This window comes from Nuphar pumila, chromosome 6 (assembly GCF_984573655.1).
Source record: "Nuphar pumila chromosome 6, dmNupPumi1.hap1.1, whole genome shotgun sequence".
Taxonomy (NCBI): domain Eukaryota; kingdom Viridiplantae; phylum Streptophyta; class Magnoliopsida; order Nymphaeales; family Nymphaeaceae; genus Nuphar; species Nuphar pumila.
The window spans coordinates 27,141,193-27,213,281 of NC_143254.1; the positions used below are offsets into that span (position 1 = coordinate 27,141,193).

Sequence of the window (72,089 nt, forward strand, 5' to 3'; positions counted from 1 at the left end):
TTTGGATGAGGGGGATCCAGAATGTAACATGCCACAATACACTCCTATCTGTTAGAGGGCACTGGCAACACAACAGGCCGAAAATTGTCTAAGCAAGATCCTTCACTACAAGGTCAACTACTTGAGCGAAGTGAAGAAGTATTTTGTGCTATGGGAGGAGACAATGGAACCGACATGGGAGCCAACATTCCGTATGAAGAGTCGCTATCTAGAAGAAGTCAGGGCCTACCATGAAATAGATGGCACCAAGGGTGGTGCATGATTTGAAAGGAGGAGCATGTTCCTCTGTGACCTACTTTGTACAGTTGTGTTTAGAGTATGTTTTGCTATGGTTGAGTCTTGATGTAAGTGTTGAGTCATGCACTTTGGTTCAGGTTAATCCATACCCTGAAGGGTTAGCCCGTAGATCTGAATTGTAATGTGCATGTGGGCAAAATAGTAAATGAATACAAATGCATTGAGCTTTCTTTGTTCACTCTCGTTGTGATTACTTTCAAGTGATTACAATTTCTCTCTCTCTTCTTTTTCGCTCTCTTGCACACTCTATAATCAAAGCTTCCATAGCGGCAAGCGAGTGACCGAAAAAGCTTGCGGTGGTAAGAAAGGACTGTCGTGCCGCACTGGCCTATTGAAGAAATAGGCCTGTGACAATCAGAATGTTAGCAATTTTTGAAATGCATTAAATATATGGTTGGTTCTTGTTGGATCTAGATGTAGATAAACACATGGCATTCGGGTTTATAAGGGATTCAACATATGTGTATGATTTCTAAAATGGGGTGTCTGGGTATCGACACGGGTATGGAAAGCAAAATGGAGTGTCTTTCGATCTTAGAGTGCCTCTGATTCTAACAAATCTCAGCAACAAATAATTGTTTCAGCAGAAAGAAATGGTTGTGTACTTGGCATTGGCATTATCGCAACTTAAAAAAGCATCATTGTTCCATCACAAAATTTGAAGAAACATAAATAGGACAATAAAAAAACAACAAATTCACTCCCAATGCGGAATCGGATCTCAGCATATCACACATAAGTAAGCATCTTCAGTAAAATGCATTTCTACTATTAATTCAATAGCATTATATATATATATATGCTCATGTTAATAATAATAAATTTATATATTATCGTATTCTGATAATAATGAATATCTTTAGATAATATTTGTATAAACTGCATGGCTCCGCTCTCTCTCACATTCATTGCAGAAATTTGATGAGATCGTCCTCTCTCTAACCAGAAAGAAATCATTTTCACATGGAAACAAGCAGAAACAGAAGAAACTCCATAGACTACTCTACAAAAAGAACATCTAAAACTGCACTTTCATTGAGGTAAACCCAAATCCAAACTCAACATTAACACTTGAATTCAACATTGGCATATGGAGTTTTGATTGTGCATCCCACGGTTATTGCGATCATTCAGTTGTAACTAAAAAGTAAACATATCCACAGAATGATTGGTCAATGAGTTTCTTCAGCCCTTTCAACTGTTTGAGACCCCTTAGATTTGATTATCCACAAACACACAAATGGAGAGAGAGAGAGGTTTGGGTATGAGTAATATATACCATAACCAATCACTATTGAACTTTTGGCTATTTAAAACCATAACAGTTCATTTTCGGTAAAATTGACCAATCTGCCATATAAATAAGAAACTTGCTTTCTGAAAAGAACTTACAAATGCCTTTTTTTTTTAATTCTATCCAAGAACTCAGGAATAAGATGTCATTTGAACAAGTCATAAAGTAAAATCTTTTTTGGCCTCCATTACCGAAAGTAGTATGGTAGGAGAACTTATGATTGACCAGGAATCACAACAGCAAGACAACCGTTGAGCCTTGGAAGAATAAATTTAGATTCTTACTGCCTGAACATGATTAAATGTCACTCTAAAAATACCAAAGTTACATTTAAAGGAAATACTATGAAAAGCTTAGTGGCAACAAGTAGTAAGGTTTACTGGTGGTCTATAATGGGATATCTAAGGCAAGATTATGGGTAACTAGGATCGAGTTTTTGATGAATTGACCTTTGGGAGGAGTCATATAAATGGCCGAGAGTTGACTATGTATGGTTTATTAAACAAAATTGAAGTACTAGTTTCAACCATCTGCTGCTATAAACTAATATTATGGAAGAGGTGTTGATTGTGGCTTGAATGAGTCCCTATTGGATTGAGACCCACCTTGCCACACAAAGAAGTCCTTTTGGAATCATTTTAGAACCCCATATTAGATGAGAAATAGAAACCATATAAGGTTTCTTGGTGGATTAGGTAAAAGGGATTTAAAAGAAAAAAAAAACTGGGGGGTTCTCTCACCTTAACATGCAAGTGGTATCTACCTTTGGCAATTGAAAAGAGAGGGTATCTCGGTTTTTATGCTCTCACAAGAAGATGTGAGAGTGGGGTTTTTCTTTGGCCTTTGGTGTTGAGAAGAAGAGAAAGTGGGTTTTGGCTCTTGGTGGTGCTCTTAGGGTTTGGGCTTTTCTTAGGTATTGAAAGAAGTGGTTGAAGGAGAGAGAGAAAGGTATGTTGACTTCTTCTTGGCGATGGAGAGAAAGGTCTTGGCTGCATGCATCAATATGCTTGGTAGGTGGAACAATATCTGTGATTATTCTTGTTTGTGGCTTTATTTATTTTCTCTTGTATCGATGATTGATTATATTAATAAAGGCTCTTGATACTTTTTGTGTGGATGTAGATGATTTTTTTGAACTACGTAAAATCCTTGTTTCTTGTGATTGTTTGCTTCTTTATTGGTGATATTATGACTGATTGTATTCTTTATTCACATCAATATTACATCTCACCTAGTATGATCCTGAGCACGGGCCTCAAAATCACAATAAGAGAAAGTAGTCAAACTAAGAAAATTCAATAAACCTTTACATACCTATTTGGCCTTTTAAGTGCTATAGATATAATGAGTTTGAACATGGTAAAGGATTTTGATCTTGCAACTTAACCCATCTTAAAAGACATAAAAAAAGGGAGTCCTCATTGTTTCTTGAAAAGTTGGTTCGACGATGGTTGTGGGAGTGAGAATCATGCCTTGCATGAGGTATGTGTGTAACACCTCGATCTAGGACTTCTGAAATTTGGGTTCGTGGGTATTACTTTAAAGAGGAAAATACCAAAGTAGCGCATAGAAGCATGACACCAATGCTTTTTTTAAATAAATAATCATCAATTAATGTCAATAAAACAAATCCCACATAATCAAATTAAGCCACTAAGGCTACATCATTCAAATGATGCATCACATCTCAAGTTCAATAACAAAAAAAAAGATAATTGCTATGCCTAAAGACGAAGTCACCTATATCCTGAAGAAGGTTGTCAACACCCTATCTCTAAATCTTGTCTCACGAAGTCACCTGAAATCTTCAGATGTAATTATTAAAGGAGGTGAGTCTAAAACTCAATAAAAAATAAATTACAAGCAAATTCAATTCAGATTTACAAATGTCATGAGCTCAGCTCTAAGCCTCCAGTCTTATTTTAGTTTTTAATCACACCACACACATATTTGTGTCTTTTAAATCCCCCAGTTTCTTACTCAATTCTCACAAGTTGACATTTTCTCAGTGCTAACCAATATCTATTTCGGCTATACCGGTAATAGCCTACTATGAGCGTAGCAACCTTTGTAAAATATTCTAATTTTATAGTATTATCCATAATATGAACCACACTCGCTCTGTCCACTACAATGTAGGACCTTCTCTAAGTCAGTAAGTAGAGTTATACCTGCTTCAAAGTTTATAGCTCCTGCTACATCCTAATCTTACTCTAGAGTCCTAAATCTCTAGGTGAAAGCATAATTTAGGACATATAATATGCATCTCATGCATTCTCACATGAACTCTTTCTCGAGTTCATATTCACTGTATCTTGACAATTGTTCTCAAGAGACATTCTCAATTAAGTATTCTCAAGGAACAATTATAGGGTTTTGATATTTACCAATTTTTTAAGCATGGAAAGATGTAATGTCTCTACATCAATAAATCCTGAGGGCCCCGACAGTGTCAGCTCTCACACTAACTGCCATCAAGTAGTCATTTTCACTAGTTACCTCATGGCAATTTATGGGGTTAAGTTTAGCATGCTAAGGTATTTCAAAATCATAGCAACACAACTGTAACTAGTATGAGACTCAAAATCTCATCTCAAAGACTTAGTTCCCATGCATGTATTTCCAAGTCCTTCACAATCTCAAGTATACATTTTATTTAAAATACAACAATTCAATACATGCAACTTATGCTAAAATTTCACAAATACATAAAATCATTTATGACACCAAGGCTAATTCACATGCATTCATTCTATTTCTCATAATCACAAGAAGGGTGCATTTCTATTATATAGTTGCAAACTCATTAGAATATAGTTATGATATCAAACAACATGATTTTATGTAGTCTAATTAACAAAATACGTCAGCATACAATGTATTATTAACTAAAAATGCTTATAATTTCTCTTATTTCGAATGCAAATACTAAACTCTAGTATGCAGTCGAGTCTTTCATAGCAATAATAGTAGGATCTGATCATCAAACAATTATGTTCATATTAATAAACATATATTCTCTATACTTATCAAAATGATCAAAATACCCCTCTCGAGTTGGTCTGTCAGACCTTAATTTTTGCACTTATTATTTGGTCAGAACCATACGACATGCAGATTTCTCTCTGCATTTTGAATCAAATGCACCAAACATCACTCAATTATGAGTTTAAAGTACAAAGTTACGACCATTTTACTTATTAGATATCAAGTCACACATGCAAATGTAATTTGGTTATTTCAACTAAATGCTATCTGACCTGACTCAACCCAGGTCAAACCAGGCTCAGTTTGAGTTTAGTACATTAGGTTTACTGAACCTTTCAGCCATAGATATCTTCTTGTCATTTCACACTTATAACTTCTGTCTCATTTTTTGGATCAATTTATCACACATCCGCTTTCTTAGGAAACCCTTGAATAATGGCATACCCAAATATTGGAGAGAAAGGTCAGCTGGTTTTCACTCACTTCTCCTTTGATTTTTTCTCCTTCTAGGTGGGTAAGGTTGAAATTGATTAAGATAGTTTTTTTCCTTATTCAGCATCAACTCTGGTGCTTTCTCAAATCTTCGTATTATCTTAAGGAAATTTGGGATAGATCTTTTATGATCCTTCATGAAAAAAAACATCATAAACATAGATGGAGTAATGCCATTTCCAACTTTGATGCACATTGATTGGAGCTTCCCCCTCTCCATTCCCAAATTTAGTCTTCTTGTGAGTTACTCCATGATTAACAAGAGGTACGGGTCACCTTGATGCAACCCTCGAGTGCCCTAGAATTGCTTTGTGGATTCCCTGTTGACCATCATAACAAATAATAGGGTTGATACACACTCCATGACTCTAGCTTCTCCATGTTTCATTGAACCCAAAGAATTCTATAATTTCTTTCAAAAATTCCCAATCTACCTGGTTATATGCCATTGCTAGATCAATTTGGAAATGACTCATCTTTCTGCTCTTCGCCATTAAATGAACCATTTTATGAGCTAAGAATATGCTATCTTGTCTTGTAATGCCCCAAAATATTTAACCCAAAAAATATGAGATTTTTTTTAAATCACAATGAAAATAATTTATTGAGAGTCTGGTTAAATATTTTAGAAGAGTTACAGGTAATTAAAAATCAACCTCCATTCCATAAAGCAAAATGTCGTATACATCAATTAAGTAAGCTGCATAACCAACAAATCCTTAAACAAAAATAAAAATTATTCAAACAGAATTTTGCATGACACAAATAAAAACGTATGGATCTAGGTACCACCCATAGAAAGCCCACAGTCGCTCCAAGTTTGTCACTCCTTATCTGAAAAAAATTATAAAATATAAAGGTCAGACTACAATATGCATAAAAAATACACTTGCAATATGTATATTCACAATGTCAAAGGTACATAATACACGTATAACTTTCCAGTATACAATAGGCATTTTATTTAAATACACATGCAAATCATGTACATGACATGCATTATAACTATCAATTCACTAGGCAAACAAATTATGAAATTAAATCAATACATTGCAGAAATAAAATCTAATCATAATACACCATTTACAAAATTCAAGGCATAACATTTCATTACATAAAAGTAAACCACCCAGTTATAACATTTAAGTTTCTTTATTATACATAGGGTATAACCACGAATCAGGCCGAGTTTACATGGGGTTTATTATGACATGTATTTTTAATATGCAAGTGACTATCTGAAACTGAATTCAAAGAGGATGGTCAATGATCGAGAGAGAATTCTCTAGAGGCCAAACCAGAATAGGATGTATCTCGGAACTTCTGCAAAAGATATGAATCTATCACCTAAGACACATTGTTAGTCCTGATCCCCCAACTCTGAGGACTGAAGACCCAATAAAACGTTTAGCTCTTACAAAAAAATAAAACAGTCCCATAGAGTTTGTACCATCTATCTTGTTCAAGAACCCGGTGTCTGGTGATGTATATCATCTTTTAGATATACCAGAACTCCAAAAAATGATACACATAATCTCAAAAAAATGATATACATAATCCCAAAATAAGGGAAAGAATACACAAATATCCATATTCATGGTTATGTGTGTATTCAACAATTATTTATTTCATGATGAGAATCTAAGGAAACGATATACAAAATCCCAATTCACCGTTGTGTGTATTCACTAATTATTTATTACTTGTAAACTACAACACCCCAATGGTTTAATATAACTGTAAGCTCAATCATTGGTGTTATCAGTGCATGTATACTATTGTGCCTTATTGCACCATCATACATCAAGCAACACATACACACAACCAGGTGAACTGAAGTACCACAATGGTTTCTTTGAACCATGGGCTCACCCAGGACCCAAATATTTGTCTATGCATCGATTCACCTCACATGCCACACGATGGAAAGATGCAATCATGAACAAGCACAAACCATAGCTACTCATGAGCCATGCATGCAAACTAACATATCATGCATGCATCTACCATAATATGCTTACTCATTGGATTACATTTAACAATAAGAGTATGCTATTCCCATGTGAATACACCATTAAGCATTTCTATTAATTATATTGTGCATACAATCATGCCACTTTTACATGTTGGTAAGTATTACCCACATAAATCATGTACCTCACTAGGAACTAAATATAATTGTTGGGAACAACTTTCATCAAGACTTGTACCGAGCATAAACAACTACAGAAATTTACTCTGGGCAATACCTACATATTGACTTTCATACCCGTCAACTCATGATCCAGAATTTAAAGAATGTCTGGAAATATGATTCATGAACTGCTGGTTGTTTTACACAGCATGACAGAACCAGAACCTTTGGTTTAGTCTGACCTACAAAGGGTATGCAGCTAGGGTTCAACCGACCAAATTTCAAATTGCTAAAACCTCTCTCTCTCTCTATATATATATATACCGATCCTTACTAGTTATACAACTATACCACTGGGTCTTGGACCTGCAATGTCCCCATAGAACTTTATATATATTTATTATATATATATTTATTTTTAAATAGGCAGGCTGGGGTTAGGCCGACCCCATCTGTTTTCGAGTTTTGAACTTGCGACGTCTCTACCAAACAATATGAGCCCCCGTTATATATATTAAAAGACAAGCTGGGGTTAGGCAGACCCAGCCTGTTATTATTCAATGTACCCAAGGGGTTTTGCACATGCAAGTCCCAACACAAGGGGACGTGCACCAGCTACTCCTACCATACGAGGGAAGCCCCCATTAGTACTCTCTTTTTCAAATGCATCTTTTCCCACCCTTGTCCAGAGGCCCACAACAAAATGAAAAGGATAAATCAAATTGGACTAAGTGGGGTTTATATATATTTACCTTTCTAGTTTTGGTTCAATACATAAAGACCTGACCATGTTTATTGTGTTCAAATTGTTTCAGACGTGATTGGGGGTACCATATATATATATATATATATATATATATAAGTCATAGGTGGCTTTGTCTGATCAGTCTGACCCACCAGTATCTAGCATGGTTTGTTTAATGGAGATTGCACTTAGGATGAAGCAGTTTCAAGTATGAAAACAACGTGTTTTGTTTCAATAAAAATCAGTGCAGTTTCTACATTGATCTTTAGACTTAAAAACCTGCATACACTATCATCACATAACATGATCTTACACAAAAAAAAGAACATGTACATATACAGGAAATAAAAAGAAAGAAAGCGAACAAACTGTTGGAAACCGGGTAGAGGAAACTAGAGTGCCAGTATTTTCCCATATACACACCAGGTCTGAAGAACTAAGAACTACCAGATTACTACGTGCATCTACACATTTGTGTTTTATTGCTCATAAACTTGATTCACAACCTGATTTCATGTGACCATCAAACTCGGGTCGATGTGCATACCAACCCGAGCTGTCCTTATCTCAGTCTCATTTTTTTTTGGAACTGATATACAAGTCAGACATTGAACCATCGATTAGTTCATAAACATGTTTCTAAAGAGCATCAGAGGTCGTTATATTTTATTTATTTATTATTATTTTGTTTTTTCAAATTCATGCTTCACAAAAGACACATTTGTGAACTTCAGTCATTTGAATCCCATACCATATCAGCCATGATATACGCTCACAGCTTAGTATATATATCCTAATATACATACCCGACCTTTGTATGGTATTATAGTACAACTTAGCACGATGCATACATATAGAGTTTGTATGTACCTACCTCAAGGATCTTATTAAACGAAAAACAACAATCATGTAGATTCGGTTGGTCGTTTCCTTCTTCCAAGCTGCACACATTCAGGGTATGTTTGAATCATTGTCCCCCACCCAAAATGGGTTGAAATGGACGTGGGCGACGATGATTTTTAACAAATGCTGGATGCGGTGGACGATCGAAACAGTGTCTGCCGCATCCTTAAAAAGTTGTTCTTTTTGTAACACCCCTCCCCTTGTTACAAAAAGAACAGGACACGGGGACACGTTTAAAAAAGAGAATCGGGGGTAAGGGTCTCTCTCTCTCTCCTTGAGGTTTTTTTTTTATTGATTAGGATTTCTTCGTCTTCATTCTTCCCCATCAAACAAAGGACATTTGTTGGACTTGGAACAAAAAGAACAAAACGAATAGAACCAATGTTGTGTTATGTTCTGTTTGTTCGTTTCATTCAATCTTGGACAAGCCATCAAACAAAACCTCAAGGTACAGTTGCTGCACCCAATCCAGCACCTCTACAACTGTGTAAGAGAAGGAAATAAAGGTAGGTAGGTGGGTGGGTGGGTGGCTGTTGTGTGAGAGGTCTTTTTTTAGACCCTCACATTCGAGTCTATATGTACATGCAAGTTCCTACGAGGAATATGAAAACTTTTCAGATTCCAAGTCACCTAAGTAATCTCCTTTATGTCTTTCCCAAAACTTAGAAGAGAGAGGGAAACAAAAGAAAGAGAAATGAGAAGGAAAGATGTTTTTCTTTTAACTTACTTTTATCACCTACTCTACCTTTTTGGTTTCTCAATTAGTGAGAGAGTAATTGGTCCATACTTACCCATTTTAATTTCTTCATCTTCATATTTACTTAGACTCAACCCATGGCGGTCTCTCCCCAAAATGTGTTGGACGGGGAGGGTGTCTCTAACTTGTCATAGAAATACCCTATTTTGAATAAAATACTTAGATTTTTGGATGAGTACTTCTTACCCGAGTAATCATAAATAATTAGAAAACAAACTTTTAATTAGCTAATTTATTTAAGTAACTAATTGGATATAATAAATAGGTGGAGACGTCCCACCCTACTTGAAATATGGTTAATTTACTTGGATCCAATTCAAGTTTTATGGATTTTTGGATTCAAGTGGGGCCCACACAGAGGGCACGTCCCACCCAATAGGTCCAAGTTGCTAATTTACATCCAATTTAATATCTGGATCCATAGTCCAATTCAAATGCACATCTAACCAAACTTCAAATGCACATTTATTTTAAATCTCATTAAATTCCACATATAATTTAAACTAAATTCAAACCAGATATGAAACATCAAATTTTTATTTTTATTTCTTGGAAATTTTACAAGTGATGCATCTATGAATTTACATACACATTAATTCTTATTCAAACATATATTTGAATAAAATAAAATCTCCAATTAAGACATAATTCATCTTTATTAATTTTAATAAATGCCAAAAATTTACAAGTATTACATGTCTTTCTTTTAGAAATGTTTTTTTATTGTGACTAAGAATCTTCTCAACGATAAAGATCATTTTGTTCACCATGATTTTAGTAATTACTTTGTAGATGAAATTAGTTGGTTGGAATTTACTTAGTCGATGAGTGATTTAGGATCAACAAAATATTTGTGCAGTTTACCCTTTTAAGTATACGCCATGTGTCAAAGAAGTTCCACACCACCTTACTAACATCCTCCACGATACTTAAATATTCTTGAAAGAAAATCTAGAGAAGCCATCTGGGCATGAGTAGGATGGTAGTGGACCGGGGCAGAGGCGGGGGACAAGGTCTCCACCCTGCCCCATCTCAAAATTCTGCCCTCCATCCTTGCCTTCATCCCGCACGGGTTTTGATTTTAACCTCCATCCCTGGTTTCATCCTCGTTTCGTGTCCTCCATCCTTAGTTCAAACAGGGTGAGGTAGGGTGGGCCCCATTTTTCTATGGTCCACTGCCATCTCTAAAGGTATTTTAGTTATTTTACTAACGGTGATCGGGGATGGGAAGGAATGGGACGGGACGAGGTGGGGTGGGGCGGGACAAGACAAGGCGGAGAAAATCATAAGTCCATCCCTGCCTTCATCCTCTTGATTTTAACATCCACACGCCTCAATCCCAATTTCATGTCCTCTGTCCTTAGTTCAAACGAGGTGAGGCGGGGTGGGGGCCCGTTATACCCCGGTCCACTGCCATCCCTAGGCATAAGGCACTGTTTGTATCAAACTGAAAGCCACTCTTTTGATCTCCTCTGACTGCACACTATCTCATAATTAACGATTCTCTTCCTCCGAGATTCTCGACCATCTATCCTCAGCAAGGGGGGCTCTTCTGCCAACTTCATTGAAAGAGAGAGAGAGAGAGTAGCGAAATAGGCTCGAGCCTCTTCCTTAATATTTTCTTGGCCCTCTCTATTCTTCTGCCATCCTCACTGGTAAGATGAAAGATGTTTTGTTTAATGATTTTTCTATTGACCAATGAGTGAAACAATTTCGTATTCTGTCTTCCTCTAACCATTTACGTCTTGACTTTTGCCTTCACATGGACTCCTCAATCTCTCTGAGTTAAAAAGAGACCCATATGAAAATGATGAGCACCCTCCCCATCATTTCAGGTTAAACAAATGGATCTTAGGGGGAGAAAATGCATGCCCGTAGATGTATTTTCGTGGCCATGTTTCACGAAAAACTTTCACCCGTTAAAGAGAGAGGAGGATCCACTCTTCCTTTAACAGATGAAACTGCCCTGGATCAGGGCTTTATCCAAAATGATCCCCTCATTCTGGATAAGCTCCAGGTGAAACGACATATCAGTTGCTGGGGTAAATGACTACCCAAAGGGAGGTAAACTCCCAACAACTCTTCAATATAAATTGGAGGAGGGATTACTCACCAGATACACAAGCGTAAGTTGAAACCCCCTTTAAATCAGGCCGCTTACAAAACCAATCTCAATTTTCTGTTCTCTCCTTCATATCGATCCTTCAGTGGTATCAGAGCCAGCTTCGGTGGTGTGCGCAAGATCGACTCTGAATCACCGAGCAAACGTCACCAGGAAAATCAGATTGAAAAAAAAGGTCAGTGCTATTTTTTTTAGATATCAGGCAAGTCGTCGGATTTCGACGACCCATGTTCTTGTTTACAAATCTCACAATGAGGTCTGCGCCCCCGATCTCTATAACAAAGCAGGAGAGATCGACATTTTTTTCTCTTCTGCAAAGCATAAAATAAAAAAAAAAGACCCCATTCGGGATCTGCATCAGGTTTCAGAGGGTCTCGAGCAATCTTGAGAAGGAGAAACAAAAAAAAAGGAGAGGGTCTCCGATTTTTAAGAAAAAAAAGGTCGTTGGCATCCGACGACCTCGATAAATAAAAAAAACATCATAATAAAAAAAACAAAAGGGGTTTTAAAGTAAACCATAGACCCCAAAACGCGGCCTGCGTCTACCATTATTAGAAAGGGGATTTTTTTTCGGTAACCTCATCAGCAGATCACAATAACTAAAAAAGTGAAATATAGTGGGTCGCCGAAATCTGGCGACCCCTGTTCTTAAAAAAAACAAACAAACATAGGAAAACTAACCTTGTTCCAGCAAACCGACAAATCTGCCCCTCTTTCTTTATTTTTCTAGTTTTGAAGATCCGGCATAGATCAACCTCCTTTTTCAGTGATCTACCGTTTCTTTTCTCACTGTCAAGAAAAAAACAAAACAAAAGGGATAAAGCACACAGATTTGGCCCTCTTTCTTCCTTTTTTCCCGGCGTATGATCAAAGGTTTTCTCTTTGTCTGACGTTGCTGTCAGTTTTTTAGCAAAAGACAGAGAACAGTTTGACATTTTTTTTTCTTTTCACGTCTTCCACCGCTGCAACAACAGGCAAGGCTGCTTCAGCGACCTCTGGGTAGCTCCGACGCCATCACCAATTTTTACACTTTTCGATGAACGAACCGACAACGATCTCACTGGCTGAAAAATGAAAAAAAAAATGGAAGCTTCATCGAGAAGCTTTTGCCAGTTTTCAAAAAAAGATCTGTTTAAATACGTTTTCTCAGGTCAAAAGACATTGTTGCCTCTGATCTTTTTCGGAAAGTCTGGTCAAGTCCCTGACCGACTGAATTACATGTTCAACCCTGTACTTTAATTTAAAGATGGTTTTGTCCTGTTGCAGTTGGTTTACCTTATTGCCCCTACTTTTAGTTTAATTGCCTTTTATATCTCTTTGTGGTAAATTACAGTAAGACCATTTACTTTTTTGATTATTACCTCTATGTCCCTCAATTACTTCAACAATCCTTTTTTTTTACTGGTAATTTTAGAAAAGGACTCAGTCTTGAAAAATTATTTCCAAAACAGGGTCAGTTTTTCTATTTTTTTTTTGCAGAAAACCCATGTTTCCTTTTAAGTCCTAATTTTGGGGGATTACTCTTGCATAACTGTTCGTAGTGTACAAATTAGCTTAATTTTAATTAAAGAGCTTGATTGCCATACATTGTTGTTGCATAAAATAGTGATATTGATCATAAATTTTCTTTTGATCATGAACATGTTCTTTTATGCATTCATGATTGATATTCTCTTGTTATTATGCTTGATGATTGTTGGACTTAAACTTATCAAGTTATACCATATTCAAATAACCAACAACAGAAAAATGATAAGTAGAGTTTGTGCTACTGAATTAGTTAAAACTGATAAACTCAATGGCATAAATTTTCATATTTGGAGGAGGAGGATTCCTCTTGTTCTGACTCTAGAGAGAATCGAAAATGCCCTTACTACTGAGATGAGTGACCTTGGTCCTATTGCTTCTAACGAGGTTAAAACCTCATATACCAAATATAAAAGGGACAACATGTTGGCCAGAACCATCATGTTAACATATATGGATGATGATTTCATTAGGGTATTTGAGGATTACCCTACGACAAAGTCAATGTTTGAAGTTATATTCAAGAAATATGACACAACTTTAGAAACACACATTCAACTTCTTCTAGAACAATACAATTCCTGCCGTATGCAAGAAAATGACAATGTTGTTGACCATGTCAACAAAATGCTGGTTATGGCCAAGGACCTGACAATTATTGAGAATATAATTCTTGCCCGGATGTAGATATCCATCATTCTGCATAGTTTACCATCCTTTTGAAAGATGATACAAACTACTCTTAGGTTGAATTAAAAAAACCTAACGTTGGAAGGACTTTCTACTCAACTAAAAGTTGAGCAACAACACATGCAACAAGACCAAAAGAGCGAATTACACTTCGCTAAAGATGGACCTTCTCATGGCTATAACCCTCTTAGATGCCTACAATTCAAGAATAAATATTTTAAATGAAATGACAAATCTGATAAGAAAAATGGTCCAACATTCCACAAGCCGCAGTCAGATGCCTCACAGGTGAAGTGCTTCAAGTGTGGAAAACATGGACACTTCAAGAGAGATTGCAAGAGCCGAACAAATAATCACATTGGCAGAAATAATGAAAGCAAAAAGCAAAAGAAGATGCGAGATATTATTTGCGTGATATCAGAATGCTCTTATGTGGACCAAGCTCTTTCTGGTTGGTGGGTGGACTCTGGGGCAACACGACATATATATTGCTATGACAAAGGAGGGGATGGTGGACATGATCGATTATAAACCTGGTGAACATCGAGTGTACATGTGCAACAACACCTACTCTGATGTTATGGGTGTTGAGACTTATCGAATTAAAACATCTAAAAATAATGTTTTGTTGTCCAATGTCCTATTTGTATCGTCCATGAGACGTAATCTAGTGTCTGTCCCGGCCTTGGTTGCCAAGGGTTTTGAAGTTCATTTTTTACCAAGAAAGGTCACTATAGGAAAACATGGTCAAGTCTTGTTTGATGGGGTCTTTGATCAGAACTAGGGATTGTTCAAAATTTGTGACATAGACATAAATAAAATTACTTTGACTTCTGCTTATATTGATATTGTATTTAATGTAGATGTAAATGTATGTCATTAAAGACTTGGTCACATTAACTTAAAAAGATGAAAAAACTTGCTGAATTATAATTAATACCTGACTTTGATGAATCGTCATTTCATAGACGTGAACCTTATATTTATGGAAAATGACAAGGAAACCATTCTCATAAAATGTCACTAGAGCATCTAAATTATTAGAAATCATACACACAGACATATGTGGTCCCTTTAGGATTCCAACGCATAAAGGAATACAGTACTTTATATCATTTATTGACGATTTTTCTAGATACAATTATGTTTATCTTAGATAAATTTAAAGAATATCGTCAAGAAATCTAAAATCAACTTGGTAGGAAGATTAGAGTTTTATGGTCTGTTCAGAGAGGAAAGTATACCTTAAATGAATTTGCTGAATATTGCAAAGTCAATGTGATCAGACCACAAACTACTACTTCGGGCACACCTCAACAAAATGGTATGGCCGAAAGATTTAATAAGACTCTTTTTGATATGGTTAGATGTATGCTATCTAACGCTTCATTACCCAAAGTATTTTGGGGAGAAGCTTTACATACAACAGCATATGTCCTAAATAGAGTTCCATATAAAGCTACTGTCACAACCCCTTATGAGTCATTGACAAGAAGAAAACCTAGTCTAAGTCACCTTCGAAGATGGGGTTCTGTAGCTCAAATAAAAGTTATAGAACGATCAAGGGATAAACTAGATACCAGATCTATAAGGTGTATTTTTATTGAATATCCTAAAGGATCTAAAGGCTATAAATTCTATCACTCAGATAAGGGTTTAATCGAAAGTAGAGATGTTATATTCTTGGAAGATCAAAACATGAAAGGAGTTATTCTAAAAATAAATGAAGATGATCCTCTTGATCTATAGTATGATTCTGATGACAACAAGAACCTATAAGTAACGCTGAACCTTCTGAAATCACTCATTTTTCTTCTTCTCAATAGTCTTAGGTTGGACATAAAAGGTCTAGAGCTCCTTTGTCTTACTTGGATGACTATTATGTCTATCTATCAGATGAACTGTGTTATGCTTTAGACATGGATGACATGGAAGATAATGTGTCATATGGTGAGGCGATAAACTCATGTGAGTCAGTAGACTGAGTAAAACCCATAAACGAGAAAATTGAGTTTATTGAGAAAAACTAGGTCTGAGAATTGACTGATTTACCTGAGGAAAGGAAAGTCATTGGTTGTAAATGGGTATTAAAGAAGAAATTCAAATCTAATGGTAGCATTGACAAATTTATTGCAAGATTAGTTGCTAAGGGGTTTTCTCAAAAAGAAGGATTAGATTATGTTGATACATATTTGTCAGTTGCAAAATTTGCCTCGATAAGGATAATTCTTGCAATAGTAGCTCACTACGACCTAGATCTACATCAAATAAATGTTAAAATCATTTTTCTTAATGGCAAGCTTAAGAAAACCATTTTTATGGAGCCACCTGAAGGTTATATAATAAAAGGCAAAGAAGATAAAGTATATAGGTTAAAAAAATCTCTATACGGACTCAAGCAATCTCCACGTCAGTGGTACTTAAAGTTTCATAAAGTTATTACGTCATTAGGATTTATGGCAAATAAGTTTGATCACTATGTTTATGTCTGGAAAAGTGAGAGTAAATTTGCTATTCTCTCACTATATGTGGATGACATTCTTCTGACTAAAAATGACAATGATATGTTTGTCAAAACCAAGTCATAGTTAAATTCACAATTCAAAATAAAAGACATGGGAGAAACATCCTATGTTCTTGAAATTAAAATCACTCGAAATAGAAGCTCCAAATTGTTAAGCTCGAGTCAAGAAAGATATTTAAATAAGATACTTAAGAAATTTAAAATGAGTGATTGTAAGCCAGTTAGAACACCTGTGGTAAAAGGTGTTGAGTAAAAATGATAGTCCAGGTGATGGACAGGAAAGACTAAATGTCCCTTATGCTCAAGCTGTCAGAAGCATGATGTATGCTATGCTTTGCACCAGGCCGAATATCAGCTTTGTTGTTGGTCTCGTTAGCCGCTACCAGAGTAATCCTAGTTAGCCACACTGACAAGCATTAAAAAGAATATTTCGATATTTAAAATGGACTATAAACTTGAAATTATATTTTTAAGGTGATTCTTTAGAATTAACTTGATATTCTGATGCTGACTTTTCAAGCAGAAGGGATGATAGTAAATTCATTTCTTGATATCTTTTCCTCCTGAGAGGAGGAGCAGTTTCTTGGTCTTGTAAAAAATAAGGTTGCATAGCACAACATACTCAGAAAGCTGAATATATTGCATGCAATGCAGCTACCACATTTGTCGTTTGGATAAGCCGCTTCATTAATGATTTAAAGCAGGAAATAACCAATGGGCCAGTGCAGATTTATTATGATAATCAGATTGCCATCTCTCTTATGAAGATTGGAGCTGATAATTCAAAAAGTAAACATATAATGGTAAAATACTATTACATTCATGATGTGATTAAAAGAAATGAAATCAAAGTCAGCTACTTACCTACATCTGATATGATTGTTGATCCTTTAACCAAGGGTATATTAGAAGAAATGTTTTCAAAACATGTATCCTGTATAGGATTAAGATATGTCTAATATAGACATGTCTGGATGAGAAACTCAAATATATAACTCATTTCAATATATTGATGCAAGAAAAATACTCCAATAGTGGGAGGCCAAATCCTGCATCCAGATTTTGTTTCACATGGCTAAGTGGGAGATGTTAGTAACCGTGATCATATTTTACTCGTTAAAAAGAGAGGAGGGCCCACTCTTTCTTTAACAGATGAAACTGCTTTGGATTAGGGCTTTATCCAGAATGATCCCCTCATTCTGAATAAGCTCTAGGTGAAACGACATATCAATTGCTGGGGGTAAATGATTACCCAGAGGGAGGTAAACTCCCAACAACCCTTCTTTATAAATTGAAGGAGGGATTACTCACCAGATACACAAGCGTGAGTTGAAACCCCTTTTGAAGCAGGCCACTTACAAAATCAATCTAAATCTTCTGTTCTCTCCTTCGTATCGATCCTTCATCTTAGGGGGTAAAAATGCATGCTTGTAGATGTATTTTCGTTGGGCCCACAATGGCAAATTAAAAAATCAGGTCCCTGGACCTACTTTTCCGGTGAAAACGATTCTGGATAGGGATCCGACCTTAAGAAAATTGTTGTGCTCAAAATAATTCTTTCAAAATGTTAAAATATGACTTGTGGGTACTGTCTCTCTCTCTTTGTTTTTTCAAAATGAGGACATTTTTCTAAGCAGTGCTGCTGCAGCCATTGACAGCCACCCATCTCAAAATTTCTCGAGCCATAAATGCCAAGATGAGTAGCAACAGTAGCATAATGCAGCATCGCTGCATGTTACGTGAACACTGTCAAAACTTTGTTCAAAAAGGTATACGAGTTTTTGCTAGCTACGGTAATAGTATCTGGGTGGGGTCGGACCTCAGTCCTATGCCCACTTCCACTCCCTCATTTAATTCAATCTCTCTCCCCACGTTCGCATTCATTACCTAACAATGCCTGCCACGCCGTCAACGAATTTTTTGAAAATCCCGACCGTTGCTGAGTTGCTCAGACAACACGCAGCCAAACAGAGGAGAGAGGACAGAGCCTTAAACCCCCTAACCCCTAAATTCAAATTTCAAAAGCCCTCCTCCGTTCTCTCACAGACAACAGGAGGAGGAGAGAGAGTACGGACAGCCCTCTTTTGGCGCAGAGGTGCGGACCAAGCTCTCCACACTGCTCTCGATCCACGGACCCTCCTATCCTGTCTGCCCCCACACGTCTCTCTCTCTCTCCCCGAGGAATTTAAAATTTCTTTCTTCTTCTGACAAATCAGAGACGAGCACCGTCTCTCTCTCTCTCTGGATTCTGTTGGTTTTTGTGGGGTGGTGGCGATATTTTAGCGTTGAAGGATAAATGTCGTTTCTTCTGACAATAGGAGACGACCACCCTCTCTTCGTTATCTTTTTTTGGAGGAAACTACTCTCTCTCTCTCTCTCTCTCTCTCTCTCTCTCTCTTCTCTCGGGATATTTAGCTGTGAAGGATTCGAATTTTTGTTTCTTCTTCTGACAATCGGAGACCACCACCCTCTCTTCGTTTCATCTGTTTTTGGAGGGAACTATATTCTCTGACTCTTCTTGGGGTTTGTGAGTGGTGCTGGTGGTGATGTTTAGCTTGGATGGTTTGAAATTGCCTGTTTCCGGAGTGGAGAATGTAGAGTTCTAGGGAATAGGGGGACTGGAGAGGGTGAGAGTTTTGGAGGGGAGTGGGGTTTTGGGGTTGCACGCTGAATTTTTGATTTGGGAATGACGGGTACTGAGCCTTTGGTTGGGAAGAGTTCTGGCTGTAGAGAAATTGGTGTTCCGTTGGGTTGTTCGTATTTTGCATGGTGCCGAAGTTTTAGCTTGGGGGGTGAGAGACCAAGGTTTTTGGTTGCTTCACTGAAAGTTTCTGGGCTCTAAGATTCCTGGGGTTCAGTGTATAATGTGATGGAAATTCTGGTTTTCGATTGAGCTCTTTGGTTGAAAACTTTGTTTGCTGGGTTTTGTGGTAACCCAAGTTGCAGGTGTAAAGTAAAGCTCTGAACTCTCCAGCACTGAAATCAGCTATTTTATCAAATTGTAGTCGATATACGGTTCCTCTTTCCACATTTGAGGAAGGGTGTGCGTAATCTCTAAAGGTAAGTTTTCGATTCCTCTGGCATAGTGAAAGTTATTATATCCTTGATTTTGGAAGTGGACATGGTCATTGTAAGTTGAGTAGTGATTGATGAAAGAAGTGGGATTACTACTAAACTTTAGCTAACCAAAATTAGAGAATAGGGTTGTATGAAATTTCTTGTGTTGGTTTGATCTTTCATTCTGGGCTGCTGGGGATATAGCTCCGTGCTTATTCATTTTTAGAGTTTAATTTAGTTTCAACATGAGAGAAGACTCTCACATCGCCGCCCGCCCGAAGCAGTGTAAATGTTCAGATCAAAAGCAGAACTCGAGAATTTTTGGGAAAACAAGCAGTAACATCTTGAAGCCCAAATCAGGTTCTGCATGGGGATCACAAATAGTGAAAGGGTTCACTGAGAAGAAAACCAAGGGAAAGCCACAAACGAATGAAGTGAATGTTTCTGCTGTTTTAAACAAGAAGATTGGAGCTCGTGGTTCAGATGCCACTAATGAGAAGAACCCGCTTATTTCTTATTCTTCTCGTGTGAAAAGATCTCTTGTTGGGGAATTCCCATGTTCGGTCAATGCTGCCCAAGTTCACCCTCATGTGGCTGCACCGGAGTTGTTTGCAGAGCTTGATCACCTCAGAAATTCACTCAAGGAATCAAAGGAAAGGGAAGAGCAATGGAAGAGTGAGATGTTACAATGTAAGCTAAGAGCTTCGGAGCTTGAAAACGAGGTTCAGTCTCAGAAAGCTGAAGTGGAGACTGTTACACAGAAACTTGGTTTGATTGAAGATGAGAAAAGCAAGTTATCTGAGCAAGTGGTTTCCTTGACTGAGGTTTTAGGTAAAGGTGGTAATGATATTGAAGAACAAGCTAAAGAAGTGGGGGGACACATCAGTGCCATGAATGAAGCAAAGAGGATAATAGCATTGAGGAAGCTAGAATTGGAAGCAGTTGAACTGCGAAGGTTGAACAAGGAACTGCAACACCAAAAGAGGGATCTTTCCTTCAGGCTGTCTAACACCGAGTCCCAACTTGCTTCGCTTGCTAAGATCACCGAGGTATGATCATTCATAATTCCAAACTAACAACTATAATGTGTATGTCCATATGAGCGTATTCATAAAATATATAATTTGTCATCTTTGATCATATGGATCTGGATTGATGTGGTTTCAGCACTGTTGTATTCGTCTTTTAACCTCGTCTTTATTTGAGTGCAGAGTGATATGGTAGCAAAAGTAGAAGCTGAAGCATCCAAATTAAGACATACAAATGAAAATCTAAGTAAACAGGTAGAAGGGCTACAAATGAGTCGATTCACAGAAGTTGAAGAACTTGTTTATATTCGATGGGTTAACTCATGTTTACGCTATGAATTACACAATTCTGGTAATGTTTGTAGACATCCATCAGCGTTGGACTTGAGTGAAACACTGAGCCCCCAGTCCCATGAAACTGCTAAAAGGCTAATGATGGAGTACTCTAATGAGAAATACAAGTTCAAGATCGACAAAAATATAGAAAGCACACCAAGTACTTGTAGCATGTCAGGATCTGAAGAGTTGAGTGATCTCAAGAAAGTTTGCTTGTTGCAAAGATTCAGGAAGTTGTCAAAGACAAATGATGATTGCCAGATTTTGGAGTGCCAACTTCTCTCAGATAAAGATTGGGAGGTTACCCCTGATGTGAGAAGTCTGAGACGAAGACATTCCATCAGTGGATCAAAGGATTGTGCTGAAAAAACCATACATAGCAGTCGAAGGCAATCTTCTGGTTTTATTGGCTCTAGCGAACTGCTGGACACTGAAACATATGATGCTGAAAAATGCCCTCAGAACCATGAAATGGCTCTAAATCCTGTGCATTCAATAAATAGACCAGAAATCAGTAAACTTTCACACATCGAAATTGAAAAAAGAGCTTCTAGAATTCCTAATCCGCCTCCAAGGCCTTCAAATCCAGTTCCTATTGAACTTCAGAAAAATGGAACTTCTCGAATTCCTCTGCCTCCACCACCTCCCCCTCCACCTCCAAAATTCTCATTGAGAAATAGCACTAATGTAATGCAGAGGGCTCCCGAGGTAGTAGAATTTTATCATTCCTTAATGAAGAGAGATTCGAGGAAGGAATCATCAGCTGGCCTTTGCGAGATTCAAAATGTTGCTAATGTTCGTAGTAGTATGATTGGTGAGATTGAGAATCGATCTTCTCACTTACTTGCGGTAAGTTAAAACATGCTGCCATTTCTATCCTAGATTGAATAGTATGGAACATATTGATTACTGACTTCCTATTTTCATATTTAGATAAAAGCAGATGTTGAGACTCAAGGTGAATTTGTTCGATCATTAATAAGAGAAGTGAATAATGCTGTATACAGTGATATAGAAGATGTTGTGGCATTCGTAAAGTGGTTGGATGATGAACTCTGTTTTTTGGTAATATTATATTTTCCATATCTTCATGCTCTTTTATGTCAAATTATTTACTTTCAGTAGAGTTATTCTAGTGAAAATGAGATGTTAAGATCACCATTTTTAGTTTTTGTAATTACTTGGAAGGCAGTTTCTTGTGGGACTTGAGAATAATCATTCTTACTTGGTTAAGTCTTCAAAAGTCTTGGCATTTGGAAAACTAAAAGTTGGAAAATAGTAAATTGAATAAATAAACCATCATTTTTCTTTAATTTTAGTAACACCATGCATAGCTGGCAAACTCATAACTCAGTCTCAGATCTACAAATCCTTGACTCGAGAATCAGTGGGTTGACTCGGTGACACGGACCAGTCAGGACTCTATATTTTATAGTGTAAGCACATGAATAAGACATGACAATAACTAAACTTCAAGCTAATATGTCAACAGTTAAGTTATGAAAACATATAATTATACATGATTATTAACTTTTTTCATTGAACAATATTAGATTCTTCATAACAAGTGACCTTATATAAGAATTGTGCATCAAAATCATAAAATACATGATAACAAAATTATAGGCATTAGGATCGGTAACCTGAATCGATGACCCATTGGGGGTATGATCCGAGTCGACTCGGGCGATTCCCGAGTTGACTTGCCGGGTTTCGCCAACTATGACACCATGGGGAGAAAGTATTTTGTTGATCTGGAATTTAGTAAGTATTTGAACATCATGGTATTTATGTGACAATATCGTGATGTTTTAGAAAATCATTGTGTTTGATAATCATGATATTTCTTAATATCAAAGTTGATGAAGATTACATATGTTGTCTACTCTTTGCATGGGTGAGGGTGTTTTGTGAATTTTTTAATTCATCAATTATTCCTTTCTCATTTCTGTTCTGTTTCTATGCATCTTTGTCTACAGGTTGATGAAAGGGCAGTCTTAAAGCATTTTGAGTGGCCAGAACGGAAAGCTGATGCTTTACGTGAAACAGCTTTTAGTTATTGTGATTTGAAGAAATTAGAATCAGAAGTTTCATCATATGAAGATGATCCTCGTCTTCCCTGCGATGTTTCACTGAAAAAGATGTTGTCACTATCGGAGAAGTACACACTTTTAGTCTGATATTTGCACCACATGTTTGCATTTTATGTTTGTGGATGCAACATCTACAATATTCTTACATATTATTATTCATTTTTAGTAACATTGTCTATATTATCAATATTAATACTTCTTCCAATTATTCTTTTTTAGCATTGTTTCAATAAGTTTTTTATACGATGTCATGTCAGGATGGAACGTGGTGCTAACAATCTACTCCGGAATAGGGAATCAATGATCAGACATTGCAAAGATTTCCATATTCCAACAAGCTGGATGCTTGACAATGGGCTTATATGCAAGGTGCACATATATTTTAACAACTATGTTTTGCTTGTTTCCAGATTGTTTGTTCAGAAAAGATGCTTGAACTTTAATCAAAATGAGTTGCTTTGTATTCTTTCTGGTTCTTATGGTTGGATTACCAATTTACCATGCAGTTGTGTCCGACACTTTGTCCCTTGCACCCTGCAACTTCTATGGCAGAATGTGATACAAAAGAGGATTGGTCCATTCTAGTTGGCAGTTTTGTTAGGATCCATAACTCACCTGTTAAACTTCCAAACTACTATTATTCCCCAAGTTCACTCAATTCAACCCATGAAAAGCTTGACAGGAGTGGTTTAATACAGAAACTAGGTTTGGATGAGATAGCTGCATGGTTAGGTGCCACTGTCATAACTGAGGATCTCAAGATCAAATGCCATGGGGGTTATCAACCAGCTTGCCTGTCAAAAAAAAATGGAAAGGAATGGCATGGATCATTCTTTTTTGCATTCGATTTTTTTTGTGGAATGAAGTGAACAGCATGTCTGATAAAATTGGTAGACAGGATCTAGTATCTCTTGTGGTGACAACCATTGTTGTCTTAGATGCATCAAATAATAACATGTTTCTTTGTTTGAAATTTAATAATCTCCACAGTGATGTTGGAATAGATGCCTAGATCTCCCGGGCAATTCAGAGGGAAAAAAGACAATCTGAAAATGGAAGATTGCTAGGGTTTTGTAATCTTGGACTTTTTCAAAGCAATGAATTGTAGGTCATCCAAATGGCAGGAAGTCGACAGAGCACTTTTCTTAAAACACACTTTAACAGCCTAGTGTAAGTTTCCACTTGCCAATACCGGGGTATACTTTGACAGAGTTTTCTGTAGGGTTGTATCAATCAAATCGTATGAACTTGTCCCAAGGAATCAGTTTACTAACAAAGTATGGTATTTTTCATAACTTCAGATCAAAGGTATTGGTCTAACTGCAAGACAATTCATGGTTCAACGAGAATCAGACAAAAATGTTATGCACCATAAATTAATTCTGGGTTTAGGTCATTAAAATTAGGCCCTAGTGAAAATCTAATTTATCATTTCTTTGTTGTTAGTTAATCATACTAAAGTTTTTTAATTTTCTTTGGGAGTCTGACTAAAATCTCCTTCACATGTCTGCATATTGTTGTTTGGGACTTTGGGGACTTGATCTATATGAGTTATTTGTTACTATTAGTCCCCTCTTAAGATAGCCTTTGAGAATTTTAAACTTAGTGCATTAATGTTTGGTTACATAATGCAATCAATCTTGGGGCACTTACCTGCTCAGATCTAGGTGTTGCCTGCATTTAAACACTAGCGTGTGCATTTTGGGGTTCTTGTGGTGAACATCCTTCCTGGTGAATTAATTTAGATAATGGAGACTTGATGGTAGTTACTTGTTATAGGGTTTGCTCACATAAATAGACTTGGCAAAAAATCTTTTGCCTTGTTTAAAATTATAGCAATGGAGACCTTGCTGAAGAATGTGGCAGTTGGTTTTTAAGATGATACAGATTGAAATATCTCTATATATCTTAATTGAAGTGTATACATCCAGTTGGTTCTTATAACCTTTAGTGTATATTGTGTTATGTCTACTTTGTTCCTTAAGCTCTATGTGTTGCTCAACAAGAAGCACAGCTTGAGAAATTTGCTTTTTCTGTTAATGGAACAATTTTGTGTAGTTTGAAGCCTCAAACTTATTGAGCTGTCTGGAGGCTTGGTCCTTGGTTAGTTAAGGCTTGGTCTCTGTATAGCCATCCATTTGATTAATGATCAGTTAACTTTGGCCATCTTCACCTTGTCTAGGAAGTGAAAAGTTGCAACATATGAAGTGTATATTAAAAATACATAAGCATAACTACATATAGGGTCCTTTCAGAAGGAAGAAAAATGGTCTATTTATGGTTGCACCTTAAACCGCACCAAATGCCAAGATAAATGAGTATGCTGGGAAAGAGATCCAACTGATATTCCTTATCATTGCTGCTATTTATATGCTCCTGAAAATAATGAGTACCCAGTATGAAATAATGGTATTTACCCACTATGATGGTTCCCAATATTTTGGCTATCCAGTCACTATGATGGTTCCCAATGTTTTGGCTAGGAGGCCATACAACCCCACCAATCACCAATCTTGGGGGCACCTGATGGCACAAATATCTTCACTTGTGCACCTGGGTTCATGCAGACACAAATTTTTTTTTCTTAGCCAACCATTTGTGAGTTGTACACCAAGCTGGGAAACTAGACATGCTGATCGAGTTCATCTCAGTTGAGAAACTCCTTTTGTCATTGGCACAAGCCACACTTTTGCATACTAATTGAAATATCCAAGTGTTATGTCATGAACTAATCCAGAGTAAACTGAAATTGGTTTTTACCTAATTAGCCATTGAAATGAATTGCTACCATTTCATTGAAAGAAAATGTCTCCTACATTTTCTTGCTCCAAAATACATGCATGTTGCTAGTTACGACTTCTGGATTACACTACTCATGCATGTGGTAATTTGATAGGTCCATATTTTTTGTTTTTTTTCCCTTGTTTGGTTATGCCAAAGCATCTTTGTTGCAGATTAAATTTGGGTCTGTGAAGTTGGCAAAGAAATACATCAAGAGAGTGGCTGTGGAACTCCAATCTATGGGAGGAGCATCTGAAAAGGATCCTACTCTGGAGTATATGCTACTTCAAGGTGTCAGATTTGCTTTCAGAATGCACCAGGTATATTTCAATATAATTCAACAATTTAGATGATGCAATAGCTATCCCCAAGTTCAGACTCATTATATAAACAAAAAATCACTCAGGATATGTAAGCTCCCAATTCTGTCAAGGACATTGTAAGTCTGACCAGCCTTTAACGACTTTATGAGGTTTTGATGACCTAGTTGAATCCATGACCATTCATAAACTCACACGACTGGTATCTCAAGTACCAAAAATCCATGAAGAAATTTGATTATGCTACAGAAACAGCCACTGTTGAGTATGATATGGGTCATTCACTATTTTTCCTGAGCTTACTTATCTCTCTCTCTCTCTCTCTCAGTTTGCAGGAGGGTTCGATGCAGAAACTATGCATGCATTTGAAGAACTACGGAATCTGGCACATATTCGTAAAGAGTAGGAACCAAACTTATTGAAGTATGAGCTTACCATCTCAGTAAGCATTCATGGAATTGAGTGTACAATACATTGTTACTTGCCTGTTTCAGTGTAAAGCAAAACTTGAATGCCAAAAGGCCTTTGCTACATAAAGAATTTGTAATTTGTGATTGAAAATGACTACATTTATGAAATTTTGAATATTAATTATCAATATTACATAGCTGCATGTTTTTGTATCTTATTGCCACAAGGAAAGATTCAGTTTATGGTGTGTTTTGAGTGTTGCGGGAGAAGCCTCCATTCAGCTGCAGAAGCCTTCTTCCATGGAATCACAATTGGACTCGCACTGCAGAAAGGGCGGCCTTTAAGTTTGGGGATCATTTCATGTTTCATATATATTCCTCTAGGTTCTCTAGTGTTGATATTTTACTTGGATTTCCTCAAAATCTTTTTAGTTAATTGCAAGGTTTTGTTTGCTGCAAAAACCTGATGACCCAGATTTGTTACATCGATTTGAATTATAAAATGAATAAAATACCTAAAAGTATGTTAAACTAAAAACGATGATGTTTTAAAATTGTGATTTTAGCAGAATGTTAAATTTTGATGAGGTCATTTCAAAGTTATGCAAGCTTAAACTTTTGGATTCTAAAATGACATCATTTAAACTTTTGTTCAAAATATTAATTAAACTATTAGATCTTAGCTTTTCAATAAGTTAAAAATCAGGTCAATACTATATGGGAGCAGAAAGTTACTACAAAATCAATTTTACTTGTTTAATGAAAATTCTGTTGTTCAGGTAGGGCCTTTTGCGTGCATTTTTTATCACTAAAACGATTGAATTTGAATAAAGATGTTAGCTTTTCAATTAATCAACCTCAATTTGACATATGAATAAATAGTTAATAATAAAATAAATTACCCTATCATAATGGATCCAAAGTATGACTCAATTTAAGTTTAGAGATTCAAAATTTCATTATCCAATCTGTAAGAAACCTCTAAAAACCCTTGGAGAGAAACAATTCAAAAGCCTAGCATTGTCTTCCTTAAGCCCAAAAACATAAAATATTTTTAAATCCTATCCTACCAAAAGTCCTATCTTAAAGTAAACTTTTTTTGATGAGTTTTATCCTTCATTAGGATAAAAACCTTTAAATTTCATATTTTTTTGGGTTCAGACATTAAAAAAAAATTCTCTTTTCCGATTCAGGACAAAAAATGATAAAACAGTTAGGCTGTCCAGAGACTAAATTGGCAAAACTCTTTTGCCGCCTGGTCCCTGTAATTGTTTTTTGAATAGCTAGTTTTTCGAAGTTTATATCTCCATGCTCAGATATCAAAATCTACGATTTTTAGTGTGTTGAAAAACTGAGTTTCCTAGCTTTATTTCAACTTTTGGGTGTTTTCCTTGAAATTATATATTTATACTCCAAAAGTTTTCAGAAAGTGTTTGTTTCTTTTTTTAGAGAGAAATTTTTGGACAATTTTTATTCCAGTAAGGGGATCTTTGCTTCACTGTTGAAATCTTGCAATTTTTTTTTCTTTCGAAAGATAGATCATTTTTCTAAATTTTATCTTATACAGGTTTTCCTTGAAAATAAGAATTTTGGGGTTTAAATCACCCAGAAAGTTTTTGTTTTCTGTTTGATAGTCTGTGAGACGACAAAACAATTTCTATTATGAGAAGTTTTTCTCTCTACTTGGGTGTTAAATTTGAACAAAAGTAGTTTCTTTTAAAAGTTGATATCCCAAGCTTTCTCTGGTCTTTTGAGAGAAAAATCTATAAAATGATTTTCTTGGTTAAAAATTCTTGAGAAAATTTTCTTATGTCATTTTGGAGCAGTAAATCTCATTGGTGTTTTGGTATTCTGAATAACATATCTTCACACACCGAAATCCAAATCTCGTGATTTTTATTTCTTTTCGGAGATAATATCCTCTTTAAGGTTGCTTCTTAGTATCTTGTCTGTTGGTTCTTTTTTTTTTAATATCGAATATAAGATTTGCATGATGTGGATGCATATATATCATGTTTAAGTTTTATCACTTTTTAGAAACATTTGCTAGAAAAAATTCACGTCACATAGAAAATAGAAAAAATATCACCTCCAGCAAGTTAGGGTTTATTGAGACATTATTTGATTCATTGTATGCTCTTAATATTTTTATATCCTCTTCTTTTAGGTTAGAGCCCCGATTTTATTTGAGTTTTTCTTTAAATTATTGTATCCTATCATTTGTATCCTTTGATCTCCTACTAATACTCTTAAACTGTGAGCTTGGGTATAACCGTGGTAGTATCATTGAAATTGGATAATTCATTCACCAGTACCTGTAAGCGGTTAACTTGGATATATTAGTGGTAGATTCGAGATGGAGCCCTGATCCATAGAACTCAAAGAAGCCTTGCAGATTCGCTGATATATCTTTGGAGAATAATTAGGGAACCTACTAATTTTGAAAATCTCTCATTATTTATTTGGGCTTATGTGAACCAATTGCTTGGAGTATAATGAATACCCGATCCAAAATTCGAAAACTCCAAATTGAATTTATCTCAGAAGAACCACCTCTATAAAATTTCATGTATATGATCCCACCCCATATGATGCCAAACATCATATTCGATGTAGATCCTGAAGAAAGGACTTACACTGATATTTCTGATGAGTTCATGCATGACCAAAAAAGGAGAAAGACCTTGATGTTTCCTAAGTTCTGCTCACGTTGGTATTTTCATCAATCATATGCAGGTCCTCATGCTGGTTACAAAATGAGTAATTCTAGCACGGATGAGCTTACCAAAAGACTAACCTACAAGACCTCGCATTTCAAAGCTCAATCCATAGAGAGAAGTGCTAGAACATTGATACCCTCACCATTCTGGTAAAAGTCTCTATGTGGGTTACAAGACAAACAAGTACTCTAGCATTATCGAGTCCATTAGAAGATGAACTCCTAAGACCTCACAATTCAAAGCTTGATTTAAAGAAAATGATGTACTAGCACAAGCAAAAAAGAAAATAGAGATGATGAAGGAGAAAATAAGAGCGATTCAAGAGAAGCTTGAGTAAGAACAAGCAAGAGCTAACAAAAAGGACAAAAGAGCTCAAGGGTCAAAATATGAAGAAACACATGCCTACAGAAGGGGTAGAAGAGCCCAAGAGTCATATTTTGATAAGGGCTACAACTAGTATAATGAGTCTTAGCTGCCTGACTAGAAGAAGAGAATTCATAAAACTAAGTTGGCTCGCCCGATCCAAACCATATGCTCAAAATCAGACAAAAACATTAAATCTCTAGACGATATGGCTTGAAACCTCAGTGCTAGAATAAAGTGCATGGATATGCACCGAAAAGAGTACTTTGTAAATGATTTCTTGCCTTAGGAGTATGATAAGAATGATGAAGATACTCCTCCTAAGTTTTTAAAGTTCAAACGATAGAAAAAATCTCTCTGCAAGAGTTTTTTTAAAAAAGAAACACTTTTTGATAGAAAACATTCCTCCATGACAGGTGAATTAATGTTTTGTACCAAGAGAAAATGGTGAGGTCCACTCCCCACCACCCATCTCACCATCACCACCACCATCTATCTCACCACCATTATTACCATCGATCTCTCCACCATCACCCACCTCTCAGGAAACTGTCCTCCCCACAATGATTTTTCACTATCCATCACCACCATCACTACCACCCACCATCACCCACCTCTCAAGAAACCGCCCTTTCCGCCATCAATCACTGCCATCACCCATATCTCGAAAAATAGTGCCGGAGAAGCTCCACCACTACCACTACCACTACCACCGCTACCTGCCATCACACACTTCTCGGAAAACCGTGTCGGAGAAGATCCACCACCACCAGTCTTCTTTCTCATTTTTTTAAGATTTTTCATTTCATTTTTCTTATGCTACCCCAACAAGTGAAAATTTTTCATTTAAAAAAAATTATCATATCAAAATTTCTCGAGAGTAAAATTTTCTTTTCCTATAAGAGTTTTTCTTACTTCCAAATCTGCCCTGAAAAACAATGAATCCTGTGAGAAAATATGGGGGCCTCCCTGCACCATTGAGCCGATCACTTTCCCAAGGATCATGAAACCAGCACGTCCTGCAGAATACTGGACCTTTCTCATATGAGGAGCAAAACAAACTGGCTCTAAAAGGAGAGCAAATCAGGTGACCAGTCAAATCACTTTAAGGAAAGTGATTTGGTATCATCACCGTCCACAACTTATATAAAGACCGTGGGGTCCTAGTGGGACGGTGAAGATATCAAATCACTTTCTTAAAGTGATTAGACAGATCACCTGATTCTGCTCTCCTCTAAAAGCATCACTCGGAAACAAGATGAGTTGCTCGTGGCTCCACTCGTGCTTGGCTCATAAAGAGCTCATCCAGGCTCATAAAATATGCTCAGCAAGCCGAGCACAAACAGTAGGTGTTCATCTCAGCTCGGCTGATGCAAACTCGTTAAGTAGTAATTAGATACAAGTATATCAAAATTATAATGTAATATAAATAGTACATGCATTTAGCATGCAAGCAATATGTTTAGAATTCAAATCCTATTGCTTTTGGCTTTGAAATAATGTAAACTTTTTTGTGAAATACAATTCTAATCTAATTGTTTTCAGTTCTGAACAATGTATTTATTTTTCGGTTCTCGGCGAGGATTCCTTGTCATAAAAAAATGTATTTCTTTTTATAAATGAGGGGCTTGAGCTCGGTTCAATATGTTAAAAAATGTGCATAGCTCCGCTTGTCTGGTAGGAGCAGCTAGTGCACGGCACCTTGTGTTGGGACGTTGCAGGTTCAAAACCCAATGGTATAGTTGTTTAACTGGTAGGGGTCAGCCTAACCCCAGCTTGCCTTTCAAAAAAAAAGTTCAGTTTGTTTTGCTTATTTACCAGCCTTGAGTAAAAGTCAGATTATATAAATATGGATAATTGTTTTCAGCTCTGAAACATTGTATTCCTTTTGCTATTAACAAGTGAGCTTGAGCTCGGCTCAATATATATGTTACAAGAATGTTCATAGTATGGGTGTAACAGGGCCATGTTAAGGTTTTATTAGACCCAAATCATGTCTAAAAGTAAGACCCAAACCCAACCCAATCTAATTCAGGCTCGGGTACAGCTAGAAATTGTGGACCCATATGGGTTAACATGTTCAGGTATACATCGGGTCGGGTCTTTAGTAGACTTGTTTTGATTTGGATCGGATTTGGGTATGTGTATGACTGATAAAAGTAGACCCATATAGGTTAACATGTTCAGGTTTCAGCTCAGGTCTTGATATGATCAGTATTCTAAACCTAATTACCTACCAATAAGAAATATGAAAATTATTGAAATCAATTATTTATTAACATGATTATATGCTAACAAAATAGAAGCTATCTATTCTAAAATGTCAAAATCTGAATATAAAAAGATTGTATTCACTCCAACTAAACGTTTTGAGTTGAAATAAGAAAACCAATGATATATCATATTCAAAATATTCAAAATGTATCAAATTCAATGAGTTCTCGAGTATTATTATGGGATTTACTTCAATATGATAATTTTCATCACAAACGGGCAATAGGAAGTATATGCAAAAATAAATTAAACTTTAGATTACGAAAATATAATGCATATTTATTCTAAGTTTATCAACATCTTTAAATGTTTAATTCAATATATAATATTTACCAATTGAAATTTTTCAGGTGAATCAGGTATGAAGTGGGTTCGGATATGGGTCGGTTCAGGTATATAGTCAGGTTGGGTCCAGTTCGGTTTTAAAATATGGAGAACCATTTGTGTCTGAGTATATAATTGGGGCGGCTCCATTCGAGTTCATGTCTTCATTTACAATACCCAAGACCCGACCTGTTTTCACTGCAAGTATATATTTTGGAGCCGACTCAAACCCATGAGCCTACCAATATCGGTTCGGGTGAGGTATAATCGGTTTGGGACATCAGGTATACCCCACCCAGTTACACCCCTAGTTAATAGCTTGAAATCCCCAAGTTCAGTTTGTTCTGCTTATTTACCAGCCTTGTGTAAAAGTCTGATTATATAAATATGGATCTCATTCAAATATACATTCAGATTTATTTCAAGTTTAATGTCAAAACCATAATCACAAATACCAGTCAATTTTTTATTATCTCCTAATTTTATCATGAGATTCTCAAAAACTAATATAATCTAAAAAAATCACAATATTATGAAAATATCATGTGTTTTGTTGATGTTTGAAAATTTGGTATATTATAGGCAGTTCATTCTTGGACCTTTATAAAATCTGACATATACTTTAGAAAAACATGATTCGAAGGACAGTTTCTACTGAACTTGATATACACATCACATCTGGAGGCGTCAGATGTGAAAAAAAATTGAAAAAATAAAAATATTATAGTTTTTCATTGGAGATTCCTTACCCACAAAGGTAGCATACGTTACCTATATGTGTGTTTAATGTTTATATATTTTGTTAGATATTTTTAGGATTTTTTCCTAAAATATATATTTTTAATTTGTCACGTTTTTTTTTGGAGAAAATCTTGATAGCAATATCTGTGACAAAGGTCAAAACCAATTCATCAGTTTCATAATGCTGGTCTACCAAATCTGATGAATTTGCAATTGGTTTGATGCCTACTTAATCATTGCTATAAGACAGTCCAAAAAAAAGAGCCCAGTTCCTCCCATTATGACAATTTGCCACTGACACAAAAAGGGATAATTTGGGACATCGCATTTTAAGATATCTCACAATTTTTTTGGGATAAACGGGTGGTTTTACATAATCAATTTGTTGGAATAGAGCAAAGATATATGCAGCAACACTATAAAATATTAACTTAACAATGGAGTAAAATATTGAAAATCTTTATTACAAAGTAAAAGCAAAAGGTGAGAGATTACACATCTCGTACAACCTCCAAGACCTCTATTTATAGCAAAAAAAAGTAAACCTATAACTGTCACTTCCTCATTAATAGCCACTACTCATGACCCATTTATAACTCATGAATTACATAACTTACTCCTTAAGTTTAAGAACCACAACACAATCGTGGATTCTAAAACGTCTCTAACGCATACCCACTAACCCATGACTTATGGTTACTCATTCACGTAACCCCCTTTTGCATCATATTCTATCACTTCCCCTTGATGCAAAACTCGATACACCTAAAGTGGATCTGAATTTCACAAACTTTGAATAGCTTAGTGCTTTTGTAAATCCGTCTGCAATTTGGTCATTTGTAGAGCAATATTTCATTGCTACAGCTCAATCGGCAACAACTTGTCTGATAAAATGATGACGCAACTCAATATGCTTGGTTCGTCCATGGAACACAGGATTCTTTGTCATGGCAATAGTTGCTTGATTGTCACAATAGAGTTCCATTACATTCGCTTGTTCTTGATGCAAGTCTGCCAAAATTCTTCTTATCCAAATAGCTTGACATACAGTTGCATTCACAACAACATACTCTGCTTCTGAAGATGAAAGTGCTACTGTTGCTTGCTTCTTTGACATCCATGACACGGCTCCTGATCCAAGATTAAAGATGAATCCACTTGTGCTTTTCCTGTCATCTACAAAACCAGCCCAATCACTGTCAGTAAAGCCAGTTAATTTGAACTCAGAAATTGATTGGTACCAAATCCCATAATTAGTGATAGCTCGAATATAACAAAGGATCCGTTTTGCTGCTCCAAGATGATGTATCGTTGGACACTGCATAAACCTTGAAATTAGGCCAACAGGAAACACGATATCTGGACGAGTCTGTGTAAGATACATTAGCCTTCCAACCAAACTTCTATACAACCGTTCATCAGCTTTCATAGTACCATCATGTACTGATAATTTCTCATTAGTATTCATGGGAGTGGAACACGGCTTGCATGACACCATGTTAAACTTCTCAAGTAAGTCTAAAGCATATTTTTCTTGAGAAATAAAAATACCATCAACACTTTGTTGAACTTGAAGTCCAAGAAAATAGTGTAACAACCCTAAATCTGACATTTCAAATTCATGCATCATGTCCTCTTTAAATTCTTCAAAAAGTATACTCGACGAGCCTGTATAAATTATGTCATCTACATAAACACAGACAATAAGAAAGTCAGTACCTGATCCTTTTACATATAAAGTGTGCTCACTCTCACTTCTGTGAAATCCTCTTTGCATTAGATATGAGTCCAATCTCTCATACCAGGCTCGTGGTGCCTGTTTAAGGCCATAAAGCGCTTTTTCCAACCAGTACACCTTCTCTTCCTTCTTTTTAACAATAAATCCTTGAGGCTGACAAACATATACCTCTTCTTCCAAGAACCCATTCAAAAATGCAGATTTTACATCAAATTGAAAAACTGACCATTTCATATGAGCTGCTAATGCCAAAATAATTCTAACAGTTTCAAAACGTGCAACAGGAGAAAAAGTTTCTGAAAAATCTACTCCAAATTCTTGAGCATACCCCTTAACGACTAACCTTGCTTTATATTTTTGCACGCTCCTATCTGCATTATATTTAACCTTGTAAACCCATTTCACACCAATAGCATTTTGACCTGTGGGTAAATCTACAAGTTCCCAAGTATCATTTTTCTGAATGGCTACCATTTCTTCTTCCATGGATTTTACCCATTCTTGTTTCTCACTAGCATCCTCGTAGCACATAGGTTCTTCAACCAACAAGGCAAAAGTACACGATTCATAAATCTCTTTTATGGATCTTACCTTTTTAGGTGGTGAGTCTATGTCCTCATTATCACCATTGTTTTGAGACATACTTGTTGAAGCTTCCAATGTCTTATGAGATGCAAGGGGAACGACCTCTATTTTTGACTTATCTGCATCTTGATTCCAAGTCCAAGAGCTTAATTCATCAAAAATAACATCACGACGAATGATTAAACTCTTAGATGTTGGATTATATAATCGATACCCCTTTGTTGTGTCACTATAACCAACAAAAATGCATTTTTCACTTTTCTTATCCATCTTGCTACGATCACTATAATCGATCAAGGAATAAGCAACACAACAAAAAATTCTCAAATTACTTACATTTGGCTTTCGCTGCCACCACGCCTCATATGGAGTCATGTTACACACAACTTTTGTTGGAGATATATTGAGTAAGTATACTGCTGTGTTCACGGCTTCAGCCCAAAATTCATTCGGGAGTTGTTTTTCAGTCAACATGCTCCTTGCCATTTCCACGACTGTACGATTTTTTCGCTCATCTACACCGTTTTGCTCTGGTGTTTTTCTTACTGTTAGCTGCCTGCGAATTCCATTTCTTTTGCAAAACTCTTCAAAATCATTAGACAGAAACTCTCCCCCTCTATCTGTACGTAGACACTTTATGACATGCTCACTATCCTTTTCTGCAAAAGCCTTGAACTCTTGAAATTTTTTAAATGCTTCTAATTTTTTAGAGAGAAAAAACACCCAACTCATGCGAGTAAAGTCATCAGTAAGCAATAGAAAGTATCTACTATTATTTAAGGATGGAGTGTTCATGGGACCACAAAGATCTGCATGAACTAACTCAAGAGGCTTTCTGGCTCTCCACGCCTTTTCGATGGGAAATGATAAACGATGTTGCTTCCCATATACGCATCCTTCACAAATTCCATCATTACACGTTATACTAGGCAATCCCAAAACCATGTTTTTGGTTCTTAGTATTTTCAGCCCATTATAATGTAAATGGCCATATCGTAAATGCCAAAGATGTGATGGCTCATCCTCTTTACCAATTAAAGCAACATCATTCACGTGTGTAAATTCAAGAGGGAACATTCTATTAGGTGCCATGTTGACTCTTATAAGAGGTTCACTGTCCATTTTCCTTTTTCTTATTTCACATATTCTATCATAAAAGTTAAGTACATACCCATTCTCAATTAATTGTCCAACACTCAATAAATTGTATGATAAACTAGGTATACAATAAACATCATGAATCATTCTTTTATTACCTGATTTAACATCAACTTCAATAGTTCCTTTGCCTTCACTTTGTACCTCTTTGTTGTTTCCAAGACGAACATTCATTCTCATGGACTCATCAATATTGTGAAAAAGTCTTTTTTCACATGTCATGTGGTTACTACACCCACTATCTAGAAACCACATATTATTAACCTTGGTTTCAAATTGTGCAAGAAAAAAATTACCTTGTTCTTGTTCTTCAGCAACATTAACCTGCTTTTTTGATTTCTCCCAACACCTTGCTTCCACGTGCCCATACTTCTTGCAATAATGACATTGTTTGTCTTTATAATTCGGCCTTTGATTGCTTCCATTGTGCCGACCCATTTCAAATCTTCCACGACCACGACCACGACCACGATATCCTCCTCTACCTCTTCCTGGATATTTATTCTCTAAGGTACCTTCGTCACTCGTTTGCTTGTTGGAAATATCTACCTTGGCCTGAAATGCATGTTCAATGCTTTTTTCAGTTGACTTGTTCAATCTAGCCTCATGTGCCAAAAGAGAACCCATTAATTCGTTAATAGAATAATTATTCATGTCCTTAGATTCCTCTATAGATGTGACGACATGATCAAACTTTGGTGGCATGCTTCGTAGGATTTTTTCTACTACTTTTTTATCATCAATTATTTCTCCAAATGTTCTCATTTGATTTACACTAGTAGATATTCTAGAAAAGAAATCTTGCACGGGCTCATTTTCTTTCATTAGCAGGGTCTCAAAATCTCTACGAAGTGTTTGGAGTTTTACAATAGTTACCTTACTATCTCCATGATAGGCTTCCTTCAAAATAGTCCATGCTTCATTTGACTTAGTGGCTGCCACAATTCGAGGAAAAATACTTTCAGTCACGGCTTGCTGCAAAATGAGAAGAGCTTTGGCATCTCTCTTACGCAACTCCTTTACTTCATTTGCTGCCTTTTCTGTTGCTTTTGAGCTTTGTGTCTCTATAAAACTATTTTAAACTAGATCCCAAAGATCTTGAGAAATGAAAAACGTCTTCATCTTAATACTCCAAAATTCATAATTTTCTCCATTAAAAATGGGTACCAAGGCATGTGAGAGATTTATAGAGTTCAGATTTGTACCGTTAGACATTGTAAATTACACCACGTAATTACCAACCAACTTGAAGATCCGGCTTCGGCAATGATCTTCGCAATGCTCAAACACACCCAGCTTAATCGAACCTGGGGCTCTGATACCAAACTTGTTGGAATAAAGCAAAGATATATGCAGCAACACTATAAAATATTAACTTAACAATGGAGTAAAATATTGAAAATCTTTAACACAAAGTAAAAGCAAAAGGTGAGAGATTACACATCTCGTACAACCTCCAAGACCTCTATTTATAGCCAAAAAAAGTAAACCTATAACTGTCACTTTCTCATTAATAGCCACTACTCATGACCCATTTCTAACTCATGAATTACATAACTTACTCCTTAAGTTTAAGAACCACAACACAATCGTGGATTCTAAAATGTCTCTAACGCATACCCACTAACCCATGACTTATGGTTACCCATTCACGTAACCCTCTTTTGCATCATATTCTATCACAATTTAGGGATGGGAAGAAGGGCAGGTCCATGTGATTCTCTCTGTTAGATTTGGGGAAGTTTTGTCAACCTCTGATGGAACATATCAGTTTTTAACAAGAAAGAACATGTTCCCCACTGGCTTAGAGATTTACAGCTCCAAACCAACCTCTTGCCCATTTGGCAAAACTCTCTCTCTCTCTCTCTCTCTCTCTCTCTATATATATATATATATATATATATATATATATATATATATATATATATATATATATAAACATTTGCTTATGTCGACATTACCTACAAATAAGTTTTTATTTTTATTTTTCATGAAACCAACCTTACAGGTGTGATCTACATGTTTAGGTTAGTGGAGATCGGCTCTTAGATTGTCCAATTATAACGTGTAGTCAAGATTTTATGAGCCTTGAAAAATACAATGTGTGATATTTTCTTGACTCATAAAATTGTATTTTTTCATAGACAACGCATGATAAAAAATTTAGTTCCTAGCATGTGGACCATGCTGAATCCATCTATGAGGTCGGATTGGTCAATATGACCCATACATATGATTTCCAGTTCATTTGGATGGTTAGGTAGATATTAGCAAATGTTAACCCTATATATATAGGATTAAGATTTGCTATGGCAGTTTTTATGTGCAAATGACCTAGTAAATGGGTGGAACCTCCTTGTTAGGGTTTTTTCACACATCTAACACTATAGATGGAACCGGCCTTTGGATTTTTGGAATCCAACCAATATACAAGTTTTTCTGACGATCAAAAAATCAAAGGCTATGAAGACATCATTTTTTTTTCAACTCATAAAACATGTTTTTTTGCCAAAAAAAACATGATCCAAGAGTCGATTCCTACTAAATTGAGCATGTTGAACACATCTATTAGGTTAGATTGTATCAAAACTCACATCATGAGCACCTACTCCCACATACTTGAAATCATGTTTGTTATAAGTTGTGACTTAAGGATACACTTCAACTGTGATGTTTATTTGTTCTTTTCTTCTGGCTTCATAATATCTTAGAAGTTAATGAAAACTTTCTCGGTGTCTCATGTTTTGGTCTTTAAAACTCATTATACTTGGATACAATTCAACAATTATAGCATCCATTTGATAGTGTTAATTGGTTCTTTTTTTTGTGCAATAGATTTTTAATATATTTAACCATTCTATCCTTTTGAAGTTGCAACCTTTGGGAAGGAAACTGATGCAGTGAGTTTTCGCTGCATCATATATTTTGCAAAATCGGATCAGCTGGTTGTCATTGTGGATCAAATCGGACCTTTGAGTGTCTCAAGACCAGCGGCAATTATTTAAAATTTTGAAATAAAGTAAAATTCTGAGTAATTATTTTTTTAAAATGAAGTGACATTTTGTATTTGCTTAGATTAGGATTATTTAAGTATTTTAATTGAATATTTATTTTGATTAGGGTCAGCTATTTACTATGTTAGTTGTTATTTAATGCAATTAGTTGTGTAGGTCTTGGGTAGAGTCAAAGTAGACGTTGGAAGTTTCTTGAAATAGGTTTAAAAGCACCTGGTTGAGAAGGTTTTAGTTAGGGTAGACGTTCGGTAGATAGGGGAGACTCAAGGTGGGCTTCAAATAAATTGTGTCTTATGTGTCAAAGAGCCAAGGTTGGGTTAGATAGGGTTTTAAGAGGGTCACATTTTTTTCTCTTCAATTATATTTTAACCAACCCATGTAACCTTATAAGGTGGAGTGAGTTTTTAATGAAATTGTAATTTTTGGAATTCTCTTCTTTGGTGCGTGCTTTATGTGTGAGAGACGTCTAGAGAGAGTGTGAGTTAGGCTTAAGCGCATGACAGTTTGTCCTGGGGGAAGGTTATATGCCCCCCCCCCCCAACACGCACTGTAGCTACAGTGTGTGTTCCGGGGTTGCGACTGAGCTCTGCGTGGCGCTCAGTCGGGTGCACGGGCATGTCGTACATTTTCATACATCCCGCAGGCGAGTGTACAACATGCTGAGCGCCACGCTGCGCTCAGTCGGGACCCGAAACACGCACCGGGGAGAACACGCAACACCCTCTCGTTTGTCCTCGCCATCGTGTGCTACAAGTAAAGCGTCATACGACCAGCTCACGAAGCAGGTTATATGTCCCCCCCCCCCCCCCGAACAGGGCCGGTAGCTCCATCTCATGTTCGGGGGTTCCCAAAGAACGCCACGTATAAGATGCAAACCGGTTGGAATCCCCATGTGTGTCCGCATCACATTGCATCGTAATTTGGTGCCATCACAAAGACTTAAGTACCCTTTACCTCCATTCTCTTCATCTTCCAGGAACTGACATAAATGCCCTCCAGCTAGAAAACTGAGTCGGCGGTTCATGAAAAGTACAAAAATACCCTCCATCGTTATCGCGCTAAAATTATCAGCAAGATTTGCGTATGTAGCAAGTTGTATGGTGTAGGATTTAAATAGTTTAAAACAATCCATTCTCGCCCTAAGCAGAAAACTCTACCAGAGCATACTTTGCCTTCATCTGTTTCCTTCTTCTGTTGCCGCCGGAGCATCCTTTCCTTTGTTCTGCTACCGCCACAACATTTGTTTCCATCTGTTGCGTATATGTTCTTACTGTTTCTTACTCTACAGTTGGAATATCCAAAATCCTATCATTTCGGTGAGTTTCATGTAAGGTTTCGTTATTCAATTTGAAGGTTGCTTCTTATACAACGATGTGTACTTATGAACCCAAATATTGCGATGATTTGTAATCATGATGATCGTTTAATGTGTTGTGCAGGTTAGAAATGTTTGTGGCTCATCAGAGAAGAGATACCCTGTCGTTCTATGGGTTGTGTATTAGAGAAGTGATCCGCTAGTCTCATCTATCTAAGGTTTTTGAGAGGTACCAAAATATACTTAAGATTGAGAACGATGAAATTGTATTATGCAGAGGATTATCCATCAGATATTGAGGCTGCAGACCAAAGGAAGAATGCTGAAGAACTAAAGATGTAGAAAAATGATGATAAAGAGAAGGCAAAGCAAAAAAATAAGGAGGAGAATATAAAGAAAAGGCGTAGGAAGAATGCAGAGCAGAGGGAAAGGCAAGAAAAGAATGAGGAGGAGAGTGAAAGGGAATTTAACAATCTAATGAAGGATGCTATGACGAAAACAGATAAGATGTACGCGGAGCTTAAAGCAATGCGATACAGGGTAAAGCTACTGAAGGAGGCGGAGGAGAGGCGAAGGCAAATGAATAAGGAGAAGGAAGAGAAGGAACAGAATAAGACTGAGGATGAGGAAAAAAAGGAAAGGCGAAGGAGGGAGAAGGAGTTTGAGGAAGGGAATGAAATGCAAAGGAAGGAGAAGGAGGATGAGGAAAAGAAGGAAAGGCAACAGAAGGACAAGGAGGAGGAGGAACAAAAGGAAAGAGAAAAAAAGAAGCAAGAGGAGGAAGTGGAGGAAAGAAGGAAATAAGATGAGGAAGAGAAAGTGATCATGCATATAATTCAGGGTTTATTAACATTTAAATATGCACGATTTTATAAAATAATGTTTCAAAAACCCAATTTTATGTTAGTTTTTGAGTAAATGTGCTAAAATGATTTAAAAATAGAAAATGCATGAAAAATAGTTTTATTTTACATTTTTATACATATTTTAGTTTTTGTTATATTCATAGTAGTTTAGTTTTAGTTTTCAATTAAAAATAAAATAAAAAAATAGAGAAAATAGTTTTTAAAATCATTTTAAATGTTTGTTTTTTTAGAAAAGAAGAAAAAATTAGTAGAATAATTTTTATTTTCCTTATAAATGAAATAAAGTTTTGTTTATAACTTTTTGAATTTTTTTTTTCTAATAAACCAGTTTACACGGTTTGGTTTTTGAATTTTAAAAACTAAAAAAAAAAAAATAATAGCAAACCGGCTGGAACCGGTTTGCGTTTTTTTTAAAACTGAAAAAATCGGTTTCAAACCGGTTCCAGCCGGTTTGGGGTTTTAAAACCCACGAAGGAAAAAAATTCATTTGCCTCCCCCATACGGCTGAAGCCCTCTTGTTTTCCCCTCTTTCCCTCTCTTTCCCTCTTTTCTCACCCTCCTCCACCAACACCAGCCACTCCTTTTCCCTACCTTCCCCTTCTCCCTCTTTCTCTGTCTACATTCCAGCCGACAGCAGTGGTGGAGCTTCAGTTCGGTGACAGCGGTGGTGGAGGAGGCCGCCACCTCTTCCTCGATTTCTTCCAGTTCACGATGAGTTTTCTTCATTATCTTCTTCTTCCTCTTCTTCTTCTTTGTTCGCTGATTTCTTTTAATCTCGTTCTTCATCATCTTCTTCTCCTTCAGATCTCCTTCTTCTTCTTCTTCTTCTTCTTCTTTATTTCTTCTTCATTCGAATCTTCATCTTCTGCAGCTTCTTCTTCTTCTACTTCTTCAGATCTTCTTCTTCTTCCAATTTCTGCAGTTTCTTTTTCTTCTTCCTCCGATTTTTCTTCATCTGATCCTCTTCTTCTTCTTCTACTTCTTCCTCCTCTTCATCGTACTCCAATTCTTCATCTTCTTCTTCTTCTTTGTTTTTTTTCTGTTTTCTTTTTCAATCGATTATCTGTGTGTTTCTGTTTTGTTTCAAAAAAAAGAAAAAAAAATGGTAGTTGTTTCAAATTTGTCTTCATCATCCAATCTGCTGTTTCTTTTATTTGGATTTCTTTAATGCATTAGATTTAATTGTGTGTTAACATTTACGTTTCATTAGTTTAGTTCATTAAGTAATTGTTAAATCATGTCTTTGTTCATTGCATTAAGTAACTTTCTGTGTTCAGTTTTTTTTAAATTTCCTGCTACCGATTATTCATGATGTGTTACATTTTTCATTGTAATTTCCTATTTTTTTTTATTGCATCTTTTATTTTCTTTTTAGTGTAATCAATCATTTTCTGTATTTCCTGTTTTGCTTAGTATTCTTTGTTTTTCTTTTTACTTACGAATTTCTTGTTTCAAGTGTTCTTCATTTTCTGTATTTCCTGTTTGATTTGTTTGTTACAACATTGCAGTTTATCTTCATAATTTTCATTCATTAGTTGTTTGCATCATGTTTTCATTATCACATTAAATTTCTGTTTTGCATCATGATAAATCTTTCATTTTATTGTTTTAGTTTTAATATAGATTTCATTTTACTGTTTTAGCTTTTGCACTGCATTGCATCTAGGTTCTTGAGTTGATTACACATAGTATAGTTGCTGTATAACGTTTCATCATATCTTAGATCTTTGGTCAGTTCTAGATTTACATTGTTCATAATACACTTTTTAGTATCTTGTACTGCTTGTGTTCATCTGAATTGTGCAGGATAGCACAGGACTGGAGTGGAAGCGATTAAGTGACACGAAGTACGAAGAATAAAGCTTCGTTTTACTTTTTAGTTTAGAATTAGAAATTTGAAATTGGGTTTGTAAATATTGCACTTTACGCCCTCTGCGAAGGGTATTCATTTGTTGTAATAGCTAGTTGTTTTTACTTTTCTGAACATTTTACATTTCAATAATTCGGCAATAAAGAATAGTTTAGACTTGTTTGTTTGAATACAACATATTCCCGTTCTCTGAGTTCGACCCAGTCTCATCCACTAGTGAGAACCGGTTTTTATTATTTGATGTCTGGTTTTCACATGTTTTTCATTTAAAAATCTTTTCAAAATTACAACGATTTAAAAGAAGACATCAAATTTTTGGCGCCGTTGCCGAGGAACGGCGTAATATTAGTATTCACTTTATTGCCTAGTGTTTGTGTGTGCATTTAGGTTTAGAACCACGTATGTGCATATCTTAGAGACGAGCTTACTTTTCTGCACAACCCACCTATTAGGATTCCCTTAGAGGTGACTGTGTACGATTGGTACCGTACACATAGATTTTATATTTCTTATGCATAATCTCTTTTATGTGTAACTGCGTGGTGTTTGTTTAGTTTTGTGTTGTTTTTAGTTCACTCGCTTTGTGGTTTGCGTGGTTTGGCCGCTTAGTGCGTTAGTTAGGTAGAAAACCAAAGTTAGGACGTGTGCTACACCGGTCTACTCCAAGGTGTACGCAATGGCTGACGATCATCATTTGATCTGTCCTTTGAGGGAGTACTTCATGCCAAATACGTATACTCCCACCTCCTGCATCACAAGACCTGATGTAGGAGCGAGCCATTTTGAGATTAAGGCCAGTGTGATTCAAATGTTACCTTCGTTTTATGGCCTTAGCAATGAAGACCCATATCGTCATCTCGACGAATTCCTTGAGATTTGCTCGACTGTGCGAATCAATAATTTTGGAGACGACGCTATGAGGTTAACTTTGTTTCTGTTCTCTCTCAAGGATAAAGCCAAGCACTGGTTAAAATCTCTTGAGACGGTTCGTATTACTACTTGGGAAGGAATGCAAAAAGAATTTTTAAAAAAATATTTCCCAATTAGTAAAACAAATCAGTTTCGTAAAGCTATAACTAGTTTTTCTCAAATTGAGGGAGAACAATTTCACGAGTCTTGGGAGAGATTGAAAGATCTTCTCCGCAAGTGTCCCCATCACGAGGTGCCTCGTTGGCAGTTGGTGCAGTATTTTTATGACGGGCTTACTGAAAAGCATCGTCAAATGGTTGATTCGTCTTGTGGGGGCACTTTTATGCTCAAGAGTGAAGATGAGGCGTGGTCTCTATTTGAGACCTTGAGTGAAAACACGATGCATCATAATTTGTCTTCACGGCTTGATAGGACTACATCTCTGCCTAGTGGTCCTAGGAAGGTTGGGATTTCCGAAGTTGGGTCCGAATTAGAATTGCGTACCAAGGTTGACCAATTGACTAGGAAGTTAGATCAATTCCTAGCCAATTCTTCGAGAAATCCAATAGAAAGAGTGTGCGAGATATGTGCTAGCCCTGCACACTGTGTTGCGGATTGTCCGGCAGCGCCATTATATCCTGAATTCGTTCAGGAGCAGGTGAATGCTGCCCAAGGTTTTGCTAGACCCATGCCTGATTCGTTTACATCATCATATAACCCAGGTTGGCGAAACCAGTCTATTTCCCCATCCCATCAGCCTTCCCAGACACAGTATAGACCCAGTAACCCTTCACAAGGTTACTCGAATCCTATATTTCCACAGGTTCATTCCTAGTATTGTCTACCTTTTCCTCAGGAGCCCATTCCAAGTTCATCATTTCAAGAGAAGATGTTAGAAGCCTTTTCTGATATCAAGGCTACTCTTTGTTCCCATACGCAGTCAATAGCCAAGCTAGAGACTCAAATGGGGCAGTTAGCTCAGACATTGAGTAGGCAAAATCAGGGGAACCTTCATAGTCAGTCTGTTGTCTCAAAGGGAGAGGATTCAATGTCATTTGACTTGCAACCCACTGATTCACATCATGAGCAAGTCAAATCTATTACATCCCTTCAGTATGGGAAGGCGTGTCACTCCACTCAGGAATCGACTCATGAGCCCCATATCACTTCTACTGACGAGTCGATTTCCATATTACCTCAGCAGGAAGGGCTTTACTCACAACATACATTTTCATCATATAAAGCCCCATTTCCTCAGCCTTTAGGATCACCAATCGTTTTGAGTAAGCAAGAGGTGCAGATGCAGAAGGTGCTTGACCAAGTCAAGCTAGATCATATTCACCACTTGTCTGAAGTAGCATTCATTGATACTTGGTCGGTCCTAGACTCTCATTTCCTGACCAGTCTCTCACATGAGACTAATCTCAGTTCTTCATGTCAAGAGAGTCATGATACTACATTTGAAGGTAGAAGGGATGAAAACACAGTGCGTAGTGTCACAGATGACACTCTTTTCTTCATAGAGCCCGGTTGAGTCTGACTTCATGTCCATTGATCTCATGGACGATGAAGGTTTTTCCAGGGATCCGTCTGGCTGGGGACGTGAAACTTAGTGCTTTATGGGAGGCAACCCATATCTTGTATATTATTAGATTTGCTGAGAATTTATAGATTTTATTTTGTTTGTACTTTTTCATGTTCTTTTTGTTTCATTCATGAGTTTTGTGTTTTGTCATATATACATTGCATTTATTACATTCATAGAACGTGTATTTTAAATTCATCTCAAGTCATTCTACTCTTTTCCCTCAATTATTTCCTCTCATGTGTATTCACTTAGTTTCATATAAGCATGGGGGAGTGCCACTGGGATAGTGTCATTCAAGCATGGGGGAGGGTGTAGTTTGCACACCTTGATATTTCTGTTTACGTTCTTGCACATGTTTACACATCTCTCATGAAAAGTAGATTTTTAAAGAAAGAGTTTGAACTTATATGAATGTTATTTCAAATCTGATGTTTTTAGAGGATTTTTAAGCCCCACGAAAATTTTTTCTGACATAGATTTAAAAATTATGGTTGTTTATGCGGATTTCAAAGAAATGATGATAGATACATGTTAGAATTTATTTTGAATCATAAATATGAATATGCACAGTTCTATTTTTGAAAAACTAAGCAAATGAACAAAAGCGTAAAAATGAGCTCAAAAGAAAAAAAAATATATAGCATGTGTTAGGTTGTTTGGATAATTCCACAATCCTTAGTATATGGAACTTAGATGTAAGTTGAAACTTTTAATTCCATTTCGAAAAGGAGAGTGGAAAACTTCGTGATCCTAAGTAACTGAGAACAGATACAAGTTGAAATGTTTGACTCTCATGTTATAAGGGTGAATGAAGGAAGTCACTTTTATGTCTTAGTTGATATCTTGTGATATGTATTAAAAAAGTATAGAAGATATTGACATTGCACAAGGCATAAAAGCAGACCACACGCAAGCTATATGAGAAAAATAAGTGCGCAAAAAGAAAAAAAAAAGAAAAAAAAGAAAAGAGCTTAAAAAGAAAGAAAAGTTCAATGCTTAGAGGTGTGATTGAGAAAACCTGTGCAGAAAACATATGAGTGAGGATAAGTAAATAATAATATGTTTTTATTGGATTTTCTAAGAATAAAACATAAATAATTGTGATATTTAGAAAAGTGAAAGAATTTTTTTTTCTGTGGTGGTGCATAAAAGACTCTAATTATATTTTGATTTTGAAATAATAAGAAATATTTGTGAAAATAAAGTCTTTGATTACCTACTGCTTATGAGGATGTGTAATATCATGCATACATGACACAGATGTTTGTGGGTAGCATCACTGCAAACCCTCACGAAACCTTACTCGTCCACTGGGGTAACCCAGGGGTTGAAAGGGCTTGTTGCATGAGCTAAATGCAACCGTGATTCCTACGAAAGTGAGTTAGGTGATAGTTTGATTTCTTGCATTTTTCTAGTTTGCTCGAGGACTAGCAAAACATAAGCATGGGGGTATTTGATCATGCATATAATTCAGGGTTTATTAACATTTAAATATGCATGATTTTATAAAATAATGTTTCAAAAACCCAATTTTATGTTAGTTTTCGAGTAAATGTGCTAAAATGATTTAAAAATAGAAAATGCATGAAAAATAGTTTTATTTTACATTTTTATACATATTTTAGTTTTTGTTATATTCATAGTAGTTTAGTTTTAGTTTTCAATTAAAAATAAAATAAAAAAATAGAGAAAATAGTTTTTAAAATCATTTTAAATGTTTGTTTTTTTAGAAAAGAAGAAAAAATTAGTAGAATAATTTTTATTTTCCTTATAAATGAAATAAAGTATTGTTTATAACTTTTTGAAATTTTTTTTTTCTAATAAACCGGTTTACACGGTTTGGTTTTTGAATTTTAAAAACTAAAAAAAATAAATAATAGCAAACCGGCTGGAACCGGTTTGCGTTTTTTTTAAAACTGAAAAAATCGGTTTCAAACCGGTTCCAGCCGGTTTGGGGTTTTAAAACCCACGAAGGAAAAAAATTCATTTGCCTCCCCCATACGGCTGAAGCCCTCTTGTTTTCCCCTCTTTCCCTCTCTTTCCCTCTTTTCTCACCCTCCTCCACCAACACCTGCCACTCCTTTTCCCTACCTTCCCCTTCTCCCTCTTTCTCTGTCTACATTCCAGCCGGCAGCAGTGGTGGAGCTTCAGTCCGGTGACAGCGGTGGTGGAGGAGGCCGCCACCTCTTCCTCGATTTCTTCCAGTTCACGGTGAGTTTTCTTCATTATCTTCTTCTTCCTCTTCTTCTTTAAATTTCTTCTTCTTCTTTGTTCGCTGATTTCTTTTAATCTCGTTCTTCATCATCTTCTTCTCCTTCAGATCTCCTTCTTCTTCTTCTTCTTCTTTATTTCTTCTTCATCCGAATCTTCATCTTCTGCAGCTTCTTCTTCTTCTACTTCTTCAGATCTTCTTCTTCTTCCAATTTCTGCAGTTTCTTTTTCTTCTTCCTTCGATTTTTCTTCATCCGATCCTCTTCTTCTTCTTCTTCTTCTTCTTCTACTTCTTCCTCCTCTTCATCTTACTCCAATTCTTCATCTTCTTCTTTGTTTTTTTCTGTTTTCTTTTTCAATCGATCATCTGTGTGTTTCTGTTTTGTTTCAAAAAAAAAAAAAATGGTAGTTGTTTCAAATTTGTCTTCATCATCCGATCTGCTGTTTCTTTTATTTGGATTTCTTTAATGCATTAGATTTAATTGTGTGTTAACATTTACGTTTCATTAGTTTAGTTCATTAAGTAATTGTTAAATCATGTCTTTGTTCATTGCATTAAGTAACTTTCTGTGTTCAGTTTTTTTTTAATTTCCTGCTACCGATTATTCATGATGTGTTACATTTTTCATTGTAATTTCCTGTTTTTTTTTTTATTGCATCTTTTATTTTCTTTTTAGTGTAATCAATCATTTTCTGTATTTCCTGTTTTGCTTAGTATTCTTTGTTTTTCTTTTTACTTACGAATTTCTTGTTTCAAGTGTTCTTCATTTTCTGTATTTCCTGTTTGATTTGTTTGTTACAACATTGCAGTTTATCTTCATAATTTTCATTCATTAGTTGTTTGCATCATGTTTTCATTATCACATTAAATTTCTGTTTTGCATCATGATAAATCTTTCATTTTATTGTTTTAGTTTTAATATAGATTTCATTTTACTGTTTTAGCTTTTGCACTGCATTGCATCTAGGTTCTTGAGTTGATTACATATAGTATAGTTGCTGTATAACGTTTCATCATATCTTAGATCTTTGGTCAGTTCTAGATTTACATTGTTCATAATACACTTTTTAGTATCTTGTACTGCTTGTGTTCATCTGAATTGTGCAGGATAGCACAGGACTGGAGTGGAAGCGATTAAGTGACACGAAGTACGAAGAATAAAGCTTCGTTTTACTTTTTAGTTTAGAATTAGAAATTTGAAATTGGGTTTGTAAATATTGCACTTTACGCCCTCTGCGAAGGGTATTCATTTGTTGTAATAGCTAGTTGTTTTTACTTTTCTGAACATTTTACATTTCAATAATTCGGCAATAAAGAATAGTTTAGACTTGTTTGTTTGAATACAACATATTCCCGTTCCCTGAGTTCGACCCGGTCTCATCCACTAGTGAGAACCGGTTTTTATTATTTGATGTCTGGTTTTCACATGTTTTTCATTTAAAAATCTTTTCAAAATTACAACGATTTAAAAGTAGACATCAGAAAGAAAGGTGGCGGAAGGAGAAGAAGGACAAGAAAAGGAAGGAGAGAGAAAGAAAGGAGAAGGAGCATGAGAAAAAGAAGGAGAGATAAAGGAAGGAGAAGGAGGAGAACGAACAAAAGAAAAGAGAAAGGAAGAAGCAGGAGGAGGAAGTGGAGGAAAGAAGGAAACAAGATGAGGAAGAGAAAGAAAGGCGGCGGAAGGAGAAAGAGGACGAGAAAAGAAAGGAGAGAGAAAGGAAGGAGAAGGAGCACGAGAAAAAGAAGGAGAGAGAAATGAAGGTGATGGTGGAGCCAGTAGAGAAGGAAAGGGAAAGGCAGTGGGAGGCAGTGGACCCACCAGAAAGACCTAGGTTGGAGGAAGAAAAGGAGAAAAGAGCGACCAAGGTAAATAAATTCGTCCTGTCTGTGAAGATTTAATAATATGTTTAGCAATTTTGGTATAGCGATTACTGTGTTAGGTATTAATATGTATAATGATTACTGTGATAGTTTGTGTGCAACCAATATTATTTATAGCGATTAATAAAATATTATTTATAAGTACAAATGGTACTAATTTACAATTGGTAGGAATAATATGTTATTTTGTGTTACAGGGAGGTCACAGGAGAAGTAGAGCACCAGGTAAAAAGCTCGAAAGTCGGTGTCAATGGCCTGTAGTGCTGTCATGGTATGGTCAGCTGAGTGCATATTAGAAGGACCGATTACAAAATATGCACTTCGGTGGCCTTTTGGACCAACAATATTTTGAAACTTGCTGGAATACCATGACCCACCTGGTAAATAAGTGGAATGATAAGATGAACACATTCGAGTTTGATTCTTTTGAGATCACCATGACTCTGGAAGATGTAGCGAGGATCACTGACCTTAAGTGCGATGACAGTGCTATCCTATTACGGCATTCAAACTATAACGCAAGGGAAAAATGCACGACCCTTTTAGGAATGTCGATGGACGAATGGAGTCAATGTATTTCTAGTTGAATCAATTTCACATCAATGAAAGTCTCATTTTTTCGTAATAAATGGGAAGGTCGCTCCACTATTTGTGCATATAAAATAGCTGACCAAGAGTTGCGCGACTTTCTTCTTTATTTTTTTGGTCTTACATTATTTTCCGATTGTTCTGGTTCGAGAATAAGTTTCATGTGGCTGCAGTACCTGACAGACTTAGACAAAGTCAACAACTATGCCTGGGGTGCCGCTATGCTCGCACACTTGTACAGTCAACTCGACCATGTGAGTAATGGTACGAAAACAGTTGGGGTTTTTTGGCCATTTGTTCAGGTATTTCTTTATTACATACATAGTAATTGTAGACTAAGCTCATTGAAGATTATAGTGTTACTAATGTATTGTTTTTGTTAGGCTTGGGCGTGGGAACATATTATCTCATTGCGTCCACGTTATGGCCCTGCGATTTGTGGTTTTCTAAAGATCGGTCGTTGGGCTAAAATAAACATCACATTTCATAATGCTAAGTCCATTTTAGATGGGCTGCAACTAAATGAGGTAAACGTTCTAAAAGTGTTTACAATCATGTCAGCATTTATCATTGAGTATTATAAATTGTTGTAATGTTTAGCATTCTTAAGTAATCATCACTGCAAGATTGTCTTCTGTAGTACATATCGTTGTCACCATATCATGCTTAAGTAAATTATAATATATTTGTCACTCGTTATTAAAAAGAATTACTAATGTACAGGTTTTGTGGAGACCGTATGGAGATGGGGAGAACGATGACCAAGACGTTGTTGCAGTGACTGCTAGATTGTCTGACCGCGATTTGTGGCTGATTTGCAATTATAAAGTCGAGTTGCATCATGGTAGTCGAGTTCTCTTACAATCTAGCTTGGGGCAGTCTATCCCAAATAAGCCTTTGGAAGTGAGAAGGAAGATGAATAGTGGTGGGGGCAGGAACGTGAATTGGCGCGATCGCTACAGGGATGAATTATTAATTTGGAACTCATGTGGTGTCTGTGCCGTATCGTATGATTATGAAGAACAACAATTTGATCCATTCTATTTCGAAAGGTATTGGGAACCAATGCAGCGAAATCTAAAGATTGAGAAAATTGGGAACCCATGCCTCCCAACCGCCCCTCTCATGTTGCAGCTCAGCCTCTACAACCAAAACATCGTCGCTCTCCGGTTATAACAACGATTCCCTTAGTAACAAAACGCGATGAAGAGCAAACACTTGCTACAAAAGAGAACATTGTCTCTGCCGCAAGGTTCAAACTGATGGAGAGGGGGAATAAGAAATTAAGGACAGAAGTAAGCAATATGGGGATACAATTGAACTCAGTGATAGAGATGATGACCAGTTTTTTTAATAAGATGGACGCAACCAAGAGGCCACCTAGGATAGACAGTCCATCAATAAAAAGAAAGAGACGAGTCTATAATATTTCATCTGATTCGTCAAGTGCCACAGAATAAACCCTGGGTATTCTTTTTTATCGCGATAGGTATTTGTTGTAATTGTATAAGTAATTGTCGTAACGTGACATTCTTTTATTGTTTAATTCTTTTTTATTATATCTAACAAACATGTTTCGTCTGTGGATCTCGTAAATAAACAAACTTTAATCGAAAATAGATGTCTGTTGGTCAGAAATCGTGGCAATCGTTGTTAGGAAATGATTAAGGTCGCCATCGTTATGATAGAGCATTTCTGTTCAGCAATCACTGTATTTGTCTCCGCCTTGATAGAAAATCGCAAAAAGAATTTGCGATGTATGCCGTGAACAATAATTGAACGAGTTCTAACGTCGTAACTTGATAACAATCAACAACGATTAGAAAAGTTAGATGCTTAGAAATTGCTATTGATGATCATCAGTAAATTGAAATCGCGCAATTGGATGTCGGCCAACCAAAATCGGTACGATATGGTTTCCAGTCAGAAATCGCTCATTTGCAGGGACACCTTCAATGCAAAGCGCGAAATAGGATTGCAATTCATGAGGTCAACAACGCAAACGCCAATGGCTTGTAATAATCGGCCTTTATAAACGGTGTAAGTCAACATCGATTTGTAGTGTTAAATGATACTAGTATAAAGCGATAATGAACGTTTGTTGTTAAAAAACCGATAAGGAAAATATGTGGCATGAATATATCGATGTATCCATATATGATAATCAATACAATAATTGTCAAAGATTATACATACCTGGAAAACGGGTTTGGTCGGGTCGGGTCAATCTCCCACTCAACTATTGTTATAATATGCAGTTGAAATGATGGTTTTTTAATTATTTAAAATGCAATCATTTAATTTGTAGGTGGTTTTCGAAAAAGGGTGGCATGTGAAATGATGAGTTTTTAATTATTTAAAACATAATCATTTATTTTGCGGGCAGTTATCGAAAAAATGTGGCATGTGAAACAACATATTTTTATTTATTTAAAACGCAATCATTTAATTTGCAGGCGGTTATCAAAAAAGGGCGGTATGTGAAATGACATATTTTTTATTTATTTAAAACACAATTATTTAATTTGCGGGCGGTTTTCAAAAAAGGGCGGCATGTTAAAGGACGTTTCCTTTATATTTGACTGACAATGTCGATTCCGTAGCTGCGTTGCAAAAGTGGCATCAATATCTTCGTCCAGGCATGGCGCCGAAGAAGAGGACGATGGGAGCAATACGACCAGGCATGACTCCGAAGAAGAGGACGATGGGAGCAATACGACCAGGCATGGCGCCAGAGAAGAAGACAACCATATCCACAGGACCAGCACTAGCGCTTAAGGCATATATTTTTTGAACCTCCTGACCGGTTTAGTTAACATTTGCCTTTTCATGTCGTATTTCGATTTGTGTTGTTTACTGTAAAAAATATTTTCAATTTCGAATTCTGAATACTACGCTCATGGTGCACTCAGTGCAACATCCATAGAAAAGAGTGGGCGACAACGCCCTTAAGAGTTCGTAGATGACATCGAGCAGATGCAAGATGAATTTGCAGACGAGAACACTATCAATAATTTTGTACGTATGCAACCACTATCATTTTTTAGGTCATCAGTTTGTATATTTTGAAGTTCGTAAATTTTTGCAACTAGACAATGTGTGATTTTGTCAATTATATTCAAAGCAACGCAACGAGCAATACAGTATGCATCATCATCCCTTATTTCATGGTATGTCTGGTCTGCTATTTATTTTATTTGCTTTTATGACTTACCCACGTTTCTTAGTGGTTAAACCTTACTATTTCGTGCAACAGATGTACGTTTGATGAAAGTCATACACCAGTGGATTCGTAGATGCACTACCTTGTTAGAATAACGATGATGAATGCGTAGACTTTTCGAATTTTGAAAAGGTAAGTGAACAAACATCTTCTCCAAGGTTTAGTCGTAACATCCCCATCAGGATATGTCTATGGATTTATAAATTATTGTATCGATTCACAGATTTTACTTCCTACACTCTTGCAAAATCCCAATCATTGGGTCTTATACGAGATGAATTTACGGGAAAAACAACTATGGTGCTACAACTCATTGGACTGCCATAGTGGTGTAGAACGTGACGCTATGCATTTGGTAAGCTTCTGTCCATAGGTGAATCGTAGCTATTTGAGGTGGACCGGACTGTACTATATTATCCCTTTATCACAGACAGGATTCCTAAAGGACCTTGTGGGTGTCGACATTGTCGAGTGAATGTTGCTCTATGCTGACGATGCTCCTTTACAACATAATGGGGTTGATTGTGTCATATTCGTAATGAAGCATATTAAAGCAATATACAAAGGAGAAGAACCTTGTTTCGACGCTATATGAGCTTTGTATCCACAGTTATTGGGGATTCCTATTATATATTGGTCTCACATTATATATTTTGTTGCAGGAGATATACCCAAAGTACGCGAGGAAATATGCCAAAATTTGATTGAGTTTAAAAAGTCGACAGACAAAATATGTAATGTGAAACCTAATGATTGCTATGTCTGTACAACCTAACGAGCTCCGCCATCACCGTTCTCGCTTCTGCGGTCGCTTGAGGATCGGCGGTCGGCACGGTCTCATGGAGAGAAGCGTCGCTCGGCGGTGGTGGCGCGGGCTGGCGAGGACCGGCCGACGGTGGTGGCGCGGGCTGGCGAGGACCGGCCGACGGTGGTGGCACGGTTTGGCGAGGACCCGCCGGCGATGCAGTCGCGGAATGGTGAGGAGAGGTCGGAGGCGATGGCGTGGGCTGACGTGGAGCTGCCGGTGGTGCAGTCGCAGCATGGTGAGGAGCGGTCGGCGGAGGTGGAGTTGGCTGACGTGGAGCTGCCGGCGGTGCAGTAATGTTGCTTTTCAGTAATTAAAAATATTGCACAGCGAAAGATATTTTGTTGCTATTCCGAAATCTTTGTATAACTCACACTCCGTGAACAAAAAGCGCTGAAATAGATTTTCCCGATTTGTGGTCCACAAAGGCACGTAATGTTCGCCCTGAACAAATGACGAAGTGTTTATCGATAAGAAAGGTTTGTTTCTCAGAAATCGCTGTATTGCTGAACTTACAAGAATGAAAATCGTAATATATATGCCCCATCATGAACGAATATAGTGCATAGCTAGATGAGAGTGACTCGGGTTGACCCAATGTTGAGGTGTAAGTCCATAATCTACACCTAAGGCGATTTGTTGTGACGCGGGTGGACGAAGTTGTGGATTTATATAAGACCAAAAAATATTTCTAAAATCAAACCCACACGCTACGTGCTACCGTGATTTGAACTACCATGTCCAATCACATTGATTAGTTTTGGGAAAAGCTCTCTGACATGACATTGTTCAATTTCATTAATGCAGAGTGTATTTTATTTGAGATTTGCTATGTGTTTATTAAAACTATCGTATTTATTTAAAAACTGACAGAGGGTGATAGTACGTTTCATTAATATATGAATGACACATCACACAGGTTAAGGATGTGTTCCACTTTGCTTGGTGAATAAGGAACCAACAAACCAATAATTTATGCATAAACGACTTGTTTTTGAATCGAGTGTATAGGCGGCCTTAACGCAAATGAGGTATCCGTCTAGACTTTTTTCATATGTCTGCAATATCATAATTAAAGGAAACGTGGTTTCACAGTCCAAAAAATTTCAAATTATTACACAAGATTTCATGGTAGTAGCAGTGAAGATGACGTTAGACCACCATTTCTGAACATCTAACCTGTCTTATCGTTGTGTACTATTTCTAATTACGAAAGCGACATTAATGGCTTTTGTTCATCGCATTCATCGCGAATCTCTTCTATAATTTTCATCACCATTTCTAAACATCCAACCTGTCTCATCGCTGTGTACTATTTCTAATTACAAAAACGACATTAATGGCTCTTGTTCACTGCATTCATCGTGAATCTCTTCTGCGATTTTCATCACCATTTCTGAACATCCAACCTGTCTTATCGCTGTGTACTATTTCTAATTACGAAAGCGACATTAATGGCTCTTGTTCACCGCATTCATCGCGAATCTCTTCTGTGATTTTCATTTTGTGCGTGTCGGCAATAAAGCGATGTTTAAACATCAAACATTTTCTATCGATGTTGACTATTATCATTTTAAACATTAGAAGCCTTTGTTGATTGCATACATCGCAATCTAATGCTGCGACTGTCAATCATGCGGGTTGAGCGCTTTTCATTATTTGCGCATGCTTACCGTGTAAGTCCTATGTTTTCCTATCGTTTTGCATTCAATGACGACAAATAATATTGTGATTTCAGAACAGCAACCGTTCCTTATCATTGTTGAGTATTATTATTTTTTGGCGAACATATACATATTTTTTTAGAGCATGCAGGAATCATGTTTGTTGTAAGATATGCGCCCATGATAAAGGTCAATAGCGGTAAGATTTGTTTGCTGATTAGGAATCGCTCTTTTGCTAAGACACTTTAAATGCAAACCGCGAAAAAGGATTGCGATTCATGCAGTCAACAACGGCTTCTAATATTCGGTCAAAATATGATAGATTACACACAAGTTGGTTGTATCGTCTCTAAAATCTACTTGAAATAGACGAACATGAAATTACTCTCGCGTGGTGGGCACCGTTGTTCGTTGCCTTTTAGATCCTCATGACGGCGTTGTTAGTTTCTCCTCCGCAATTAGAAAGGTCGTCAATTTTTTGCAGAGTTCTTCGCGGAATCCAGATATATCAACCTCCAAAAACAAATTGTAATGTAGAACCAATAGACATGCATTTAATCCCCAATAACAAAGACCAAGAAATGGCATACAACGTCGAAACAAGGTTCTGCACCATTGTATATCGCTTCAATGTACTTCATTACAAATACGCCGCAATCAATGCCATTATTTTGTAAAGAAGAATGGTATGTCGTGCGATAGATCCACTCGCTAACATCGACTCCCAAAATGCCTTTGACGAAACCGATCTGAGAATAATGTGGCCGAAAGTAAATTCATGACCCCAGTACATGACACGATACTAATATAGATGGAATCTTACAAGATGGGAAATGTCAAGTCGTAAACCACTATTAACTTCCAACGAATTGTAACACCATAGTTGTTTTTCATGTAAATTCATCACGTATAAGACCCAATGCTTTTCAGATTGCCAGAGTGTAGGAATCAATATCTGCAAATGGATCGTAAAAATGTTGTTAGCACTTTTATGTTGTAACCTTGCACTCTAGATTTGTTTACTTACCTTTTCACTTGACAAAAGGTCTCGACAATGATTACCGTTAACTCAGTAAGGTAGGCCGTCTTTAAATCCATTGGAGTATGACAAACGGCGTAAGATAGTCTGCAAACCGAAACATTGTTAACAGCAATGTTAAAATACAAATCAACTAGACTAAATCAATAACCAAAAGAAACATAAAATACAACTGATATACCATGAAATACGGGCTGACGATGCTTATAGTTTTGCTTGGTGTGTTGCTTTTAATATAACTGACGAACGAATATAGTCTGTTTGCAGCAAATATGATATTTTTAGCGTACGTACACTTGGCTTACGTATATAGACAACTCCTACTAGTTTCATACGAACAAAATTATTGATCATGTTGCATTCGTTTGATGTCCTCCATGAGTGATTGACTAATTTTTCGCCCAACTTCGTCGATGGATGTTCTGCTGAAATGAATAAGGACTTTGCAATGAACAATATTGAAATTACATTATAGAGTACACAACACAAATCACAAAAATGGCATGAAAGAGACGGATTTTGATGAAAATGGAGGCAATGTGTAGACAATATACGCATGATTCACCATTGTTGGTCGTGTAGCTGTCTTCGTCTGCCTCATCGACCACAATTCGCTATGTAGCTGGTTACATGTTCGAGGGAGGAACTCCAGGTTTATAAAGGAACCGTTGGTTTGACTATTGCTGGTTCACGAAGTAGAATATAATCACACTGTCCAGTACTTGTGCTCAACCATCGAGATCAATGAATAATGTACGATCATTCATTTTTTTTAATACATCCTTTGTTGTCCGTAGAAATCGCATATGTGTATTGCAATTTACACTCAATGACGACGAGGAAAATTGTGATTTATGAACGATTTAGTTACCTTATCGCTGCTGACTATTATCATTCAACGGGGAACATTACCATGTTTTTTTGACAGCATACAACCCAAATTTATTTTGCGATTTTCAGTACAGAAGGTAGAGATTTATAGCGATTTGTGAACATTAATCATTTCGTATAGATCTTTACTTTTATCATTTCCGAACGTCGATTACATGACTGTGTTGACCGCATAAATCGCAAATGTGTTCTCCGTTGTTCGCTTAGTTTAAGGTATAGGGTTTATGTTATAGGCTTCATTTTCAATTTTTGTCTCCATTTGTACTGTATTATGTTGTATGTACATCGATTTATGTGTTGAAATAGTTACTTTGTTATAAATTTCTCATAAAATCGATGCACATGATTTGTAATACGAATCATTGTAAATATGTATTAATCGTATACGAATGACTGTTATAGATTACTCATACAAATCGTAGCCGAATGACTGCACAAATCGCTATACAGCGAATACGAAATTGATTCACGCACCACCAACCACGGACCACAAATCGTCACCAACAAATCAAAATCCAGCGATTACGAAAGACTTCCTCGGCAAGATCAGTGGACATCCTAGGAGTTCTACTGCGGTCCGAATAAGAAGGGAAACCCAACAATTTCTCAGTAAACGACCTCTGCTGGAAACCCTAAACTCTTAACAAATCTGACAATGTGGAAATCGGGTCATGCAAATAGTTATGACCACTTAATTAATAGCCCAAACGAGATTCCTGTGTACTAGTTTTCTCTTGCGAATTCATCTGAGCCTGTCATGAAACACAAAATATAAAACACTGCTTTAAGTTTCGCAAGAAATGCAAACATCATCCCAACATTGATTACATACCAAAAGACTTGTAAAACTGAAGCTATCATTGCCAGAAATCTGGTCGGGAGGAATGAAGGTTAGCACGTTGGGTATTACGTCTTTTGGGTATTGCTGCATGTTGGACATTACACGAGTTAGATATTGACAAGCTTCACGTAATGAGAAGCAATATAATGTCTTACATACCTGTTCATGAGAAAAGGTTTGTTGCTTTTGATTAGAGGTTGGTTGTTTCTTAGACCTTTTCTTGCCAACCAGTTCTAGTGCAGCCTTTGTCCTCCGACGACTACGATCAGAGGCAGGTTTTCTTTTGATACCCTTCGCTTCATGAATATGTCCATCATAATCAACAACATTCACTACCGACTTGTTGAAGATGATGTTTAGGCTACGCCGCAACTTCTCAGGAGTGTCGAGCGAAGCATGATTTTCAACTACGCTGTTCGATCCCATTATCTTCGACCGGTATTCATTCGCTGCAACGGACTAAAGGTTAATTAACTGCACGTTTTCAAGTAACTCCCATGCCGCTTTTCTCATGCATACATAGCCTTCTTCACTTCTCGATGCCAAATCAGCAACATACATAAATGACCTACATAGTTGTTCGTAACGGAAGGCTATGTAGGACTTCTCGTCAACACCAGGTTTACTCACATTGTCCATATCAAGCATTTCAATCTTTGCTTGTCTTCTCCATCTTCGCATTACATAAGACTCCGGTATTTCTTATATCTTCTCTTGATAAGTGCCTTTAATGCATGACATCATAAAATACCTTTTAATTCATACATTTTGCACGAACATTCAACTCGTTCATTGTCCACATTGTACGTGACATGTGCTTCTTGTCTTTTGTGATGCTTTTCGCCCTCCCATAAAATACAGTATTTGCGTAAATTCTCGGTTTGCACGGGTCCTTCAATATTGCAATTCATGACATGAAACACCTCTTTTTTTATCCATTCAAATACAGTTAGTGTATACAGATCTGCAGGTCGCATCAATATTTTTATGCCAAAAGTTGGAGGTCGTGTGTTGAAGCATTTCACGTCTTGTTCAAGCTCATTCTGTCTTAGACCGTCTATAAATAATTCATATTGTTCCATGAAGCGAAACATTGTTAAACATGAATACATGGTTTTCTTCAAAGTGGCATGCATAGATTCAACTCTTTGTGTGCTTATCATACCAGCACAAAAGTATTGTCTTCCATATGCCAATGCCCACTTCTCTTTTTCTATATATAAATTTTGTAACCACAGACAATCTTCAAGGTCATATGTCTGAATCATTTCCTCCCAATCAGACATAAAGGTGATCTCGCCTACGCTCTCAAGCACACACCTAGTAAACTTTTTATCAAACTCTGTCTTCTGATTAAATATGTGTCATATGTTCTTTGCTGCATTTTGAAAGATATGCCACAAACATAACCGATGATGTGCATCTAGCCACACATGAAGCACTGCAGCCGCAATTGCGTGATCACCATCTGTTAGTACAGCTTCAGGTTGCTTCTCATTCATTCCCTATGTAAATACTCTGAACAACCACTCAAAGCTTTCCTTGGTCTGGTCATACAAAAACGGGTCGCCTAATATACAACTCTGTGAGTAATGGTTCACTCCGACAAACTGCGCAAATGACCACAGTTTAGTATTAATCTTTACTGTAGTATCAAATACAAGCACATCATTGAAACATTCATAATCTACTCTTGACTTTGAATCAGCCCAAAACATATTCACAGCATATTCATCTTCATCTAGTTGAATTGCACTAAAGAAACCGAGGTCATTGCTTGATTTCTTCTGTAAGTAATCAACCAAAGAACATATTTCTCCATTCTTCATGTTATCATTCATCTTCCTTCTCAAGTGGTTTCTTAGATCCAAAGGTGTGAATGACACATTATCGCAACCACTGTCTATGTGGGCAAACAAATTATATGTCTTCCTTGGTGCAATGTCGGCGCTATCGGCTATTTCAATCATTGCAGCATGCGCTGCAGTTACTTTACGATGTGACCTTAACATAGGAGTCATAAATGACGCAGATAAATCATGATTATGATCACTGATTAAAGTACGAACTAGAAATTTCCCATTCGGATGTCTTCTCAAAACCATTCTAGCTTGACATCCACATCTTGATTCTGACATGCTTCTCGTTGGATTTCTCATTGATTTCTTCCAACCTTGCTTGGAACAAACATATATCTTTCTCACCACGACACTCTGTGCATTTTTTGACCAAGAAAACCTTCTCACACTGAAGCCAACTCTTAGGGCATAATCATTGTAAAATTTATATGCAGCTTCCTCATTATTAAACTGCATTCCTTCTACCGGAACATAGTCAAGTGTACTTCCATGTGCATTCGCAGTGCCTACACTTTTATTATGTGTACTGTCATGATAATCTACCTCATTATTGAATTGCATTTCTTCTACTGGAACATTCAAGTCAAGAGTGGGTCTAATGCCTGCACCCTTCTTATCATGTTCATCATTAGTGCAGATATTCAATTCTTTAATTGCGTCATTATTATAGATGTTCAATTCTCCATAACTTTCAATTGATTGAGCTACATCATCTTCATTACAACCTGATGATAAGCTCAACAATGTTATAAGCAATATATCAGTTTATGTTGCCAGTAAAATAGCAAACAAATCAATATTAACTAACAAAACAATATCTCACAAATCGGTAGTATGTTACTAGTACAGCGGTTTGAGATACAAAGCATATAATGAGTGAATGTAGTATACCTGATGGGTTGGAGGCCCTTCCTAGCATTTGCAAACAAGCATTCTTGTCAACAGGTCCCAGCGTCTTACAAATATCAATAAGTTTCCAACCATCGTAAGAACAAGATCTACCTGCATTAACAAAACAATGCCTTAATGGCACACAAGACGACATGCGTCCTTCATCGATAGCATGATGAGATGGAAAGCTACTCACGACGCTTTAATGGCACTGGTCGGAATGTTTGTGCATCATTGCTTCTTTCTGTAATGCCTAACGACAACTGATATCGATAAGGGTTAGCAAATCAAAGAATCGATTTAAAGAATGACAATATAAAAGCAACTGCGATTTGATATCTGCTTATACTGAGCATCGAGTTGTCACTTACCATGCCAATAAAAGACACTAAATGTCGTACATGTGTGTTGACGATAAGCCTGTGAGTAGATCCAAGAGGCTGTGAAACGAGTTCAATACAAATCGCTGACAGAGCAGCGATTTGAATGCGTGTAACGATGTGTTTCTGGTGTGTTGACGATAAGTCTGTGAGTAGATCCAGGAGGTTGTGAAACGAGTTCAATACAAATCACTGACAGAGCAACGATTTGAATGCGTGTAACGATGTGTTTCTGCATGCACACGTTTTCAAAGTCTGTGTACAAATATCTTATGAATACATATTACAAAACATATAATATCTTACAAATCGATAGACATATCGAATAATATATTGAAAATCGATACGGCAGTTAAGCATAATAACTTACAAATCGACAATACAAAACCATAATATCTAAAAGGTCGATAAATATATCACACAATAAATTACAAATCAATACGAAAGAAATTGAGCATAATAGCAAACAAATCGATATTAACTAACAAAACAATATCTCACAAATCGGTAGTATGTTACTAATACAGCGGTTTGAGATACAAAGCATATAATGAGTAAATGTAGGATACCTGATGGGTTGAAGGCCCTTCCTAGCATTTGCAAACAAGCATTCTTGTCAACAGGTCCCAGCATCTTACAAATATCGATAAGTTTCCAACCATCGTAAGAACAAGATCTACTTGCACTAACAAAATAATGCCTTAATGATACACAAGACGACATGTGTTCTTAATCATAGCATGGCGAGACACATTAATGGCACTGGTTGGAATGTTTGTGCATCATTGATTTCTTTCATAATGCCTAACAACAACGAAAATGAAGAGAAGACACAGGAATGTTTTGTAACACAACGCAGGCACGAGAAGTCGACAATGTGTTGTAAAACAGGATACAAAACAAGGTGGAAACCTTGACTGGAGATGAAGGCAAAGCTTGCGTTGACAATGGGAGCTACTGTTACAGCAGATGGCGCAAGAGTTTAATGAATAGAGAACGTCTACAACTTAAATAGTTAACATCAAACTTTCTGGATGGAGGACTTTTTTGTCCTTTTCTCAAACCGTAGTTTCACAACTTTTGAATGGAGGATATTTTTGTCATTTCCTCGAACCGTGATTTCAGGGCAAGAAAAGCAAGTAAGGGTGATTAAGTCTTTGCAACAACACCAGAGTCAGATGCAAAGTTATGTCAACATACACAGGAATACGAGCCCCATGTGCGTAAATACGTGGCACTCATTCGCCCCCCCCCCCCGAACACAGACGTGGGATTCAGTGAATCATCGGGGGAGAACATACACCACCCTCTCACCGGCTCATGCTGGAGTTAACCATGTCATTGAACCGCGTGCTAATAGGGTTGCTGAAAACAACCTGCTGGCCAGTGTTTCGGCTGACGAAGGACCTTTGGGTGTCGATCGAGTTATGACCAGCATAGCCTTGCTGCATGCACTAACTCTATTTGCCATGGGCTCCTGATGTTGCCATCAGAAACTTTATGACATAATATTTGAACAGTTGAATTTAATTTCTTGACTAGCAGAATTAGAATTTGAAGCCAGGAAAACATGAGCATGAGACCACAAAAAATCATTATTTTTGGAAAGCAAGCACATGAAGGATGAGAAATGTTAAACACTTTATGTCCATGAGTGTGTTGCAGTTTTCTATTATATTTTCATATCTTGCATTAAAAGCAAATAGGTTTGTTATCAAAAAAGGAAATTCTTACAATGCTAGTGCCATGAAGTTGAAAAATAACTACGTAAATTGCTTTTGAAATTGTTTGTAGTATTTTTTGGTGGTCATCCCTTAAAGTTGTGTTTGGACTTGCTAGGGTGCTACTTGAGATTTCTGCATCTGGACAGAACTTTCATTACATTGGCATAGATTTGTTATACTAGATGAAACATATTGGTGCATTTTCACAACTTCGATGCGACTTGACATAATCAATCAAGGCTGTCCATTGATTTTTATGAGAAGAAAATTCACATTAGAGTGCATGAAACGAGCAATTTTATTGTTTGCAATACTGGAGTTATCTGATACACATCATCCATGTGCAGTAAGATGGTTGGAATCGATCATACACATCATCCATGTGATGGAAGATGGTTGGAATCCATCTTCAATGGTTTGAATCTTACAGGGAGCTGTACACCAGCAATAAGTAAATAAATCAATTTACACATTTGCTAATGGGTCTCGATGAAAATCTTAAGGCCGTTTGCATCATATTCTGAAAACAACCTCTGAGAAGAGCACTTGTAACTGCACCAGCTAATTTCCTGTTATTGAAGATATCTAGGTATACATAATGACTGCTTCACTATATTATACAACTATTTTTTTTCCTTTTTAACATCATTTTCTACTAGCAAAACACCTTCAGCTAATGCTAGTTGTTGCACTGCTTATATTCTAGTTCATCAAAATGCTTACAGCAACTCAAGATGGATGGTTGCCTGGATAACCTCCCATGAGATCGTCCTGTATTTGTGTAGCTATTCCTGCAGAAGATGGATTCATTTTTGTTATCTGATCACTATGTTCTTGCTTGATGCTAGTCAATGATTGGTCGGCAGAGGTGCAATCCCATCCAAATTCATATCCCGAAGAGTTCTCTGGGTGCACATTGCCAACAACTGCCACTGATCTCTTCTAACCCTAATTTCTGCATGGTTTAAGTGTTTTTTTGGGCATCATGTGAAATGTGGCATTTCATGAACCCTTGCTGTTAAGGAAAAAGAAGCTTTAGGGAGATGAATGAGATAACTGGATGGTTAAGTCAAGACTATCTTGTACGGATCCCTAACTTGCCCCCAACACTAAAATGGTAAACCTCAGGAGAGTGGACTGGTCCTACAGTTCTGCTTCACACATCATAGGGAGAATTGAGCTGGTAATGTTTGGCCTCCAAGCATCCCCAATCCTGGCCTCAGCTAACTGGGCAAAGCATGCAGGCCCAAGGTTAAACCCAGTCTTGCCTTAAGAGAAAAAAAAGGTGGCTCATGAACTTGTTCAAGCTAAAAAAGTTGAGCCCGAGCTGGTTTGTTTACAAGAAAATACATTTTTCATAGTTGGAATTAATCGGATTTGAACACTAGACCAATTGAGCCAAGCTCAAGCTGACCCATTTATGGAAAAATACATTGTTGCGAAGCTGGATGCAATATCATTTAAGTCAAACATTTCGACTATTTGTTTTGCCACCTTATATAATGTAAAAATACGTCTAGAATATGTTTATCACTACTTAACAAGCCTGTACCAGCCAGGTCAAGTCGAACACCTATTCGTGTTCGGCTGGCCGAGTTTATTTTATGAGTTCAAACGAGATCTTTACAGAATCACCTCATTTTCCAAGCCCACGTACAATTTGCATGTGTATGATCCCATGTTATGATATGCATAGTTAAAAAACAAAAGCTTAATTTGATGGTTATCTCTTCTATTATCTGTCTCTTTTAAGGATGGGACAGAAAGAGATTTGTAGACATATTTTATCATGTGTCATCTTGGGATAGTTGGTGCTCATTGCTTTTGTCACTATGGGCTGCTATAATCAAGACAGGATTTGGTTGTCTCCATGGTTGATGGCAAACGAGGGGATGTCAAAATGCACCGTGAAATAATTGCCTTTTGAATGACTCAAAGAAACAGTAACCAATAATCCATTAGTTGAAGTGTGCCTAGACTCCATTGCTGCTCCATCATCTTCAACAAGAACCAATGGACACATCTTATCACCCTTTTTAAATAAAAGATAGGGTTGATCTTGATGAAGCAACTAAACAATTGTTTATTCGATAACCGTACAAATTCACTGATGTATATATACAAAAAAAAAATCATACATGATTGCAGAGGATCAATTATTGTTTGCAATCATAGGCACAGGAGTATCCAAAGATTGGTTGATTCAACTTTTCTAGAACCCAGCAGCTTTGTGTAGGGGTCCCCATATACCAAGGTGACTCCAACTGGCTCAAGAGGGGCTTGGATATGTTATGGTTCTTTTTATGTTACATGAACCATAGTCAAAATTTTGGTTATGGAGATCTTCTCGACATCGACAAAGGAAGATCTCGTGATAAATTTAAAAAAATTTGATTTTTGATTTTTTTTTTAAATTATTTGGTATATTTAAATTTTAACAATATATAAGAAAATATAAAAAAACATTAATATAAAAAATATAAATCTCGTGTTGATTATGTGATATTCTTGTGATAAAAAATCAAAATTTTCGAAAATACGTGAGTTTTTTAAAATATCACTATCAGTTTTCAGAAATTTCATGTTTAAAAAAAAGGTGATATCTGTGACTATGAAATGAACTCATCTAGGTTTTTGTGGGTTAATTGATCCTTTGGCACCAATTCAGGGCTAGAACTACTGAGTTCAGCCCATCCAAATCCTGGTCAAGATCAAATGTTGTGCTCCAACTAAAATTATGAAGTAGAGATTAACAGGACCTGCCTCAGAAAGCAATCAGACAATCCTAAGTTGGAAAAAAATCATGTTACTTTGTCCAAAAATGGTAATGATTACAGATGAGGCCATATTCTACTATAATAGAAAAAGGGCCCACATCTAATTTATAATAATTAGTCCTTACATCCTACATGAAATTTTTATTCCAATTTGTTGTAAAAGCTAAGCAGGAAGGACTTTTTTAAACTAGGAGTTTGGCTGGAATGCAATGTACATTATGGTAGTGCATCTTATCTTCACCTCCTTTCCAGCCAAGCTGATGCAAAACAATGAGGTGGGGCCCATGTTAACAAATCAGAATGACTATAACATATATAGCATAGATGGAAAATTCCTTGGTATGCTCTTCATGTCAAAGAAATGGAGGACCCCACATAATAATATGACCAACATAAAAGCAGATATGAAGATCTACTCATGGGAATTGAGAGGGACCTTTTACCAAATCAATAGGATACCTAATATATGCCTAACCCCGATCTAACACTTGCTATCACTTATGACAATGCACTCATTTTTGGTTGGGACCTGATGTGCTCTCAACTTCAACGTAGTAAAGTGGAGTGCTTTCAGCTTGCCATATGTGAACTGCCATTTTGCAGTTTCTTGCAGATTCCCTGTTAATTTGGAAACTAGTAGCTGGGATGGGAAGTGGCATTTCAGGATGGCAGATTTAGCAGCTATCAATTCCATGCTTTAGTGTAAATACAATGTCACTTCCCATCCCAAACTCATTAACTCTCATCTCAGCTGCCAGTTTCCAAACAGCCACCAGGTGGTAGTTTGACCAACTTTTTGCCAAATGCATCAACTCTTGTCTCAATTCCTAGATTCCAAACAGGAACAAATCCCATTGTAGGGAACAATACAATTCATGAAAAAATGTAGGTACCCATTGGGCGAAGCAGGTTATATGTCCCCCCCCCCCGGGCAGTTAGCTACATCTCATGTTCGGGGGGCCCAAAGAGCACCATGTATGTAAGCATGTGTGTCTCGTATCCCCATGTTTGTCAGCATTAATTAGCGTTGGAGTTTGATGCGAATGCAAAGACTTAAGTACCCTCTCCTCCATTGGTGCAAAAAAAAATGGAGATTCTAGAAAAGGAGTGGTTGTTAAGACTTAAGTGCCCCGAAGATGATTATTTAAGACCCAGTCTCTTCACTGTAAGATTATCCGAGAAAGAAATCTCCCCTGGAGGAGGCCATGAACATCAACCCTCTCACTCTCTCTCTCCCTTCTCTTTTTGCTTTTGTGCACATCCAGCAGAAGATCCTATATTGCTCCATCAAGCACTGACTGACCTGCACATTGACTGTTGTGGAGCCTGATTCAGAGTTTTTACCCTTACAGGAGGGGAGTTTGGGGGTTCCTCTCAGCGTGGGTAGCATAGTTTTTGCCCTTATAGGAGGGGGGTATGGGGGCTCTTCCCAGCATAGGTAGCATCATTCAACTTGATGCACTGCAGGATTATCCGAGAAAGGAATCCCCCCTGGAGAAGGCCATGAACATCAACCCTCTCTCTCTCCCTTCTCTTTCTACTTTTGTGCATATCTAGCAGGCAATCCTACATTTCTCCATCAAGCATCGACTGACCTGCACACTGACTGTAGCATGGTTCAACTTGATGAGTTGTGGAGCCTGATTCAGAGATTTTGCCCTTACATGAGGGAGGTTTGGGGGCTTCTCCCGGCGCAATAAAGTGTTTTGTTTAATCATGGTGCTCATGTTTCCTTTGGTTGTTTCTTGCTAAAGGTTTTTGTAACACCCTTTCTCACGATTTTCTATTTTTTTCTGGTTTGAAGATGGTGACTTCTGAAAGTTATCGTTCAATTTCAGGAAATGAACCTGTTATAGAACCTGAAATTCTGTAACCAGTTCTGGTTTTTAACAGATTTGAAATATCAAATGAGTTTATAAAGTTATAAAAATTTCCAAATATAAACTATTTAAGTAAAGAAAGAAAACCTTTTTTACATATTTGAAAAATGATCTCCCGTTGGGGAGATATGACTCTTGCAAAATGAACAAAAAACCTGAGTAACTCAAACGATATAGAGTGTGACAGGGTCTTGGTTATTGACCGAAAACAGGTATGAAATGACCATAAAAATTTGTAAAAATTGGCAGAAATAAACTAGACTCAATACAAAAATGCCGCTTTTTACGGATCGAAAATCCAATCTCTGGTTAGGGAGATACACTCTCGACAAGTTGGTCTTGATTCAAATAGCGATTTACGCGTGACGGCTTACTGAATAACACTACATATAACAATTTGTAGTGTATTTCATGAGTCACTAAAGTGATTTATGGTATTGTTCAGTAAATCATTGTGTAAATTGCTATTGTGACTTATAGTATTTTCAGTAAATCGCTACCTGAATTAGAACCAACTTGTCGGGGGCATATCTCCCTAACCAAAGATCGGATTTCAAATCCGTAAAAAGCGGTGTCTTTCTTATTGAGTCTAGTTTATTTCTGTCAATTTTTAGCAATTTTTATGGTAATTTGTTTTCTCATTTTGATTAAAAAGTAGAACCCTATTATTCTGCATTATTTAAGTTGCACATATTTTTAGTTCATTTTACGAGAGTCATATCTCCCCAATGAAATATCATTTTCCAAATCTGTAAAAAGGGTTTTCTTTTTTTATGTGTCTAGTTTATATCTGGAATTTTTTATAACTGTTTATACATATTTGATATTTTAAATTTGTTAAAATTCAAGACTGGATACAGATTAATCTTATTTAACCATGATTAAACAAAATAGTTCCAGTTTTTTATATATTTGAAATATCAAATAAATATATAAAGTTATAAAAATTTTTAGATATAAACTAGATAAATAAAGCAAAAAAAACCCTTTTTACAGACTTGAAAAATGATCTCCCATTGGGGAGATATGACTCTTGCAAAATGAACTAAAAACATGAGCAACTCAAACGATATAAAGTGTGACAGGGTCTTGGTTTTCAACAAAAAATAGGTATGAAATTACCATTAAAATTGCTGAAAATTGATAGGAATAAACTAGACTCAATAAGAAAGACAGCGTTTTTTACGGATTTGAAATCCAATCTTCGGTTAAGGATATACGCTTCTGACAAGTTGGTCTTGATTCAAATAGCGATTTACGCGTGACGGCTATAGCGATTTGTAGAGTTATTCAGTAAGCCGTCACGCGTAAATCACTATTTAAATCAAGACCAATTTGTTGGGGGTGTATCTCCCTAACCGAAGATCGAATTTCAAATCTGTAAAAAGCAGTGTCTTTCTTATTGAGTCTACTTTATTCTTGTCAATTTTCAGCAACTTTTATGGTCATTTGTTTTCCCATTTTGATTAAAAAACAGACCCTTATTATTCTATATTATTTAAGTTGCACATATTTTTAGTTCATTTTGCGAGAGTCATATCTCCCCAATGAAATATCATTTTCCAAATCTGTAAAAAGGGTTTTATTTTTTTATGTGTCTAGTTTATATGTGAAAATTTTTATAATTGTTTATATATATTTGATATTTTAAATTTGTTAAAATTCAGGACTGGTTACAAATTAATCTTATTTAACCATAATTAAACAAAATATTTTTGGTTTTTTATATATTTAAAATATCAAATAAATATATAAAGTTATAAAAATTTTCAAATATAAACTAGACAAATAAAGCAAAAAAACCTTTTTTACAGATTTGAAAAATGATCTCCCGTTGGAAAGATATCACTCTTACAAAATGAACTAAAAATATGAGCAACTCAAACGATATAGTGTGTGATAGGGTCTTGGTTTTTGACCAGAAATAGGTATAAAATGACCATAAAAATTGTTGAAAATTGACAGAAATAAACTAGACTAAAAAAGAAAGACACCACTTTTTACGGATTTGAAATCCGATCTCCGGTTAGAGAGATACACCCCCGACAAGTTGGTCTTGATTCAAATAGCGATTTACGCATGACGGCTATAGCGATTTGTAGTTTAATCACTATAGTCATCACGCGTAAATCGCTATTTGAATTAAGACCAACTTGTCGAGGGCGTATCTCCCTAACCGGAGATCGGATTTCAAATCCATAAAAAACGGTGTCTTTCTTATTAAGTCTAGTTTATTACTGTCAATTTTCAGCAATTTTTATGGTCATTTGTTTTCCCATTTTGATTAAAAACCAGACCCATATTATTCTGCATTATTTAAGATGCACATATTTTTAGTTCATTTTGCGAGAGTCATATCTCCCCAATAAAATATCATTTTCGAAATCTGTAAAAAGGGTTTTCTTTTTTTATGTGTTTAGTTTATATTTGTAAATTTTTATAACTGTTTATACATATTTGATATTTTAAATTTGTTAAAATTTAGGACTGGTTACAAATTAATCTTATTTAACCATAATTAAACAAAATAGTTTTGGTTTTTTATATATTTGAAATATCAAATAAATATATAAAGTTATAAAAATTTTCAGATATAAACTAGACAAATAAAGCAAAAAACCTTTTTTAGATATTTAAAAAATGATCTCCCATTGGAGAGATATGACTCTTGCAAAATGAACTAAAAACATGAGCAACTCAAACGATATAAAGTGTGATAGGGTCTTGGTTTTTTACCAGAAATAGGTATAAAATGACCAAAAAAATTGCTGAAAATTGACAGAAATAAACTAGACTCAATAAGAAAAACACCGCTTTTTACGGATTTGAAATCCGATCTCCGGTTAGAGAGATACACCCCCGACAAGTTGGTCTTGATTCAAATAGCGATTTACGCATGACGGCTATAGCGATTTGTAGTGTTAATCACTAAAGCCATCACGCGTAAATCGCTATTTGAATTAAGACCAACTTGTCGGGGGCGTATCTCCCTAACTTGAGATCGGATTTCAAATCCGTAAAAAACGGTGTCTGTCTTATTAAGTCTAGTTTATTACTGTCAATTTTCAGCAATTTTTATGGTCATTTGTTTTCCCATTTTGATTAAAAACCAGACCCATATTATTCTGCATTATTTAAGTTGCACATATTTTTAGTTCATTTTGCGATAGTCATACCTCCCCAATGAAATATCATTTTCCAAATCTGTAAAAAGGGTTTTCTTTTTTTGTGTGTCTAGTTTATATCTGAAAATTTTTATAACTGCTTATACATATTTGATATTTGAAATTTGTTAAAGATCAGGACTGGTTACAAATTAATCTTATTTAACCATGATTAAACAAAATACTTTAAGTTTTTTATATATTTGAAATATCAAATAAATATATAAAGTTATAAAAAATTTCAAATATAAACTAGACAAATGAAGCAAAAAAACCCTTTTTACAAATTTGAAAAATAATCTTTCGT

At 36.4% G+C, this 72,089-nt stretch overlaps 1 protein-coding gene and 1 non-coding gene across 2 annotated transcripts; one reads left to right on the plus strand and one right to left on the minus strand.

The window, feature by feature from the left end:
• Window positions 1–19,775: 19,775 nt before the first annotated feature.
• Window positions 19,776–26,494, plus strand: LOC149834460 (protein CHUP1, chloroplastic-like). Its single transcript, XM_090009370.1, has 8 exons — window positions 19,776–20,579; window positions 20,742–20,915; window positions 21,000–21,743; window positions 21,828–21,959; window positions 22,874–23,055; window positions 23,245–23,356; window positions 25,942–26,088; window positions 26,417–26,494. Exons 1-8 carry the CDS (start codon window positions 19,776–19,778, stop codon window positions 26,492–26,494), a joined length of 2,373 nt encoding a protein of 790 aa, XP_089865496.1.
• An 18,030-nt stretch (window positions 26,495–44,524) lies between these two features.
• On the minus strand, window positions 44,525–44,630 carry LOC149834461 (small nucleolar RNA R71). The gene has a single exon (XR_016432857.1). It is a non-coding gene; the product is annotated as a small nucleolar RNA R71 (small nucleolar RNA).
• Window positions 44,631–72,089: the final 27,459 nt, after the last annotated feature.

Bases quoted from the DNA above. Each gene is read 5' to 3' on its own strand.
- LOC149834460 (XM_090009370.1), top strand. From the start codon at position 19,776: ATGAGAGAAGACTCTCACATCGCCGCCCGCCCGAAGCAGTGTAAATGT. The intron at 21,960-22,873 runs GTAATATTATAT...CTTTGTCTACAG, and splicing joins ATGATGAACTCTGTTTTTTG to GTTGATGAAAGGGCAGTCTT. The intron at 23,056-23,244 runs GTACACACTTTT...ATGTCATGTCAG, and splicing joins ATGTTGTCACTATCGGAGAA to GATGGAACGTGGTGCTAACA.